The sequence below is a fragment of the Muntiacus reevesi genome, chromosome 14 (genome assembly GCF_963930625.1).
Source record: "Muntiacus reevesi chromosome 14, mMunRee1.1, whole genome shotgun sequence".
In the NCBI taxonomy this organism is placed as follows: Eukaryota; Metazoa; Chordata; class Mammalia; order Artiodactyla; family Cervidae; genus Muntiacus; species Muntiacus reevesi.
This window is the reverse complement of record NC_089262.1, coordinates 41,033,623-41,105,711: the sequence shown is the minus strand read 5'-3', so window position 1 is coordinate 41,105,711 and position 72,089 is coordinate 41,033,623. Positions and strand designations below refer to the sequence as shown.

Genomic DNA, 72,089 nt, shown 5'->3' with positions numbered 1-72,089 from the left:
TGCTCACTTTTCCCGCTTTCAGGGTACTTTGTATTCTTCAGTGGATACTACCACTTTTTGCAATAACCGATCACTGAGCCATGACATTTATTCATAGATGCAATCCTCAACATTAATAAGTTCACTTGAAAACTTCAGATAAAATTATCTAAATGTATTCTACCTAGGGTAGGGTTTCTCAGCTTCAGCATTATTGACTTTGGAGGCTTACTAATTCCTCTATTGTGAGGCGCTATCTTGCACACTGTAGGATATTTATCAGCTGAAAGCGACCCACTGGTAGTCAGTAGCACGTCCCTACTTCGAACGCTCAGTAATGCCTCTGGACATCGGGAAATGTGCTCTAGGGAGCAAAATCGTCCCCAGTTAAGAACCACTGATTTAGGGCTCTCCTTGCAGAACCATTGGAAACTCCAACTTGGCAATTTAAGACAGAAGCTTTGATCTAGCCTATTGGTTTCAGGAGGCATGGCATACCTATGGACATTAAAGCCTGATATTAAGTTTCTATTGTTTGATGGCTTGAGCAGTAAAAATTCATGAAGTTAGATGTAGTCAGTTTTGCATTTCCTTACTTTTGTACCATGCTTAGAATTAAGAAAATCCACAACAAGCAATCTAATCCTTCTAAGTGTGAACCTTGAATGACCGGAGAGGTAAGACATTTTTATCCAGAGACTGTTAAACCAAGTCTAACTAAAAGTTGGGTTTTCATATGTTTAGCATTTAGAAAATAAAACTGGGATAGACCTAGTACCACAAAAATAATTAAAGCTAAACTTACTGATGCCTCATAATTGTTCTAGATACTTTAGGGAAAGTTTAATTTCAGTGTTACAAAGCTTTAAATACTGCACAGAAATAGAACTATGGAGCTTTTTAATTTTGAGATTCAGATAATATATGGTACTTCATTTATATATCTTAAAAGCAGTTTATGGGCTAATATGCTCACTTCTGATTAGATATACTTCAGAATATGTTTAATTCAATTGCTTATATATCAGCGACATCTTTTTTCTCCTCTAAACGAATTTCTCTTTATTCCAGAATTCATTCACTACCACAAGGCAACCTACACACTGCTATTTCTTCATGCAATGGGAATATCTTTGGCTTGAAAAGTATTTTTATGTTCTGTTCGTTCCAGTAGAAATTTGTACATCTCTAAGCATACAGTTAAGAGGAAAAAGATATGCTTGCATAGTTTCCTTCCCATAATGGATATACAGTTTATTCTAATTCTGTTCTTCTTAATGTTTATGTGCAATTTCCTTCTAATGCAAGGAATTTCAGTATATCCAAATATTCAACACAATATGCACATCTATATTTATATGTCAAACGTAAACCAAGCTATCAAAAGATAATTAGGTGAGACATGCATGTTTTGTCATAATTAATATTCTGTCAATAGGCTAGATAAGAAAACTCCAAGGGTTAATGTTTTGCTGGGCTGCCAGATACTGTTGCCAGTGAATTTTTCTAGCTCACTCCATTAATCCAGTCAGCACAATGGATCAGGCTAGAGATGTGTCTCCATAAATCACTCTGAAGTGCTGGGGGTAGGAGTATCTAATTAATCAGCACTGTCATTATGTTTGACTTGTAACTGCCTTGCTGTGTTTGGGATGGAGATTCAGTGTGTTTAACCCACATGCTCTTAAACAGATCTCCAGTGGTGTGTAAATTTTAACCCATTTTCAGAAAAAGTCAAGCAGCATGATTCAACCATATTTTTTAACAGCAATATATCTTTTCAACATATGACCCCTCGTTGCATTCAGTTAATTTTTCATTTGCTACAGTAGATCTCCATTTGTAGCATTAAAAATAAGACCTATTCGAATATTATTTTGTATATTAATACTATGGTCAGGACAAAAATATATCTTAAAATATTCTCTTAACCAATAGGATAGCACACTTAAAATGAAAAAAATTTTGTATTTTAGTTTAATGTCATCATCAGTGAAAATGTATTCTGTATCTTTGATTTTTGCTCTTGAATTTCTGTATTCTTGGACCATATATTTTCATAGAGTATTTTTCCCATTTAAGTGATTTTTATTCACTCATGAAACGATTACTTTATCGTTTAAAAATTATTTAACTAGATATTAACCATTTTTCAAATGTGTAAACTACCTCAAAGACTTGCTCTTGGGTATATAGCTGATATAAGACTGACTCAGTCTAGATCATGTTTCATATCCCTTAGGTTACAAGAAAATAAATATGAGGGATAGATTGTAAAATAGATTTTTGGACATAGCCTGAGGAGTCCACCATTATTTTATAATAACACCCCTTATATTTTATGACAATTAATTACTAGGTAGGGCTACAAAATTACAACTTTTTCCCACAAAACCCAAAATATAGATAGCACTATTAATCCTATAAAGTGTAGATTAGTTTTGGATTTCTTCAGTGAATCTCTGTCTACACAAACACAGGCACACGCATGCGCACGTGCTCACATACACACATATGGCAGATGGTTTTCCAATAAATACATTCATCTTGACAAGAATGTGGGAGCATTGATCTTTGGAGAAGGAACACTTATTTCAATAATGATGCAATCAGTTGTCAAATATCTCTGGAAGTCATCTTTTGATCACTCTAAGTAATGGTGAAATTTGATTCTCCAAGAGTGAATTTTATTGTCAATAAGAGCCAAACGTCCTTCAGCAATAAATTCGGTGACTAAGAATATGAACTAATTAGATAATGTTAAGTAGAATAAAACTGACAAAAACTGCAGAACAATAAATCAATTTTTCTTGTAAAATTTTACTCACAAAGCAGTTTAGCACATATGCCAGAAAAGTAAGGTTTAGGTCTGTTAACAAAAGTGCATTAGTCTGACTAAATAAAAAAATAACTCAGATTATGTATATTATAGCATTGGAGGAGGAAATGGCAACCCACTCCAGTATTCCTGCCTGGAGAATCCCAGGGACCGGGGAGCCTGGTGGGCTGCCGTCTATGGGGTCGCACAGAGTCGGACACGACTAAAGTGACTTAGCAGCAGCAGCAGTTTGATACTGGAAAATTATTGTACAAATAGATAAGGAAATGGAGATATGTATATCACATGTGCATTGCATATATCTGTACAAAACATGCAGACATAGGTTATATGCTTTACATCACATTATAAATAGTACAAAAATATTTATGTATAGTATTGAACTTAATAGTAACTATTTTCATTTAACGCATATTTAACAAATTTCATAGTATAAATATGGGATTTCTTTATTACTACTTTTCATGTATTTTCCCCTCTGTTCCTTAAAGTTGGTGCTGCTACTCCTCATCATTAAATGATTAATTTACTTTTTCTTTTTCAGTGGTCAGAAAAGACCTACTAATAATCCTCCATCCTACTATGATTAGAAGTGCTGGTTTGCAAGTTAAATGGGATGCCAACTTTAGTTGTCATTTACTGACAGAGGAAGTCTAGCTGATGAATTGGGGGATCAAGCTTCTCATTTTTGTCCTATACTAACTGCTCTAAATCTCTGGTCTTGCAAAAAGACTTCAGAAACTAAGAAGTAACTAAAAAGACACTCACCGAATACTGTCACAGAGACCAGAATAACAAACTCCATAAAATACTTTGCTCAAATCATGGAAAGAAATCCTCTATCCCGAGATGTTCCTGTTTCTGCAAATGTAAATCTTTTAGGGACTTTCTACTAGATGATTTGTAATTCTCAGCCCAATTCTACACAATGAGAAAGTATACTTTGAGCTTTTAAGAATCATCACAAATTTCATGGAAAACAACCCCAAGTATATGCACTTTATTATGGCTACTAAGCTTTGGGTAAAAAGAACCTTTGGAGTTAAAAATTCTTGCAGAGCATCCACACAGAAACAAATGATATTTACATTTTAAAATGTAATACAATATTATGTTAGTGATGGCTTTTAGAATATTATTATGTGAGAGAAAGCTGAATAACTCAGTGTTGTGAACTTGGAGAGGGTTTTGATACAGTTGATCGGAACTTGGTCTTTTATATTTCACTTTGTTTGCAGATGTGTGTTATTTTGAACCTAAATATATTCAGGGTACTCTGCTAGTACCTGAGTAAATATGTAAATAAGACTCACCAGGGTTGCATTTAAAATATTTTTGATATATACATATGAAAATGTAATTTTTAAAATTTCTTTGTTTTCAAATAACATGATTATTTATGAGAGATATGTGGGTATTTATCGAAGAAAAAGAGAAAAATTGATTAAATATTGACTTCAATTTTTCTAATTTTCCTGAGATATCACATCCTCAGCATCAAAGGAAATGCATTTTATATAAAATGTGTGCTTGATATGGTCATTTTGATGTGCTATGACCTAATAGGCTGGAAAATATTTGGTTCTATCAGGTAAATTCTTTCTACAGTTAAAATAATTTAACCTTTTTATTATTTTTTATTTTATTTATTTTTTGATTGGTGGGAAATTGTTTTACAATTTTTTGTTGATTTCTGCCATACAGCGCAAATTAGTCATGATCATATACATATATATATATATACATATACATGTATATACACGTGTATATATGTACACATGTATGTATATGGCTTCCCTGGTGGTTCAGATGGTAAAGCATCTGCCTGCAATGTGGGAGACCCAGGTTCAATCCCTGGGTTGGAAAGATCCCCTGTAGAAGGAAATGGCAACCCACTCCAGTACTCTTGCCTGGAAAATTCCATGGACAGAGGAGCCTGGTAGGCTACAGTCCATGGGGTTGCAAAGAGTTGGACACGACTGAGAGACTTCACTTTTACTTTCACATATATATATATATCCCTTCGCTCCTAAGCTTCCCTCTCCTCCCCCGATCCCACCCCTCTGGTCATCACAGATGGCCAGACTGGGCTCCCTGTGTTATTTGGCAACTTCCCACTAACAGTCTATTTTACACCTAATAGTGTTTGCATGTCAATGCTACTTTCTCAGTTCTTCCCACCCTCACCTTCCCCTGATGTGTCCACAAGTCTGTTCTCTGCTAGGTTCATCAGTACCATTTTTCTAGATTCCGTAGATAATAGCTTAACGTTTGTGTGGGGTTTCTTATTTTATCTGTAAGTAGTTTGGAGATACTACCTGTGTGACGCACACTGTGGGGCAACAGGAAACAGAGATTGCTGTTCGAGCTATGAGATTGGCTGGTAGGTAAAACATATATAACCATGAACATAATAATATAATGTAGCAGAAGGGCTAAGTGATTATGAAAAAGCAGTACATCGGGGCTGAGGAAATTAGAAAGGCTGAGGCAGGTTCCTAGGTGGTTAGAAGTCAGAAGGTCATTTCAAGTATGGAAAATAATGATTGTGTTAGCAGAAATAATGAAGTAGGAATACTCAGAGCACTACAAGTAGAATGGTCCAGCTTGAATGATGAGTGGGGGATAATGATGGAAAGTGAGATTGAAGTGAAATTATCAAGAGCCCTGAATTCTACAAAGCAGTTCAGAATTACCTGATTAGCCATGAACAGCCATTGAATACATCTGATGAGATTAATAATAAAATGAATAATTTTTTTAAAAGAGTGATCTAGTGTTTGTGCATAAAGATATAAGTGTGGGAGGTGTGAACTCAAGGAGATCATTTTGGAGGCTGCTGACAGAGGAGTTTAGAGGGGAGGTGATAAGGACCTGGAATAGAGTAGTGACAGTTGGAACTGGCAAGCATGGAAGGCCTTGAGAGCCCTAAATGAAGGATATATATACAGTGCTCCTGCCCAAGGACTGTTACCAAGTCCTGTAGCAGATACAAAGGAGGGAAGGTCCAAAATTAACTATAAGCTGTTAGGTGGTTAAAAATCTGACAGTGACAATACTGAATAAACTATAGTCATAAGAAGAAATTTTTAAAAACACAGGTTTTATTTTAGGCATGGTTATTTAAAAGTGATATTGGGGAAAACAATTTTTCTTTACCATAGTCATATTGATACATACACACAATGAATGAAGTGAATTTGGGATAATTACTTCATTATTTTGACCAATCTGGAAATCTAATATGGATTTCATTTTTAAATAAATTTTCAGAATTAAGACTTAATTTGCTGCCAATAGCAGAAACCATATTTCTCAGTTATTTATCTACTAGGCTTTCCTGTACACAATGAGTCTGTGTGAATCTATAGGTTTTGCACTGAAAATAAAAGTTTGATAGTCATAAGCATATTTTTCATTTTTAACTATGTATTATGATTGAAAGTACATGCAGTATAATAGTAAATATCATAAAACACTACTTCTGATATATTACATTGTTTTTGACTTTACAGACCATTTATTGGCTCAAGGATTTAAAAATTATAGATATATGTTTATAAGAAAGGATTAGTATATAAGGTGTATTGTTAGAATATCAAATTTAGATTTATGACTCTAGAAAAATTTCTTTTTCCACGCAGAATAAGGCAAACCTGCATTAACCAGTTGTATTACTTTTTGTAGGAAGAGGGCTGTGGTGGACCTTGATTGCACAAGTAGGAGTATTCTAAAGACTTTTAAAAACACACACATACACACTCACACATGCACGCACACTGACACATATGTCTCATTAGGATCAAACATTGCTGATTTTCTCTCAGAAATATTATGCTGAACTGACTTGTTCAAAAAGCTTTTGAAATCATTTTCCAATGATTTATTTCATAGCTATATGAACTGTAGGACAGAGGTCCCCCCTATTTTCTAGGTACTATATGCTTTAGCAAACAATTCTCTGAAGTCACAGGCTGTTACCGTTTGTGGCAGGGAAAGCACTTGGGTGGTCCTCGGGGGAAACCTTAGGCAAACAGCATTCCTGTAATCGAATCTCTACAGCAAATCACCAAAGAGCCAGGAAAAGAGAGAGGTGGTGGAGGTCTCCACCTAAACCAAAATGTGGGAAAGAATTCAAGTGCGTTACTAGTAATATTCCGTTTAAAAATAGAGGAACTGCTGAATGACTGTTTCACTGCTTTCACTTGATTAAAAATGCCCTGTTTTCTTCCATAGTTTGAGAGGATAAATGTGCTGTGCTAGGCCTTGTCGCCCAGTTGGGTCCTACTCTTTGCGACCCCATGGACTGTGTAGCCCGCCAGGCTCCTCTGTCCATGGGGATTCTCCAGGCAAGAATGCTGGAGTGGGTAGCCTTTCCCTTCTCCAGGGGATCTTCCCAACCCAGGGATCAAACCCTGGTCTCCTGCACTGAAGACAGAGTCTTTACCAGCTGAGCTACCAGGGAAGCCCCTAAATGCATTTCATAAGCACAGTTCTTAAAACGATAGTCCAACTCAAGTGGCATTCCCTAGGGACAATGAAAGAGGGGGTTATCAGAATCCCTTCTGAAGAGTAACTTATCCTGGAATTTTCCCTTTTCGTTCTCCGATTTCAACAGCTCACCTAAAGTGAATTTCCTCTGGCTTGGATCTGCTTAACGGTTCAGAGGAGGCAATGTCTCTGCACTGTGAGCTCCCAAATAGCATTTAAAATTAACTGCATTCATGTTAGACCACCTTTTCAATGTTTATTTGAAGTGCTAAAAACATCCTAGTCATTCCAGTAATTTTATATATTCATTCATCCACTCATTTATTCATTCACTCATGGTCATTCAACCAATCTTCACAATCTTCTTACAATGACTCAGATTTTTTTTAATTAGGTGCTGTGGATAAAATAAGTATTCATAAAAAGGGGGACATGATCTCTTCTTTCATGGAGTTTACAATCATATAAAAGAAGACAGTAATTATTAAAATGATTTCAATAGGAATGCGCAATTGTTACCTGAAATTATGGAAATTCAGATATAGAAAATGTAGATACATCATGACCTGTTTCACAAACATAGTAGTCCTAATTGCTAATGTATTTTATATACACCCCATGAGAAGTGAGTGTTAATATATATTAATATACAGTATCTAATTTGTTTACTGAGACAGTTATATTGATAATTATATTGTTTTGTAATATGACAATTATAGAGACAGTATAATTTCCCTCAAGTTTTGTTTTTGGATATATGTTTATGGATGAACTTTAATACAAATTCGACCCTTAGGCAGAAATATTCAGCATGAATTTGTGGGAAAAGAAATAATTTTTTTCTCATAGAGAGGACATTACTATTGGTTAATATTATTATTTTAAAAAAAAACCCTTAAGAGTAGTTTCTTCCCAATGAAAACTTGTTAATTTGAATATTTTTTCCTTCATTTTTATAAATTGCAAGAACAGGGCAGAATATTTAAATATAAAGGAAATCAGCAAGATGAGAGGGGCAATTTCATCTGTTTTCTCAAGCATCATAATGATACAGGCATATAAATATGCTTAGTGAAATATCTGCCTTAGATTTAGTAAAGAATGTACAAAGCCATTAAGAATAAAAGAGATGCTATTTCTTTGACACATCAGGTTTTCTGATGTGCTGTTGAGTTCATTCCCACCAACCTGAAGATCTTTCATGAAAATGGCAGCAGAAGCAATCTCTATTCCCTGACATCTGGACACACACATTAGCGGCAGACGCACCAACCATAAGGGCATAAAACTAGGCTAGAGATCTGGATGCATCATCTGGTACCTGTTATAAGTCAACACAGATTCTGTGCTAAGTGGTTCCACAGCTTGCACCAAGCAAGGAGCAAGCCCCAGGAGAAAAAGCCAAAAGCAATAATGCTCTGAAGGGCCGCAGAATTGTGGCAGTGGTCTCAGTTAGTGACATTCATGATACTGATGACAATTAGGAGAGAGGGTTTAGAATGAGAATGGGGAGCAATTCAGCTGCTACAATATCCATCAGCAGACTGTTGCCTGAGGCAGAAGGACCCTGCTGTCCTTTATTTTTCTGTTGTTACTGAAGCATTGAGGAGAGGTGGGAGTGGGAAATGGGGATTTATAAAATTTTTAATAAAAATTTCACACAAAAATTATTGTTGAAGAATTTTAAATGAGCCCTTTTAAGAAAGAGTTGATTGCTGCTTCTACCTTTAAATAAATGTGAGCTATCCCACTCATACACAGGGATAGTTCTCAATTTAAAAAAATATTGAAAGAGAAAAAGTTTATATCTGCTCAGAGGATGTCATCAGATTAACACTATTAAATGTTCAACTATTTCCTCCTTGCCCTAACATGCCTTGGTAATAATTTCCAGCAATGTGATGGTACCTAGCCATTGTTTAGACCATTGTTACAATTTTAGCTGTCACTGGAACCACACTGAGCAAACTTTCATTTTAGGTTTGACAGACAGCTTGTTGTAGTTTAACATAAATTAATGAGCATTTCACAGGTCACTAATTTTTTTAAATTAAATGTTCATTTTGTATATGCTAAGGAAGCTGGTATCTTTTATTTTCATGGAGAATTATTTTTATATGTAAGGAATCTTATGATTAGATATGTCATATAAACAGAGATACATACTGAGATGTGTCAAAAAGCTGAAAAATTTTAAACTCTAGAATATATAAAATCCAGAAAGTATTGAAAGGCAAGATTTTACTCAAGTGTTATCTCTAAAATGGAAAACATAGAATACAGGTAGCAGGTTGCTTTTATATCCTAGAAAAAAGAAATATGTTTTATCTTTAGGTCCTAGAAAGAAAAAATACTATTCAAGTCTAGTAGTGATTTTTCATCATATGCCTCAAATTTCTTCTAATTGTGTTCTACAGAAGTGCTATAAGAAATATAATTTCTAATCTTCATTGAGTAATTCTGCTTTGGGACTCAGAACAAAAGCAAGAATTCTAAAATACATGGAATGTATTCCATAATGATCAGTTCTAAATGTTTAAAAGTTCAAGTTAAAATCGTTTTCCTCAGGTTTCAACAAACATATGATTTTTAAAAGCAAAGATTATTTGACAAATTCTCTTTAGTATATCACACAGATGTGTTTTATTAGACTAGTAAAATGAAGCTTAAGCAATTTAGTTTAAAATGTTATCCTAACTTTCATGCAGGATCTAAATTAGAGAATGACAGGCTTTTTGATTTGGCAGAGAATACATTTTATTTCACACTATTAACTTTATTTTGTTTTAGTTCTATATTCTCTGAACTGATAACCTCATATATAAAGAGTTTTAAATGCAATAGAAATAAGATAACCAGACCAGATTTAAAATTCAGTTGGATTTGTAATGATTTTTATTATCGTTACTCTGTACTTATAGCTAATTTGTTTACAAGGGAAATACCAAAAACAGCTTATCACTAAGAATTCTAAAAATCATACCAACTTGCACCTGAGAAGAATTTTCAGCAGGGAAACAAAATCAGGCCAACCTCAATCATGGCTTATTAAATTACAGCTGGTCCAAAACTGTTTGATATTCAAGCAGCTAATTAGCAATGGAGATGGCTAATTCAAGCTCTGGGCTTTGATCTCTGGGTTCACCCAATATTTATTAGTTTTATTTAAAAAAAGAATGGAGAGGGAAAGCATCCTGAAAGCTGGAGGAGACAGTCTGAACAGTAGTTTACTTATAATTTACAGACTTGTGGTACTTAATATATAATGCAATAATCTTCCCAGTGCCATTTGTCATTTGGACGCGGCCACAGATTATAGCTTAGGGCACTGCATCTGTGCACAGATCTGGCAGGAAATGGTCTAAAATCTTGAACAGCTGAGCATGATGTTTCGGTATAGTTGGAAAATTCAACCTCTGCTCCAGAGGTCACTGCATGCTTCTGTCCTGACAGCCCAAATTGTTAAGCATGTGACTAATATGCATACAGAACACAGGCTGCCTGTCGTCTGCTACAAGCTTGATGGCTGGTTAGCGGCTAGTCTTAATTTTATGTGACAATCCTATGTAGGAAGTGCTGTGTGGGTGACTAAATGGAGCATATTGATGTCCCACTGGGTGTAGCCCCTGTTGTTTTGACAAATTCTCCTTAGCATTTATCAATCAGGCCTTCAATGGGGAGTGTGCTGAATATCTAATTCAGACATGCTAGTCAGGGCTAATAGAGCAAGATAGCATGTTATTCAATTTGTACTTGTTAGTGATGTCCCACTGTCACTGGGCAATTTACCTTCACACTTCACAAATGAAAAGAGAAATTTGCTGGGCTTCAAACACTTACATGAGTTACAAGCAAAATTTTAATTAGCATGTCATTACAGCAATAATTTATTGCTTCTTTGTAGTTTTCCTCGCATACAGATTGTGCTTTTCCTATTTTCGAAGGGATGTCCTCAAGGCTTAGGAAACAGGTAATAATAAGGACAGCTAATAAGCTTTACTCAAAGATGCATATTGATGTTTTCTGTTTGTGACATTTTCTGTAACTGTTATACATGGAGGTTAAATGCATCTTTATGATTTATGTGTGTGGTTCAATGTTTTTTACCACTTCTGTTGTAATACTGTGTTTCTTTATGTGAATAGGTTCTACCATGCTTTGGTTCATTCCTAAATATTACACATGTGGGCAAACTAAAGAAGGCATACTTACTGTGATGAAAAGCACTTGATGTAAGTGAGGGGAACTTCTGGAGTTTTTCCAGTAGGAGCACTTGTGAATACACAAGGGTTTTTCTGGGTTGGAAACGAAGCAGCATCCATTGTTTTCTACCAGCTCTTTATGGAAAGTTGTCTAGACGCCCAATCTTTAATCAGCTGTCAGATAAAACATGTTTCAAAAGGAGGGCAAAGAGGAGGAGCTGCCACTGTTCTTCATGTGTGGCCTCAATCTGGTATCCTCAGAATACAGAAATGGAAGAGTGACCTAGATTATCCAAGGCAGACAGAAACAAAGGAGATAGTGTGAATATACAGAAATGGCATTTTTGAATGGATTAAAATAAAAGTGGAATCAAGACTTTGATCACAGCATTGGAATATTTTAAGGGGTTATCTTGGTCAAAACCTCCTTTCTTGAAAGGTCTAGTCAGATCACTCAGAAAGACAACTAATAGTTCCTCAGAGCAGGTAGGTAAGTCAAGGAAAAAAAACACAGCTGAGTGGGATTCTGCGTATATGATCTGACCTAAAAGAGCATGGTTTGAGGAGTAAATTTCCCCATCTCTTTCCAAATCTATAGAAATATGACTTTCTGACCATTAAATTCTATGTTACTAGTTTTACAGAATATGGCTGTAGGACCGTCTTCCACAAGAGCTTCCCTTGTGGTTCAGCTAGTAAAGAATCTGCCTGCAATGCAGGAGACCTGGGTTTGATCCCTGGGTTGGGAAGATCCCCTGGAGAAGGGAAAGGCTACTCACTCCAGTATTCTGGCCTGGAGAATTCCATGGACTGTATAGTCCATGAGGTCACAAAGAGTCAGACACAACTGAAAGACTTTGACTTTTCCACCGAAGCTTACTGTCAAAGGAATGGGATCTTGGGTTGCAATTCTACTTCAAATGGCAGGATTGTGTCTTACTCATTTCGGTAGCCCATTGACTAGCATGGGCAGAGCTTCCAGCAAGAGCTTAACATACAGCTATTGAAAGAATGAACAAAAGAGCGATCAGACAAATGAGCCACAGGAAAGAATGCAAGAATAAATTTGTACTCCAACTTTTTCCTTTATCCAGGGAACTAGTTAAAAGTATATTTGAAAAATACAGGGAATCAGAACACCTTATGAAATCTAATACTTTGGGAGGTTAAAAATGTATCTAGGACAAAGAAGTTTGCTAGCATTGTGAGCAGTGTCTGTTTATTCATCTTTTATTAATCCTTCCTAGTTGTATAAGTTTCAGACATAATCAACTTCTTTTAAAAAAGTCTTTTGGGGGGGGGCAAGTATGCACAGAATATGTATAAAAAGCTTTGTCATAATAATTAGACTAATCAATCACATGATCACTAATATTTTTAAAGTATGCATTGTGTATATGTATGTGTGGGGGTGGGGTGGTCCAAGAATACTGTTAGCATTGCCTTCTGATTTCAGGTTGTTGTATGAGTGTGTGTGTGTCTTCCATTGGAAAAATCTTGCCCTGATTAAAGAGGCTACTTTTGAATAATAAGAGCAACATAGTCTTTCTTAATACAATTCTTCACAGAGAGAATTTTGAAGGATTAGAATGAAATCATGACACCTAATGTGGATAATTAAATATCATTAGTTAAGCAGCTGTAGTATGTATTCCAGTTTTACTGAGTGAGACTAAATTGACAAATACTTTTTGTATACTAAGCAAATTTCATGCAAGGTGATATGCTAAGAAATACACAGTTTAAAACCAATTGATTATAGCACATTTCTATTATTTTTTAGATTAATAATTAAGTAGATTCATACATACATAAAACATTCAAAAGCATATGTGCTCATACTAGAGTGATATTAAGGACTATTTCATCTTCTCTTGATGTACTTTTCTACTCCAAATATCTTTGAAGGGACAAAATTAACATTTTTTAAAACTTTGTTTTGGAGTTATTTTTCACTTCATTTTCCCTACTCAGTCTTTTTTTTTTTTTTTTTTTTTTTTTTTTTTTAAATATTATTTTATTAGTTGGAGGCCAATCACTTTACAACATTTCAGTGGGTTTTGTCATACATTGACATGAATCAGCCATATAGTTACACGTATTCCCCATCCCGATCCCCCCTCCCACCTCCCTCCCCACCCGACTCCTCAGGGTCCTCCCAGTGCACCAGGCCCGAGCACCTGAAACATGCATCCCACCTGGGCTGGTGGTCCGTTTCACCATAGATAGTATACATGCTGTTCTTTCAAAACATCCCACCCTCACGTTCTCCCCCAGAGTTCAAAAGTCTGTTCTGTACTTCTGTGTCTCTTTTTCTGTTTTGCATATAGGGTTATCGCCACCATCTATCTAAATTCCGTATATATGTGTTAGTATACTGTAATGTTCTTTATCTTTCTGGCTTACTTCACTCTGTATAATGGGCTCCAGTTTCATCCATCTCATTAGAACTGATTCAAATGAATTCTTTTTAACGGCTGAGTAATATTCCATGGTGTATATGTACCACAGCTTCCTTATCCATTCATCTGTTGATGGGCATCTGGGTTGCTTCCATGTCCTGGCTATTATAAACAGTGCTGCGATGAACATTGGGGTGCACGTGTCTCTTTCAGATCTGGATTCCTCAGTGTGTATGCCCAGAAGTGGTATTGCTGGGTCATATGGCAGTTCTATTTCCAGTTTTTTAAGAAATCTCCACACTGTTTTCCATAGTGGCTGTACTAGTTTGCATTCCCACCAACAGTGTAAGAGGGTTCCCTTTTCTCCACACCCTCTCCAGCATTTATTGCTTGTAGACTTTTGGATAGCAGCCATCCTGACTGGCGTGTAATGGTACCTCATTGTGGTTTTGATTTGCATTTCTCTGATGATGAGTGATGTTGAGCATCTTTTCATGTGTTTGTTAGCCATCTGTATGTCTTCTTTGGAGAAATGTCTGTTTAGTTCTTTGGCCCATTTTTTGATTGGGTCGTTTATTTTTCTGGAATTGAGCTTCAGGAGTTGCTTGTATATTTTTGAGATTAATCCTTTGTCTGTTTCCTCATTTGTTATTATTTTCTCCCAATCTGAGGGCTGTCTTTTCACCTTACTTATAGTTTCCTTTGTTGTGCAAAAGCTTTTAATTTTCATTAGGTCCCATTTGTTTATTTTTGCTTTTATTTCCAATATTCTGGGAGGTGGGTCATAGAAGATCTTGCTGTGATTTATGTCGGAGAGTGTTTTGCCTATGTTCTCCTCTAGGAGTTTTATAGTTTCTGGTCTTACATTTAGATCTTTAATCCATTTTGAGTTTATTTTTGTGTATGGTGTTAGAAAGTGTTCTAGTTTCATTCTTTTACAAGTGGTTGACCAGTTTTCCCAGCACCACTTGTTAAAGAGATTGTCTTTTTTCCATTGTATATCCTTGCCTCCTTTGTCAAAGATGAGGTGTCCGTAGGTTCGTGGATTTATCTCTGGGCTTTCTATTCTGTTCCATTGATCTATATTTCTGTCTTTGTGCCAGTACCATACTGTCTTGATGACTGTGGCTTTGTAGTAGAGTCTGAAGTCAGGCAGGTTGATTCCTCCAGTTCCTTTCTTCTTTCTCAAGATTACTTTGGCTATTCGAGGTTTTTTGTATTTCCATACAAATTGTGAAATTATTTGTTCTAGTTCTGTGAAAAATACCGTTGGTAGCTTGATAGGGATTGCATTGAATCTATAGATTGCTTTGGGTAGAATAGCCATTTTGACAATATTGATTCTTCCAATCCATGAACACGGTATGTTTCTCCATCTGTTTGTGTCCTCTTTGATTTCTTTCATCAGTGTTTTATAGTTTTCTATGTATAGGTCTTTTGTTTCTTTAGGTAGATATACTCCTAAGTATTTTATTCTTTTTGTTGCAATGGTGAATGGTATTGTTTCCTTAATTTCTCTTTCTGTTTTTTCATTGTTAGTGTATAGGAATGCAAGGGATTTCTGTGTGTTAATTTTATATCCTGCAACTTTACTATATTCATTGACCCTACTCAGTCTTAAAGAAGACAAAAAAAAAATGTAGTAGTGTGTTTGTAGAATTTGGAATGAGCAGTAGAGACAGTGGTTCTAGGTTTTAATTGGAATTCAATATATATTTTTAGAATGTTACAATGATCATAATACTGTTGGGTGCTATGGTGATCAGAGACAAAAATGAACATAAGGTCAGACCTGTAAATATTTATCCTACAATGCCAAATAAAAGTGTCCTGATGGCTCAGCAGGTAAAGAATCTGCCTGCAAGGCCAGAGACACAGGAGGTGTGCGTTCCATCCCTGGATCAGCAAGATCCCGTGGAGGAGGAAACGGCAATGCATTCTCACCTGAAAAATCCCATGGACAGAGGAGCCCAGCAGGCTACAATCCACAGGATTGCAAAGAGTCAGACACGACTGAGCGACTAAACACACACGCACACACAATGAGAAAATAAGCATGCATTAAGAGTCAGAGGAGAGGAGTTCCACACTATTTGAGAATATCAGACACAAATTCATGGAGAGAATGGTTTTTGAAATGGGCCTTGACGAAAAGGTAGAATTTCAAGAGATAGTAATGTGGGTATCAGAGAATGCATCAAGCAAAAGGATCAACAATAAAAGCACACACTCAAAAAGCAACCAGGAAACACAAATACAGTGTTTTTGTATTTGTGTTTTTGTCTTTTGTATTGCACCAAAATAGAATATGGTACAAAGTTGCAGCATAGTAGTTTAACTGAGTGTAGAGTATATGAAGAGAGTAAGCACAATCTGTATAAGGCAGCAAAGATTCTGGGGCCAAATTATGAAGGACCTAGTTCCTGCTTCTCATGAATGCTCCTAATTTAATATGTAGCAGAGACACTTTAAAGAATTTTGAACAGAAGAGTGAAGTGACTGGTTGGAACCCAACAGCAAATTGTAGGATGGATTGAGAAAGAAATTGGTAGAGACCTCAGAGCAGTTGGGACTCTATTGAAATGAATCAGTTGAGAATTTTGTTAAGAAGCCAGTGTCAGGAAAGAGATAAGATAAAACTATATTTGCATAATGAATTCATGGATTTCAGCTACTTAATTGTACTTCAATTCAAATTCAACAATTGGTACAAATACAGAGTTGCATCAGAAATAAGCATGCAGCATATTTGAAAGAAATGATCAGTGTTTCTTGGTTGGCATTTCTTTTTGCATTCTATTTAAATAAACACGTAAGCAATTAAAAGTCTGGAAAGTACTCAATTAAAGCACATAATCAGATTTCTGAATATATATACTTAGAGATAAAGATAGAGGAGGAGGAGAGAGAGGCAGAGAGAGAGAAAACACTGTATTATTGGGATCAAATTTGATGAAAACATTGAAATCTTTTTTGCCAGAGCATATAATTCAATTCCCTTTCCGGGAAACTGACTTAAATCAGCATGTTCTCTTTGTTGTTATTGGCCAAAAATTCAGGAGTTAGATTCTTAAATTATACTTATTTTTTGTTTATTTGAATCTGCTGTAGTCCAGGGGAAATTTCTCTCAAATAGGAAGAAGTTATATGTGTCTCTAAAATTTGTATGAAAATTGAGACAACATCCTCCAAGTTCTTGGCTACTGATCCATCACCTTTAAGTTCTTTTGAATAATAACCAGATAGCATGTAAATACAAAGCAAAATTCTAGCCTTTTTTATTCTGCAGATATTAAAATGAAACTCCACTAGTCATTTTTGCAATTAAACAGTATTTTTATTTTCTACTCTTGAAATGCAAACTGACTCTCCAGTTTTCAGTGCTTCAGTATATTTTTGTCCACGCTAGCCTAGATTTAGTATATGTAAATACTCTTTTGTTTAAAAGACAGAACTAAGATCTGAATCAATCTCATGAAGAATTATTTTGTTTCTGTTTTAAATATTTAATATTTCATTCTTTTTTAAGGAACTAAATGTAAATATTGTAATTAGTGCATTCTAATGGAAATTCAAGCATACAACAATGGAATTGTTTTCTGAAAGTCTTAAAATATTAAAAACTGAAATGAGTCCAATCCTATACAAGCTCTTGCTTCAAACTAATTACGTTTTTAATTTGCCCTTTCAATTTATAGTAGACAGATCCTGCTTAACCCAAATTTCAATCAAACTGACAAGTCCTCCTTCCTCATAAATTGCTAGGTGGGAAGTTGCAGCCATGGCTCTAAACCTGCTATTGTTGTTTTTGTCATTGTGTTGTGCTCAGTTGCTATATTGTTTCCACCTGTTTGTGACCTTCCAGGCTCACATCTCAGGGACTGTACCGGCCAGGCTCCTCTATCCGTGGGATTCTCCAGGAAAGAATACTGAAGTTGAATGCACTCCAGTAATACACTCCAAGAATACATTTCCTTCTCCAGTGGAACTTTCTGACCCAGAGATCGAACCTACGTCTCCTGCATTGGCAGGTGGGTTCTTTATCACTGAGCCACCTGGGAAGCCCCTTGTTGATTTTAAAATGACCCATTTATTTTTGTGCATCAGTCAGATTGAGATCTTCTAAGGTGTTTGAAGCACCTTCTTTCACATACTTTAAAAATACCATTTCTCCTTTTCCTAATTAGTTAAGGATTTTTTACTCTCTCTTCACTTATAGAGAAACTGAAGAAGGTATTCACTAACATAAACATAATTTTAATAGGAAGATTAGCAAAAATAAATAAGAAGAATATGACAGTCCTATTTCCAGGCAAAATAAACATAACAATACCAAATTTATTTCATATGGAATCATTGCAATGTGGTAAATAATTTCTTTATGGTGAAATAAATGTTTATTTTATTTTTGAACATCTAGTTTGATCATGTTGCTGCATTAATATTCTTTACTCATATTTATATATACACAATACTTTGAACTTACATAATTTTCAATAAGAAGAAAATAGGTATGAAAAGTCATATGGTAAGGAAACTGAATGGAGATGTAGATCAATTACCTATATCTTCCTAACCTTCATATCTGATACATTGGGTCCTATGGATTTTAGCTTTTTTAAATATCTCTTGGTATGTCTAAATTGCTCTGTGGCCATCTCTACCACCCAAACCCAAGATGCTAAACTCCCGTGAGTTACCACAGAAGATATTCTTTCAAACTTCAAATCTGTTTTCTAACAATGTAGCCAGAGTAATCTTTACAAAGTGCATATCTGGTTATGTCACAGTTCAATTTAGAACTGTTTAATTTCCTATTGCTTTTAGGATACTGACATACTCCATAATATGTTCTGACCCATCCCTATCTCTGCCCTCTGGGCCCAATGGTTCTTTTTCAGTCTTTAGCATTCATTATGCTTACCCCAGGACCGTCACACATGAAATTTTTATTCATTTGGAATGCCTTTTCCTTTCCCATGGTTTTAACCAATTCTTACTTACTCTTCTACAATTCTTGTTTATTCTTCCTGAGCTCTCAGAATGGTCAAGTTCTTCTTTCAACATACTCAGAGCACCTCATGTGTAATTTGTTTCTCTTTTTTTTTTTCCATTTATTTTTATTAGTTGGAGGCTAATTACTTCACAACATTGCAGTGGGTTTTGTCTTACATTGACATGAATCAGCCATGGAGTTACATGTATTCCCCCTCCCAATCCCCTCTCCCACCTCCCTCTCCACCCGATCCCTCTTGGTCTTCCCAGTGCACCAGCCCTGAGCACTTGTCTCATGCATCCAACCTGGGCTGGTGATCTGTTTCACCCTAGATAATATACATGTTTCGATGCTGTTCTCTTGAAACATCCCACCCTCACCTTCTCCCACAGAGTTCAAAAGTCTGTTCTGTACATCTGTGACTCTTTTTCTGTTTTGCATATAATGTTATCGTTACCATCTTTCTAAATTCCATATATGTGTGTTAGTATACTGTATTGGTCTTTATCTTTCTGGCTTACTTCACTCTGTTTGATGGGCTCCAGTTTCATCCATCTCATTAGAACTGATTCAAATGAATTCTTTTTAATGGCTGAGTAATGCTCCATGGTGTATATGTACCACAGCTTCCTTATCCATTCGTCTGCTGATGGGCATCTAGGTTGCTTCCATGTCCTCGCTATTATAAACAGTGCTGCGATGAACATTGGGGTGCACATGTCTCTTTCAGATCTGGTTTCCTTGGTGTGCATGCCCAGAAGTGGAACTGATGGGTCATATGGCAGTTCTAATTCCAGTTTTTTAAGAGATCTCCACAGCGGCTGTACTAGTTTGCATTCCCACCAACAGTGTAAGAGGGTTCCCTTTTCTCCACACCCTCTCCAGCATTTATTGCTTGTAGACTTTTGGATAGCAGCCATCCTGACTGGCGTGTAATGGTACCTCGTTGTGGTTTTGATTTGCATTTCTCTGATGATGAGTGATGTTGAGCATCTTTTCATGTGTTTGTTAGCCATCTTTATGTCTTCTTTGGAGAAATGTCTGTTTAGTTCTTTGGCCCATTTTTTAATTGGGTCATTTATTTTTCTGGAATTGAGCTTCAGGAGTTGCTTGTATATTTTTGAGATTAATCCTTTGTCTGTTGCTTCGTTTGCTATTATTTTCTCCCATTTTGAGGGCTGTCTTTTCACCTTGCTTATAGTTTCCTTTGTTGTGCAAACGCTTTTAAGTTTCATTATGTCCCATTTGTTTATTTTTGCTTTTATTTCCACTATTCTGGGAGGCGGATCATAGAAGTTCCTGCTGTGATTTATGTCAGAGGGTGTTTTGCCTATGTTCTCCTCTAGGAGTTTTATAGTTTTATAGTTTCTGGTCTTACATTTAGATCTTTAATCCATGTTGAGTTTATTTTTGTGTATGGTGTTAGAAAGTGTTCTAGTTTCATTCTTTTACAAGTGCTTGGCCAATTTTCCCAGCACCACTTGTTAAAGAGGTTGTCTTTTTTCAATTGTATGTTCTTGCCTCCTTTCTTGAAGATAAGGTGTGTGGCACCCTAATTAGATGCCACAAAAAAAGAAAACTACAGGCCAATATTATTGATGAACATAGATGCAAAAATTCCTAACAAAATTCTAGCAAACAGAATCCAACAACATATTAAAGAGATCATACATCATGACCAAGTGGGCTTTATCCCAGGAAAGCAAGGATTCTTTAATATCTGCAAATCAATCAATGTATTACACCACATTAACAAATTGAAAGATAAAAACCATATGATTATCTCAATAGATGCAGGAAAAGCCTTTGACAAAATTCAACATCCTTTTATGATTAAAACTCTCCAGAAAGCAGGAATAGAAGGAACATACCTCAACATAATAAAAGCTATATATGACAAACCCACAGCAAGCATTACCTTCAAGGGTGAAAAATTAAAAAAAAAAAAAAAAAAAAGGTGAAAAATTGAAAGCATTTCCCCTGAAATCAGGAACAAGGCAAGGGTGCCCACTCTCACCACTACTATTCAACATAGCTTTGGAAGTTTTGGCCACAGCAATCAGAGCAGAAAAAGAAGTAAAAGGAATCCAGATAGGAAAAAAAGAAGTGAAACTCTCAGTGTTTGCAGATGACATGATCCTCTACATAGAAAACCCTAAAAGACTCTACCAGAAAATTAATAGAGCTAATCGACAAATATAGTAAAGTTGCAGGATATAAAATTAACACACAGAAATCCCTTGCATTCCTATACACTAACAATGAGAAAACAGAAAGAGAAATTAAGGAAACAATACCATTCACCATTGCAACATAAAGAATAAAATTTAGGAGTATATCTACCTAAAGAAACAGAAGACCTATACATAGAAAATTATAAAACACTGATGAAAAAAATCAAAGAGGACACAAACAGATGGAGAAATATACCATGTTCATGGATTGGAAAAATCAATATTGTCAAAATGGCTATACTGCCCAAAGCAATCTATAGATTCAATGCAATCCCTATCAAGCTACCAATGGTATTTTTCACAGAACTAGAACAAATAATTTCACAATTTGTATGGAAATGCAAAAAACCTCGAATAACCTCATGTGTAATTTGATGTTTACTTATGAGGTTATTTGATAAATTAGTCTCTGCTCTTTTTTGATCAAGTTGTAATTTCTAAAAGGACAGAATTCTTGTCTGTTTATTTTTTGAGTACCTGGTATATTGTAAGCAGTCAGTAAATATTTACTGAATAAATACATGAGAATAAACATGAATCTATCACCGGCCCATTTAAAGAACTAACTATAAAAAAAGTATGAAGTCCTTTAGACCTCTCCTCTCTGTGCGTCTCTGATCTTGGTCATTCCTACCCTCACGCTGTATACTCTATCCCCTAGGAGACATCTGCAGTTTCAAAGGGTCTGCCCTTCTCTACTTCTATGCTTTTGTACTTGCCGTTCATGTTTTCTTGAATATTTCCTTGTACTCAGGCTCCGCTTTTATTTTTAATTTAATCTCTGCAGAGATGATCCCTGCTCCCAGTGAGTGCATTTGGCCATATTATATCTCCCAGTCTGCCTCCATATAAGACCACATACACCACAGAATGTACCTGTCTGTCTAGAGTACAGTATGAGGGGTGAAAGGCAAGGACTTTTAAGCAGTTCATAGTCTCTATCAACTCCTCCTCCAAATCATGCTTAATAATTTAAATAAAAGCTAAATTCTAGTTATGACATAATTTCAAGACTGGTTCCCTAAAGCCTGATCTTTCTCAGACTTCCTCCCACAGGTACACCTTCACCAATGGGGAAATGAAGAGCAGGGAGAAGTAGGAGAAACAGTATATATACTGTCATTGCTGCTGCTCCTGCTAAGTCACTTCAGTCGTGTCCGACTCTGTGCGACCCCATAGACGTTAGCAGTATCTTAAAGTTGGATGTGACCATAATCATCAAAGTGGCTTTTATAGTTCTCCAAGATGTTTTATCACACAGATATAAACATGATTTACTTATGAAGTGTATCTAGGTCTGCAGCTGAGTATATACGATTGCCAACAAAGTATGAGCTATATATTACCTATATATATATATATATATATATATATATATAATTTTGAAAAAGAGGCATGTTTAAGTCAAGATGCAAGCATACTTATAAAAACAATGAAAATAAAAGCAAGATGATTTTTTAAAAATTTAGATGGCTCAAATGTGTATCCAATATTAAAATCTGTAGCTAGAAAAAAATGACTATTAGAAAACTATAGAAAAGAAAATGCTCTGGTTGTGGTTCTTATTTAACTACTAGGTTGTGTCAGATTCTTTTGTGACCCCATGGACTGCAGCATGCCAGGCTCCTCTGTCCTCCACTGTCTCCTGAGTTTGCTCAGATTCATGTCGTTTGAATCTGTGATGCTTTCTAACCATTTCTTCCTCTGCTGCCACCTTTTTTGCCTTCAGTCTTTCCCAGCATCAGGGTCTTTTCCAATAGGTCAGCTCTTCGCATCAGGTGGCCAAAGGATTGGAGTGTCAATTTCGCATCAATTCTTCCGATGAATATTCTCCTTCCATTGAATATTCAGTGTTGATTTCGTTTAGTATTGACTGGTTTGATCTCCTTGCAGAACAAGAGACTCAAGAGTATTCTCCAGCACCACAATTTGAGAGCATCAATTCTTCAGCGATCAGCCTTCTTTATAGTCCAACTCTCACATCCATACACGACTACTGGAAAAACTATCACTTTGACTATGTGGACCAAAGTGGTGTCTCTGCTTTTGAATATTCTGTCTCAGTTTCTCATAGCTTTTCTTCCAAGGAGCAAGCATCTTTTAATTTCATGGCTGTAGTTACCATCTGCAGTGATTTTAAAACCCAAGAAAATAAAATCTGTCACTGCTTCCACTCTTCCCCCTTCTATTTGCCACGAAATGATGAGATCAGATGCAATGAGCTTCATTTTTTAAATGTTGAGTTTCAAGCTAGCTTTTTCACTCACCTGTTTCACATATCAAGAAGCTCTTTAGTTCCTTTTCGATTTCTGCCATTAGTGTGGTATTATCTGCATAACTGAGGTTGTTGATATTTCTGTCCTGGCAATCTTGATTCCAGCTTGTGGTTTATCCAGTCCAGCATTTCACATAGTGTACTCTGCATAGAAGTTAAATAAGCAGGATGACAACATACAGCCTTGTCATACTCCTTTCCCAATTTGGAACCAGTTAGTTGTCCCATGTCCAGTTCTAACTGTTGCTTCTTGACCTGCATAAAGTTTTCTCAGGAGATAGGTAAGGTGGTCTGGTACTCCCATCGCTTTAAGAATTTTCCACAGTTGGTTGTGATACACACAGTCAAAGGCTTTAGCATAGTCAATCAAACAGAAGTCGATGTTTTTCTGGAACTACTTTGCTTTCTCCATGATTCAACTGATGTTGGCAGTTTGATCTCTGGCTCCTCTGCCTCTTCAAAACTGAGCTTTAACATCTGGAAATTCTTGGTTCACATATTGCTGAAGCCTAGCTTGAAGGATTTTGAGCATAGCCTTACTAGAACATGAAGTGAGTGCAATTGTATGTTAGTTTGAACATTCTTTGACATTGCCCTTCTTTGGGATTGGAATGAAAACTGACCTTTTCTGGTCCTGTGGCCGCTGCTGAGCTTTCTAAATTTGCTGACATATTGAGTGCAGCACTTTAACAGGATCATCTCTTAAGATTTTAAATAGCTCTGCTGAAATTCCCTCACCCCCACTAGCTTTGTTCATAGCAATGCTTCCTAAGGCCCATTTGACTTCACAATCCAGGATATTCAGCTTTAGTGAGTGACTACACCGTCTTGGTTACCTGGGTCATCAAGGACTTTTTAGTATAGTTCTTTTGTGTATTATGGCCACCTCTTCTTAATCTCTTCTGCTTCTATTAGATCCTTGCCATTTCTGTCTTTTATTGTGCCCATCCTGCATGAAATGTTCCCTTGATATCTCCAGTTTTCTTGAAGAGACCCCTAGTCTTCCCCATTCTATTACTTTCCTCTTTATTTTCACTGTTCATTTAAGAAGGCCTTCAATCTCACCTTGCTATTCTCTATAATTCTGTATTCGGCTGGGTATACCTTTCCCTTTCTTCCTTGCCTTTCATTTCTCGTCTTTCTACAGCTATCTGTAATCCCTCCTCAGACAACCACTTTGCCTTCTTGCATTTCTTTTTCTTGGGGATGGTTTTGGTCACTGCCTCCTGTATGTTACAAACCTCCATCCATCATTATTCAGACACTCTGTCTACCAGATCTAATCCCTTGAATCTACCCATTACCTCCACCTGTGTAATCATAAGGGATTTGATTTAAATCTTACCTGAATGGCCTTCAATTTAATCCTGAATTTTGCAATAAGGAGTTCATGATCTGAGCCACAGTCAGCTCTAGGTCTTGTTTTTGCAGATTGTATTGAGCTTCACCATCTTCAGCTGCAAAGAACAGGATCAATCTGATTCCAGTATGACCATCTGGTGATGTCCAGGTTTAAAGTTGTCTCTTGGGTTGTTGGAAAAGGGTGTTTGCTATGACCAGTGTATTCTCTTTACAAAGCTCTGTTGCCATTTGCCTTGGTCTATTTCACATTCCAAGGTCAAACTTGATTGTTATTACAGGTATCTCTTGACTTCCTACTTTTGCATTCTTATTCCCTATGATGAAAAGGATATCTTTTTTTAGCATTAGTTCTAGAATGTCTCATAGGTCTTCATAGAACCATTCAGTTTCAGCTTCTTTGGCATCAGTAGTTGGGGCATAGTCTTGGATTACTGTATTATTGAATGGTTTACCTTGGAAATGAATCGAGATCATTCTGTTGTTTTTGAGGTTGCACCCAAGTACTGCATTTTGGACTCTTTTGTTGATTACCAGGACTGCTCCACTTCTTCTAAGGGATTGTTGCCCACAGTAGTAGGTATAATGGTCATCTGAATTAAATTCCCCCATTCCTATCCATTTTAGTTCACTGATTCCTAAGATGTCAATATTTAATCTTGCCATCTCCTGCTTAACCTCCTCCAGTTTACCTTGTATCATGGACCTAACATTCCAGCTTCCCATGTAATCTTGTTCGTTACAGCTTCAGACTTCACTTTCACCACCAGACACATCCACACTGAGCATTGTTTCCACTTTGGCCCAGGTACTTCATTCTTTCTGGAGCTATTACTAATTGCCCTCTGCTCTTCCCCAGTAGCATATTGGATACCTTCCGAATTGGGGGCTCATCTTCCAGTGTCATATCTTTTTGCATGTTCATACTGTTCATGGGGTTCTTCAGGCAAGAAAACTTGTATGAGCAGCTGTTTACTCCTCCGTGGACCACATTTTGTCAGAACTCTTCACTATGAGCCATCTTGGGTGGCCCTACATGGCTTGGCTCATAACTTCACTGAATTATACAAGCCCCTTTGCTATGACAAGGTTGTGATCCATGAATGCTTATGGTATGTTAAATTTAAACAGGATAGAATATATTCAACTTTATAAAATGTGAAAAAAATTATATAAAATAAAAAGAATAGTGACATTATAAGTAATATTTTTTATTTTTAGTTTTCCAAATTGTTTTTCACATGATTATTGCTGGAAGAAATATCAATAACCTCAGATATGCAGATGACACCACCCTTATGGCAGAAACTGAAGAGGAGCTGAGGAGCCTCTTGATGAAAGTGAAAGAGTGAAAAAGTTGGCTTAAAGTTCAACATTCAGAAAACTAAGATCGTGGCATCTAGTCCCATCACTTCATGGCAAATAGGTAGGGAAGCAATGGAAACAGTGACAGACTTTATTTTTCTGGGCTCTAAAATCACTGCAGATGGTGACTGCAGCCATGAGATTAAAAGACACTTACTGCTTGGAAGAAAAGTTATGACCAACCTAGACAGCATATTTAAAAGCAGAGACATTAGTTTGCCAACAAACTTCTGTCTAGTCAAAGCTATGGTTTTTCCAGTAGTCATATATGGATGTGAGAGTCGGACTATAAAGAAAGCTGAGCGCAGAAGAATTGATACTTTTGAACTGTGGTGTTGGAGAAGACTCTTGAGAGTCCCTTGGACTGCAAGGAGATCAAATCTGTCCATCCTAAAGGAAATCAGTCCTGAATATTGAAGGACGGATGTGAAGCTGAAACTCCAATACTTTGGCCAGCTGATATGAAGAACTGACTCATTTGAAAGGACCCTGATGCTGGGAAAGATTGAAGGCGGGAGGAGAAGGGGCTGACAGAGGATGAGATGGTTGGATGCATCACTGACTCAATGGACATGAGTTTGGAAAAACTCCGGGAGTTGGTGATGGACAGGCCTGCCATGTGTCCATGGGGTCGCAAAGAGTCGGACGACAGAGCAACTGAATTGACTGACTGACTGATATTATTTATCATTTAAAATGAATATAAATGATTTTAAAGGATAAATAAGCAAACAAAATATAAATAGTTTAACACAAAATGTCCGCATTATTGAAATGTGTTCGTAATACTACACAGAAAGAGTGGGATTCTCAAAAAACAATGGTCATTCTATTGTAATTTTTAGACAAATTTCATATTAAATGAGTGTGATACAAAATATAGAATGGCATAAAAATAGAATCTGTCAGATCCTGAATCAGTAATAATAGTAAAAATGAATGTGCCTTTAACTTTGTATTCATGGTAAAATGGCATCATTTTAAAGCCCCAAATGACTGGTCTTACACTTTTCCTGTCCCCTTTATTGTTTTTTCTTTAATTGGCAGGAGTTGTTTACTTTTAGTTGTAGATCAAGTTACATACTCCTGTAAACAGCTTATTTTTATTAAAATAAAAATTTATTTTTCCTTCTCATAATGAACTAGCAATCACAAAGAGCACTTTCAGTATATAAGTAGCAGAATTGAATATCATCATGGGCCATATCATCCATTCTGTTGGTTTCTAAATCCCTGATAATAATACATTTTAATATCTCAGTTCCTCATATGAGGAAACTGAGCCTCATATGAGGCTCATATGAGGAAAGAGAGCCTTGGTTATTCACACAAGGTCACCCAGGTAAGAATCAATGAGATAGGAATTAGAACACAGCCCCCTGGAACTGACTCTAGCTTTCCTTTCCTTGCACCGGCTCTATCTCTGATAAGTTAAATATTTTGTGGTGATCACTTTTAGCATTCTGAAATCAATTATGATGCTCTTAGGTCTGATTTTTATTGCTAGGAAAAGCCATGATAAAGCTCTAAAGAAAGAGGCCTATAGTATTATTCATGTAGTTGGTCTCCCAGTTACCAAAATGTGTATTTTTACATATGGAGCACTACTCTTGGTGTTCTAGATGATGCAGTGATTAATAATATATGGTTATTGTCCTCTAGGGTCTAATAAACACTTTGGGAGAAAAGACCTACGGTATGTGAGAGAAGCAATCATTAAGGTTTTCTGGCAGCAAGCAACACAAACTGACTCAACACAACACTGCCAACTTAAGCTAAAAAATTCTCTTTGGAAGGTAATTGGAGAAACCTAAAAATCTGAAGGGAAAAAAATCCTGCAGCCAGGCCTCATAATGGACAGAAATAAAGCAACTTCAAAATTCTAACAACTATGCTATAATAAGTAACACTTATTTAGAACTTTTTCGTGTCTGGTCTGTTCTAAGTGTTCTACACATATTAACACCTTGAATCCACACTGCAGTGCAATAAGGTATTACTGTTGATATTTTAGTCGATGAAGCAATTGAGGCACAGAGAGGTTAAGCAACTTGCCCAGTCTCACCACTGTCTTCAGCGTGCCACCAAAATAATGACTGAGTTCTGAAATGTTTTCATTTTTGTGACACTTCCCTCAAGATTCAGGTACAGAGGACCTCATTGGGGTCATGTTCTGGACTGCAGGCGAGGGATGGACAATTCCTTAAGAAGGGGATGTTACTGGAAGAAATTAGGCAAATTTCACAGATGTCCACTGTATTGTAGAGATAATAAAACCATGCTATAGGGACGGAAGATATTTTTATGTACCTGTTGAGTTACAAGCTTTGAAGTTTAAAGATACCGCCTCCTTCTGCAGGGCACTCAGACCAGGGTGACCTGGAACCAGTTGTTTGCTCCCCTAGAAAAGTAGATACTTCCCCAACAATAGGAGAGGCTAGAACTGAAATCCTTGAGGATTTCAGTCTGGAAATGCTGATGGATACATAAAGATATCTGGGAAGCCACTTGTTTGTTAGGGTCCTGGCTGGTCTTCTTAAATGTCATGAAATTTAAGTGTGAAAACGGTTATAAATGGGACACATGAATCCACAGCTATCAGTGAGGTAGAATGCCTTAACCCAATAGTATCCTTGATCTGATCGCACCCCATCTCCACCCTGTCACCGTGGGTCTCCCACTCATGTCAGGAAGCATTTAACAAGAGGCTTCCTGTGTGCTGTTTTGGATCTGTCAGGAACCCTCTGGCCCTTATTGATTCCTGAATATTCAGGAATTAAGAGGAGAGGCACACCTTTCCCGGGGCTGAGGAATCCAGGCATTTCTCATTACAGTGATAAGTACCCTCTTCCTTTTTATGAGCCAAATGGTAAAAGGTGATTGTTTGCAACTCTCTCTCTCTTACATAGGGATCGTCTTATGTTTTGTAAGTCTGGAATTTTAAGCTTTGTCTTTGCTGAGCATAACCACATTGTAAGACAGTATATATGCCCATGCCATGTTGATTAAAACACCTTTGCTCCATCAGAGCTTTGGTCCCCGTGTCTTTCTTTCTTTCTCTCTCTCTCTCTCTATGTGTGTGTGTGTGTATATATATATATATATATATATATATATATATATATATATATTTCTGGCTAATTCCTTGGAGCGAGAGGCCCGCTGAGCTCACTTTCTTGCCCGGGCTTCTAAGACCCACTCAAGAGGGCGCCCGGTGCCTGCGTGCAGCAGCGCGAGCCCTAAGAACAGGATTCTATTGGCTTTCTGTGTAAACCAAGGGATATCAGCCTCTTTCTCTCTCTTACTCTGGAACCACCAGATTCCGGTCCATTAAAGGACCAACAAGCGCTATCAGCCTCTTTCTCTCTCTTACTTTCTTGTCGCCAAAGGGCCAACACACTCACACCCTTCAATCTGGGCCTCCCTCCTGGAATCAGAGAGCAGTCAACTTCAACAGCCATTTCTTCTCTTGTTCATGCAACAGGTAGTCATTAAACCCGCTTTACATGAACATGACCCACGGATTCTATCTCCACGGAGGGGACAGAGTGGTGGAGGGTATAGAATTGTAAAATGGCCATTATGAAAGAGTGTCACCTGCCTTTGTGGGGGACGTAGTGGGTGCACAGAAGAGGAGCATCTAACAGAACCCTGGGGAATTAGGGAACGCTCACTGAAGGGAGGGAGTTTTGGAAGGAGAGTGTGAAGAACAAAAAGGAGCTGGGGTGGAAGTGTACCAGGCAGAGGGAATATCTGGGGAGAAGATCTGGCAAAGGATTTGTGACCTGTAGTGAAAAGAAGGGAGATGAGAAGGATAGTATGTGTGACTTCAGTTGGCTTAGGACAGAAAATAAAACCCATCCAAAAATAATCAGAGTATCACCTGGATTAAGACAAAGGCCAGAGAGAATTCAAGGAGAGTGAGACTCATAGAAACTAACAACATTGTAAAGCAACTATAAGGTAAGGTAAGGTGAAGTCGCTCAGTCGTGTCTGACTCTTTGAGACCCATGGACTGTAGCCTACCAGGCTCTTCCGTCCATAGGATTTTCCAGACAAGAGTGCCAGAGTAAACATTAATTCAGAAAGCAAAGGTGAGACTCCATCTCGGCAGAGAGAATCTCAGACTTTGGAAGGGGGATGATTTTAGATGAGTCTTGGAGAATGAAGTTTGAATCAGCAAAAGTGGAGGAAAGGGCACATGTGCCAGAGAAATGCTGAAGTCAGGCCAGGGCAAATACTCTTTGCCCTTTTTGCTTCAAGTGATATTTTCCTGCCTAGACCGCGTCTCCCAGTCCCACATTCTTTTCACTTCCCTCTTATTCATTCTTCAGAATTCGTGTGGTTGCATTCTCCATGATGTCCAGGCCAACATGAAGTAGCTGTGCTGCTGCAGCTATTGTTCTATTCATTTTTGTACCCTCCAGGGCTTAGCATAGTTCCAAGAACCTTTCGTGGTTTTGATGAGTCAATTAGTTTTTTAATGAGCAAACCTATGGCAAGAGTCTGATACAGTGGTTAGCATATGGATGACAAAAATATGGGGAAATTATTCAAACACTGGAAACTGGATGAAAAAGCCTTCAAACAAAGGGCAGAATGTTTCTTGACTTAGTCAAAATGACAATGAAGGTAGAGTATTAGAGTCGTGCTTATATGGCAGCCTGCTCTATTTGATGAGAGCATGGTTAGACAAGTCTGTTCTTAGTACCAGAAGCTAATGTACATCCTGGATGCAGAACACCACAATTCATGAGAGAATGAGTCAACATCAAAGACAGTGTCTATATATAAAATATTTTGCAAATGTTCTCTAGCATTGACTGAGCCAGAGAACCTTTGCAAAAATAAAATATATACGTGTATAAAAAGTCATTGTCGGTCCTCCATGTTCTTCTAAGCTGAGGTCTTCAAAGCTTTCTGCCCTGCCCCCATTGTGTGTTCACATGTTCCTTCAGGTCATCCTGAATTCTTTACACTGGCATTCCACATGGACTACCTTTCCCCAGGTTTTTTATGTCTGCTCCCTGCCTTGCCTCCTTCTCCAAAAAATCTAATCAAAATTCCATTCCCATAGGTGGGCTCACTCATATCTAAGTAGTAAAGAACAAGATCAGTTCAGTTTAGTCATTCAGTCGTGTCTGACTCCTTGCCACCCCATGGACTGCAGCATGCCAGGCTTCCCTGTTCATTGCCAACACTCCAAGCTTGCTGAAACTCATGTCCATCGAGTCAGTGATGCCATCCAACCATCTCATCCTCTATCGTCCCCTTCTCCTCCTGCCTTCAGTCTTTCCCAGAATCAGGGTCTTTTCAAATGAATCAGTTCTTCTCATCAGGTGGCAGAAGTTTTGGATCTTCAACTTCAGCATCAAGTCTTTCCAATGAATATTCAGGACTGATTTTCTTTGAGATTGACAGGTTTAATCTCCTTGCAGTCCAAGAGAATCTCAGGAGTCCTCTCCAACACCACTGTTCAAAAGCATCAGTTTTTTGGTGCTCAGCTTTCTTTATAGTCCAACTCTCACATCCATACACAGCTATGGAAAAACCACAGTTTTGACTATATGGATCTTTGTTGGCAAAGTAATGTCTCTGCTTTTAAATATGCTGTCTAGGTTGGTCATGGCTTTTCTTCCAAGCAGCAAATGTCTTTTGATTTCATGGCTACAGTCACCATCTGTAGTGATTTTGGAGACCAAAAAAATAAAGTTTCTCACTGTTTTCATTGTTTCCCCAACTATTTGCCATGAAGTGATGGGACTAGATGCCATGATCTTAGTTTTCTGAGTGTTGAGTTTTAAGCCAACTTTTTCAGTCTCCTCTTTCACATTCATCAGGAGGCTTTTTAGTTCTTCTTCCCTTTCTGCCATAAGGGTGGTGTCATCTGCATGCCTGAGGTTATTGATATTTCTCCCAGCAGTCTTGATTCCAGCTTGTGAATCATCCAGCCAGGCATTTCACATGATGTACTCTGCATGAAAGTTAAAAAAGCAGGGTGACAATATAGAGCCTTGATGTACTCCTTTCCCAATTTGGAAGCAGTCTGTTGTTCCATGTCCAGTTCTAACTATTGCTTCCTGACCTACACACAGATTTCTCAGGAGGCACGTAAGGTGGTCTGGTATTCACATCTCTTTAAGAATTTTCCACACTGGTGGTAGCAAATACCCTCTTCCAACAACACAAGAGAAGACTCTACACATGGACATCATCAGATGGTCAATACAGAAATCAGATTGATTATATTCTTTGCAGCCAAAGATGGAGAAGCTCTATATACTCAGCAAAACAAGACCAGGAGCTGACTGTGGCTCAGATCATGAACTCCTTATTGCTAAATTCAGACTTAAATTGAAGAAAGTGGGAAAACCACTAGACCATCCAGGTATGACCTAAATCAAATCCCTTACAGTGGGATTATCCAGTGGAAGTGACAAATAGATTCAAGGGATTAGGTCTGATAGAGTGCCTGAAGAGCTACGGATGGAGGTTCATGACATCGTACAGGAGGCAGTGATCAAGACCATCCCCAAGAAAAAGAAAGGCAAAAAGGCAAAATGGTTGTTTGAGGAGTCCTTACAAATGGCTGAGAAAAGAGAAGCTAAAGGCAAAGGAGAAAAGGAAAGATATACCCATTTGAATGCAGAGTTCCAAAGAATAGCAAGGAGAGAAAAGAAAGCATTCCTCAGTGATCAATTCAAAGAAACATAGGGAAACAATAGAATGGAAAAGACTAGAGATCTCTTCAAGAAAATTAGAAATACCAGGGGAACATTTCATGCAAAGATGGGCACAATAAAGGACAGAAATGGTATGGACCTAACAGAAGCAGAAGATATTAAGAAGAGGTGGCAAGAATACGCAGAAGAACTGTACAAAAAAAGATCTTCATGACCCAGATAACCACAATGGTGTGATCATTCACCGAGAACCAGACATCCTGGAATGTGAAGTCAAGTAGGCCTTAGGAAGCATCACTACGAACAAAGCTAGTGGAGCTGATGGAATTCCAGTTGAGCTATTTCAAATCCTAAAAATTAAGGCTATAAAAGTACTGCACTTAATATGCCATCAAATTTGAAAAACTCAGCACTGGCCACAGGACTAGAAAAGCTCAGTTTTCATTCCAATCCGTAAGAAAGGCAATGCCAAAGAATGCTCAAACTACTGAACAATTGCACTCATCTCATACACCAACAAAGTAATGCTCAAAATTCTCCAAGCCAGGCTTCAGCAATACGTGAACCGTGAACTTCCAGATGTTCAAGCTGGACTTAGGAAAGGCAGAGGAACCAGAGAGCAAATTGCCAACATCCGTCGGATCATTGAAAAAGCAAGAGAGTTCCAGAAAAAACATATTCCTTTGCTTTATTGACTATGTCAAAGCCTTTGACTGTGTGGATCCCAACAAATTGTGGAGAATTCTTACAGAACAATATAATTAAATGAAATACCTCGTTAATTCATTCAAACATTTATGCAAATAATTAGGGGGACTCTATTTTTGTTCCAAGCATAGGAAAATTGAGAGCCTTACTCCAAGAAACATTTTTATTTCAAAAGAAGTAGCTGATTAATCAATTTATGTTAGGGAGCATTTCAGAGAGTATGGGAGAGATACTAGGAAGCCTCTGTAATATGGATGATCAACTACCCTAATGCAACCCCAGTAATAATTTCCAGGTTTTATGACTACTACTAATGATGATCAGAATAACAAGGGAAAGAGAACTTGCAAATATATTGTACTGTAGACATATCATATAGCTACTACCTATGTTTAATTCTTGACATACAGTGGTTAATAGCAAAGACTCACGACTCAGACATCTTTCTGGGTTCAAACCCCAGCTTTCATTTTTATTAGCAATGTGAACTTAGCAAATTACGCTGTTTTCTAGGTTCTGTTCCCTTATTTGTACAGTGAAGGTGTGGGATTGTTAAAGATTTAATGATTGTGTTTCAATAGTTCTTAATATGAGGTGTTTGTGTAAAATAAGTAAAAAATATGTCATTGAAATCTGTAATTACCCATTTGATGCTAATTTCTCCTGTATCTTGTGGATGCATATGTGTTTCTGACATTCAGGCATACACTCAACATCCATAAAGACTCTTCTTAGTACCAAAACCAATAAATACATCATCTCACAAAACCTTATTCTCCACTCTCACAGTCATCTGTATTTTAGCATCTCACTCAGATAATGCATCTACATTTTATTCTTCCCCCCCTTTCTTAATGCAAAAAAAATTTTTTAAAAGCAACAGCCCATTCAGTACTGACTGCCTTCTGGTATAATCTCAGAATCAAATGTTACTTGAGAAATTGTTGCAGAGCTGAAAGTTGAAGTAACAGATATCTATAATCCATTTTAGGAATGAATAGAGGATACCCAGGAGATTTTTGTCCCTGAACATGAAAATTTGTCATTGACCTAGCATATTTCTCTTTCAGATAGCTAGGGTCATCTGGGTGTCAGAATGGTAGAAAAATAAGAATAAAAGGTATTATGAGATTATTTCATCAGTCTTCTAGCTTTTATTCTAGTATTTTCATCTCCCTTTGGATTAGTGAGAATTTGCTTGTCTTCATTCTTCAGTTTAGCCTGAAGCCATATATTATCTCCTGTTTCTAGCTACCATACCAAACTAAGAAGTATTGGCTGTAGCAACAAAAATGTTCATATAACTTTGAGAAACAATGTTTAAATGGTAAGTTCAAGGAGAAAGTCATACCACCAATTGATTTGGCATTCTGTACACAGGGGAAAAAAAAGAAAACCGTTGACTTGATTTTTCACTTTTCCTCTAGAAATATGAAGTCCTTTGAGCATTCCTTGATATTAGAATTTATGATGACAAAATGACACACACAAGTCTGCTCATGAATTTTTTAGACAAATTTTAGACAAGATAGGAAAATAGTTTCAGGCATGTTTATGAAGCAGAAAATCTGGTAAAGGGTGTGTTTATTAAACTTAAACTGTGTGATTGACTTAGAGACATTCACATATTCTCCATTCTGTGTTCATTAAATGTGTTTGAAAATCCCATTGAAAGGGAAAGGAGGTCCAGAGGAGCAGGTCCTGGATGTGACAAGTAATAATTTTTTTCCAAAGCACATTTGACTCTCAGGAGGCAGCACTGTTGGACAGAATTTGTGTGGAAAGCTAAAACTGTATTCCACTACTGTGAAGGTCATCAGTTTCCTTTTATCTGAGTTTTTTTTCCCTTACAACTATTCTTATATAGGAATTCCCCAGTGGCTCAGACAGTAAAGAGGAGAATTGGGTTTGATTCCTGGGAGACAGTTTGTAAACAATGAATAACATTCCTACAGTATTCTAAATTGGATATTATAATCTGTTTTCAAATTTCAGCTTTGAACTTTTTTGAGACTATTAGCTGCTGAATAACAAGGTTATTCTTTAGTCTTTCCATTGATTTAGTGAGCTGTACTGTTTGAATTCTCAAATACTATAAGTATTTAATATGTATATAAATTACATAAACCATATATTTTTATACATGTATATATTATATATAGATACACACACCACATACACATATATATAGGATTGTAATCATGGCTACTAGTAATTGTTTTGGCTTTTCTACCTGGTTTTATTTTTCTTCAACATTTCCTTAAACAAGGTAATTTTTGAAAGAGTTATATGTATGATTTTTATTGGAAACCAAGAATACAAAATGAATTTTATAAAATTGCATGCTTTTGTGTAAAGTGAGCTAGTAACAAAAGTATAATGGACAGTTAAATTTTAATAGCTATTCCTTTGGTATATATAATGATTTTATTAATGGGGTTATTAGAGATTCCATTACTTCAAAGGCAATATGATATTTTGAAATTTGGAAAAATAATGTAGACAGTAAAATGCTGATAAAAAGATAAGTTCCTACAATGAAACTAACATTCTATATTTCTTTTCTTCTAAAATGTTCTTAAAACATACATGGATGGGATCTAACATTCTATACCAAGGATGCCTTTAGATATTCTAGAATTTTATGATGCCAGTGTCCTTAAAAAATAGAGTTTTAAATATTTTTAGTATTAAAATATAGAGGTACAAAATGAAAGCAGTTTAAGTGATTCACACAGGAAATTGTGAAACTGTACACATTTCATTGCCAACTGTTTTTTTCAAAATCCTATGAAAGAATTTAAAAGTGGCTAAAGATATATTCTTATACCTTTGTTGTTGTTGTTATTTAGTCGCTAAGTCATGTCCAACTCTTGCAACCCTATAGCCCATCTGTCTCCTCTCTCCATGGAATTATCCAGGCAAGAACTGGAGTGCGTTGCCGTTTCCTTCTTCAGGGGATTTTCCCAACCCAGGGATCAAACTCACCACGTCGCTTGCCTTGGCAGGAGGATTCTTTACAACTGAGGCCACCTGGAAAGCCCCATCCTTATACCTTAGTAGGGCTTTTTAAAAAAAAGGTAACAAAGCTGGGCCATTTTTTCATTGTTTGGATGTAATTCTAGACGTTTGCAGTTGTTCTTGTAGTTGGTTGACAATATTTTGTTGGTTTCAGGGGTACAGCAAAGTGATTCAGTAATATATAGATTCTTTTACATTCTAGGGTATTATAAGATATTGAATATAGTTCCCTGTGCTATATGGTAGGTCCTTGTTGTTTATTTTATATAACAGTGTGTATCTGTTCATCCCAAGTGCCTAATGTATCCCCCAACCTCCCCTTTCTCCTTGGTAACCATAAGTTTGTTTCATATATCTTCTATGAATCTGTTTCTGTTTTGTAATTAAGTTTATTTGTATCACTTTTTTAGATTCCACATATGAGTAATCTCATGATATTTTTCTTTCTCTATCTGACTTACTTCATTCAGTATGACAGTCTCTAAGTCCATCCATGTTGTTGCAAACAGCAATATTTCATTATTCTTCATGACTATGTAATACTCCGTTATATATCTCTATCTATATATACCACATCTTCTTTATCCATGTACCTGCCAATGAACACTTAGTTTTCATGTCTTGGCTATTGCAGATAGTGCTGCCATGAATATTGGTGTGTATAAATCTTTTAAAGTTAGAGTTTTCATATTTTCTGGATATAGGACCAGAAGTGGGATTGCTGGGTCATATAGTAAATTTTTAAGAAAACTCCATATTCTTCTCCACAGTGGCTGCATGAATTTACATTCCTACCAACAGTGTAGGTGGAGTTCTTTTTCTTCACATCTTCTCCAGCATTTATTATTTGTAGATGTTTTGATGCTGGCCATTCTGACTGGTGACACCTCACTGATTTGTATTGTATTTGTTTTTCTTTGATTTGTATTTCTCTAATTATCATCAACATTGAGCACCTTTTCATATGCCTCTTGGCCATCTGTATGTCTTCTTTGAAGAAATGTCTGTTTAGGTCTTCTGTCCACTTTTTGATTGGACAGTTTTTTTGATATTGAGCTATCTGAGCTATTTGTATATTTTGGAGATTAATCCCTTGCTGGTTGCGTCATTTGCAAATGTTTTCTCCCATTCCATAGATTGTCTTTTTGTTTTGTTTATGATTTCCTTTACTGTGAAAAAAGCTTATAAGTTTAATTAGGTCTCATTTTTTTTCTGCTTTTGTCTAGATTTTTGCAATTTCAGTTGTTATTCCTACTTCACAGAATATTAATAAGCTACTCTAATACATATACATACAGGGAGTTGTGCATGGGTCCAAATCATTATGAAATAATTACATGAAGATTTTATGATGTAATAGAAGAAGACTTTGATAAGAAATCAGAAGAATTTTGACCCCTAGGTGAGCCATTTAGTTTCTCTGTTAACCCTTAGTTTTCTTGTTTATAAAATGGGAACCTGTAGGAAAACACAAAGTAAATGAGCAAAGAATTGTTGGGAGAAACACACAGGTTAAATATACAGAAATCAGTTTTTGAAATCTTATTTATTTTGAAGATTATGTGCAAATATCTTTATTCTTTTTTTTTGCCAACTAGAATATTTTAGTCCATCTTGTGTGTTTCATATTTGTGGTTATGATTCAGTAATTTAAGTTAAAGATAGGACTTCCATACAAAAGACATACAGAGGTTGCTACAGTGAGAAGAGGGGCTTTCCAAGTGGCTCAGTCACAAAGAATTCACTTGTCAGTGCAGGAGTCACAGGAGACACAGGTTTGATCCTTGCGTTGGGAAGATCCCCTAGAGGAGGAAATGACAACCCACTCCTGTATTCTTGCCTGGAGAATTCCATGGACAGAAGAGTCTGGTGGGCTACAGTCCATGGGGTTGCAAAGAGTTGGACACGACTGAGTCACAGTGAGAACTTATGCACACAATTCAGTGTACATGTGAGTAACACTGGTTAGTAACTTAGTACTATTATTCTTTCCTTGACTTGGGTGAGAAATAGACATGAATTAGCAAAGAAGATTCTCTCCTTCCTTTGAAGTCCCTTCAATCTCCCATGACAAGTCCCTTACTGATTTGGGGGAATATTGATTAGAAATGAGCTATACTCTCATATGGACACTGAAACGAGGAAGTAGGATTTAGATGGTTATAAGAATGTTAGGTAGAGCATGCTTTAAAAAGACAAATTTTCCATTTAAGAAAAATTTGATATGAAAATAAACCCAAATCTCTAACTTGAGAAATCTTTTTTTATGCTTTCATTGCCAATAAATTATTATGAAAATGCCAAGCGTTTAAAAATGATATGCACTGCTTTATTGCTATAAGGAAATCTGGAAGCCAAGAATACAAACAAAATAAGCAGTTTTCAATAACAGAGCTTCACTGAGCCTCATTCATATAAACTGGTATACTGGGTGTCAGAAACCTAAAGGGAAACCAAAAATTCTAAATTTGATATTTTTTCATTGTACAAAAAGTTTTTCTTGAAAACAAATGGTAGAACAAGGCTAGTTATCATTTTCATCTATCTTTTATGTTTTTCTGATTGAATTTTCAATCCTCAAGTTCAGAGATGGCCAATCTGGTGGAGAGTTTGAAAAAGCACCTAATTAAAAAAAAATAAAACTCGGCAACACCAGAAAAGCATTGTCACCAAACAATAAGCAACGCTTCCATCTACAGTATCACTTAAAGATGAATCCATTTTGGGAACTGAAAGGTGGCCGCGCACCTGCGGCACAAACCTTAAATGAGAAATAAAGACAAGCGGATAGTAGGGTGCCTTCCCCTCTTTAAAGTAAAATTCTTTACAACGTGCAAGACAAATGGCACAAAAGTGAAAGGGCAGTGATGCAGATTGGATAGGCTTACAGCATAATTGAATTAAGGCTTGTACGCCACATATGACCACAAAGCAGGCCTATGGCTCGGGCCAGCTGAATGGAGGTGGCTGGCCTGACAATAAAGACCCTTTAAACTGGTTAAATGCCTCATAAGCGTGTGTGCAGAGAGCTTTCTAGCTAACAGGTGGCTGAGTAAACCTCAGCTGGTGCTACACAGGGCTGTCGCATTGACCTTCTTTAGGATAATTTCAGCCCTCTTTTAAAAAAAAATTGTTACTGTACTTGCTGTGGTGGAAACAATTTAGGGATGAATAATTTCTTTCGGTCCCTAGAGGCTCTCTCTCTCCCTCTCTCTCTCTCTCCCTCTCCCCCTCTCTCTTTTTTTCTTGAACTCTCTCCTCCTCTTTTTCTCGGTCTTGAAACTGAATTAACATAAAGGAACAGTGACAACAGCAAGCTGAAAAGCATAGCTGGTGGGAGGATTAAGTATATCATTGAAAGGAATTATGTTGTAAATGGCTGGGAGGGGTCGGGGCTTCTGTTCCCTGGTCCCATCTGGTCCTTAAAGAATACCTTGTTGTAATTACCCCCAGATGGTTTGTGCTCACTGGGGTCTGGACAGCCAGGTGCCACTGTGCCCTGCTGGGTGTGATATTCATTGCTACATGCAGTGACAAAAATGGACTTTATTGAAACCTAATTTCTTCCAGGGTATTACACAAATATGAAATGAACCTAGCTCATCGAGAGAAAGCCTTGTTTATTTCCAAGCTGAAGCAGGCTCACCTAAGATAAGGCTGCCTGGTTATTTTACTTGTAACAATTCTAAAAAGAAGCAAAAACAATTCACAATGTGTGTTGGATTTAATTCAGCTTTTTAAAATAATGAATGTAGTCCACATCAATGGCAGGTTTTTATTTCTTGCTGCTAGGTAGTTTTAAAAGTGATAGCTAGGATTTTTAAGACCATGTTGTGATCATTTTACTTTGAAATTAATAGGAAATAAAGTGAATCATAGTATATCCATGTGTAAACACATTTTGATATTAGTGAGCAAATATTTGTATAACTCAAAACTTAATCATATATTATTCACCATAAAGTATCACACCACTTAAAAACAAGTTTAAACATTCTTGTGTTGTACTGTAACACTTAAAGAAAAACAAGAAAACTAAATATTAAAAAAGCTTAGCTGTCTTGGTATACAAAAAGACAGAATGTTTAAAAATTATACTTACTTTAACTTTCTATCAGGAAATTTCACTTTTAAGTTTTAAATATATTTTTAAAGCAGAATAACTTGAAAATGAAAGTTAAAGTCATAATTGTAAAATTCAGTTATGTTTATTTTATTCTAATTATGTTTGCAGTAAGTCTAATAATCTTATATAATAAGTTATATGAGAATATCTTGTAGAGCTGACTAATTTTAAAAGCAAAATATTTATCCATCCCATTTCTTATTATAATTTCGCGTGTATAAACATTGTAGCAAAGTAGCTCAAATTCATTGCTTTAAATCATGAATTTTTTAATGTAGAACTTGGAAATTTTTAACTTGAAAGTCAAATGGGAATTAGAGCAAAGTGTAGAAAATGAATACACATGATATTCCTATTTTCTTTATAACTATAAATTTTACACAGTATTAAGAAAGACTAAGGAGTTAATATAATCATAATGAAAGTATTTACCTTTAATATATAGGAGTTACGTATGTTTACTATGAAAGTGTTAACAAAAGGAAAACAAAATACAATGTTTCTTGCTGCGTATTTAAGAGAGAGTTAAATATGCAGACTATCAAATAGAGGGAAACAATTTTTTAAATTGGCAACTTACAAAAAAACTGGCAACTTACATGTTAGGAGCAATTGCTCTGCCAAACTGAAGTTTGTCAAATGATAAGAACATGCTTTATGTACTTTGTAAATAAGATTTTAAGGGAAAAGTCTTAAAGGTAAAAATAGAATACCAGTATTCTGTTCAAACTTTACTGTATTGGGGGCAGCATAATTTTGTTAGTGTCTCTGATATGCTTGCAGTAGGGAGGACGTCTGTGACATGTGGTGAAAAGTCTCTGGAGGAGAATCCGAGAGACCTGAACTCTAGTCAGCCTGGCCCTCGGAGCTCTGGGATCCTGAGCATTTATTTAAGCTCCATAAACTGTACCTTCCTTCCCAGCAAAATGATTGTAAAAGAGCTTGATTAAAAGATCAGATTTGTGTTTTTAAAAATATGTGTGTTTGATGATATGATTTCAGAGATACAAGGAAGATTGTGGAGACCACTGCGGTCCAAGCATTCGTGATGAGGGCTTGAATAATGACAGGTTAGATGAGATGAAGAAGAGAGGACAGAAAGACATTTAAGACTAGGGAGGAAAAGAAGTGTGAATTGGGAGTTTTAACTATGAATTAAGTGGAATCCTCATTTTTTTTTTTCACTTTTGATATATTTTTATTTTACTTTATTAGTTTTTTTTTCTTTTCTTTTCTTTTTTTTTTTTTTATTTTTCAGTGGGCTTTGTCATACATTGATATGAATCAGCCATAGAGTTACACGTATTCCCCATCCCGATCCCCCCTCCCACCTCCCTCTCCACCGGATTCCTCTGGGTCTTCCCAGCCCACCAGGCTTTTTATTGGAGTTTAGTTGTTATAATGTTGTGTTAGTTTCTGCTGCATAGCAGAGTGAATCAGCTATACATGCATCCACTCTTTTTTGGACTTCCTTTCCACTTGCTTCACCACAGAGCACTGACTAGTGTTCCCCTGTGCTCGTAGGCTCTCCTTGGTGGTGTTACATTGCTGTCATGTCCATCTCTTTGCAACCTCATGAGCTACAGTATCAGGGTCTTTTCTCATTCCCTCTCTCTTCCTTTCTTCTCTTTCTGAGACTTCAATTATACATCAGTTCACTTCAGTCGCTCAGTCGTGTCCGACTTTTTGCTACCCCACGGACTGCAGGGACTGCAGTACGCCAGGCTTCCCTGTCCATCACCAACCCCCGGAGCTTGCTCAAACTCCTGTCCATCCAGTCGAAGATGCCACCCAACCATCTCGTTCTCTGTTGTCCTCTTCTCCTCCTGCCTTCAATCTTTCCCAGCATCGGGGTCTTTTCCAATGAGTCAGATCTTCGCATCAGGTGGCCTAAGTATTGGAGCTTCAGCTTCAACATGAGTCCTTCTAGTGAATGAATATTCAGGATTGATTTCCTTTAGGATTGACTGGTTTGATCTTACAGTCTAAGGGACTCTCAAGAGTCTTCTCCAGCACCACTTAATTGAAATCATCCATTCTTTGGTGCTTAACCTTCTTTATGGTCCAACTCTCACATCCATACATTACTACTAGAAAAGCCATAACTCTGACGTTATGGAACTTTGTTGGCAAAGTGATATCTGTGTTTTTTAATATGCTAAGTTTGTGATAGCTTTCCTTCCAAGGAGCAAGTGTCTTTTAATCTCATGGCTGCAGTCAGTATCTGCAATGATTTTGGAGCCCAAGAAAATGAAATCTGTCATGTTTTCCACTTTTTCTCCTCCTGTTTGCCATGATATGATGGAACTGGGTGCCATGATGTTAGTTTGTTTTTTTTTATGTTGAGTTTTAAGCCAGCTTTCTCACTCTCCTCTTTCAACCTCATCAGGAGACTTTTTACTTACTCTTCACTTTCTTCCATTAGAGTGTATAATCGGCATATGTGAAGCTGATATTTCTCCTGGCAGTCTTGATTTCAGCTTGTGATTCATCCAGCCAAGCATTTTGCATGATGTACTCTGCATAGAAGTTAGATAAACAGGGTGAGAATATACAGCCTTGATGTACTCCTTTCCCGATTTGGAACCAGTCAGTTTTTCCATGTACAGTTCTAACTGTTGCTTCTTGACATGCATACAGGTTTCTCAGGAGACAGATAAGGTGGTCTGGTACTCCCATCTCTTTAAAAGAGTTTTAGTTTTCCACACTTTGCTGTGATCCACACAATCCAAGACTTTAGCACAGTCAATGAGGCAGAAGCGGATAGTTTTCTGGAACTCCCTTGCTTTCTCCATGATCCATCAAATTTTGACAGTTTGATCTCTGGTTCCTCTGCCTCTTTGAAACTCAACTTGTACATCTGGAAGTTCTTGGTTACTGTACTGTCAATCCTTTCTAGAAGGATTTAGAGCATAACCTTGCTAGCATGTGAATTGAGTGCAATTGTACAGTATTTTGAACATTCTTTGGCATTGCCCTTCTTTGGGATTGGAATGAAAACTGACTTTTTCCAGTCCTGTGACCACAGCTGAGTTTTCCAAATTTGCTGGCATATTGAGTGCAGCACTTTAACAGTATCATCATTTAGAATTAGAAATACCTCAACTGGAATTCCATCTCTGCTAGCTTTGTTCATAGTAATGCTTCACTTCCTAAGGCCCACTGAACTTCACACTCCAGGATATCCAGCTCTAGGTGACTGACCAAACCATCGTGGTTATCTGGGTCATTAAGATCTTTTTTGTATAGTTCTTTTCTGTGTTCTTACCACCTCTTCTTGATCATTTTTGCTTCTGTAAGGTCTTACTGTGTCTGTCCTTTATCGTGCCCATCCTTGCATGAAGTGTCCCTTGATATCGCCAGTTTTCTTGAGGAGACCTCCAGTCTTTCCCATTCTGTTATTTTCCTCTACTTCTTTGCATTGTTCATTTAAGAAGGCCTTCTTGTCTCTCCTTGCCATTCTCTGGAACTCTGCATTCAGTTGGGTTTATCTTTCCCTCTCCCTTGCCTTTCACTTCCCTTCTTCCTTCAGCTCCTCAGGAAGGAGGAGTAAAACCTCCTCAGGCAATCACTTTATCTTCTTGCATTCTTTTTCTTGGGGATGATTTTGGTCACTGCCTCCTGTTCAGTGTTAAAACCCTCCATCCATAGCTCTTTAGGTCCTCTGTCTACCAGATCTAATCCCTTGAATCTATTTGTTACCTCCACTGTATAATCATAAGGAGTTTGATTTAGGTCATACTTGAATGGTCTAGTGGTTTCCCTACTTTCTTAAAATAAAGTCTGAATTTTGCCATAAGGAGTTCATAATTTGAGCCACAGTCAACTCCCAGTCTTGTTTTTGCTGACTGCATAAAACTTCTCTATCTTTGACTGCAAAGAACATATTCAATCTGACTTTGATATTGACCATCTGGTGACGTCCATGTATAGACCTGCCTCTTGGGTTGTTGGAAAGGACGTTTGCTATGACCGATGTGTTCTCTTGACAAAGCTCTGTTAAGCTTTTCCCTATTATTAACTTGCCTGTTACTCTGGGTTTCTCTTAACTTCCTACTTTTGCTTTTCAAGCCCCTATGATGAAACACATCTTTTTTTGGTGTTAATTCTAGAAGATGTTGTAGGTCTTCATAGGAAGAGTCAATTTTTTTGCATCAGTGATTGTGGCATAGACTTGGATTACTGTAATGTTGAATGGTTTGCCTTGGAAAGGAACTGAGATTATTGTGTTGTTTTTAGATAATCATGGTTCCTTTCTTTATGTTTACAAAACAACAAATTTCTATGTAGATAAGCTCTAATAAATTATCCTTGTTTTGAGTTGAGTTATGCCTTCTTATAGTTCAGTTTCTTGGTACCTTAAGAACAATTCTGCATTACAATAGGAAGAAACACCCCTGCTAATCAAGCCAAAATTATACATCTAGAATGCAACTTTTTATTCCAAACCTTTCCAGTTATCATAACACTTCTGTCTGCCAGTCTCAATACATCTTCTACTAATATTTCCTCTGAATGTACTCTTCTTCCTCTAAAACATCTGAAGAGGAAAAGGAGAGAGAGATCAGTGAGGAGAAAGGTGCTTCATGGATTAAAATGTGAATTTAGACTTTGAGTTGTCTGGATTCTTTGCAAAAGTAGAAAAAATTCTAAAATGTGAAGAGTTTTATTCTAAGCTGGGACAGGAAGATTGTGTGGACACTAGATCCAGAGTACAGATATCTATTTCCTCATGATCTACAATTCTGAATACGCTCTGTAAGTCTCCAAAAATCTGCAAAAAGTAATAAAAAGGAAACTCTTACCTACATAGTTGTCACTACCTTCTTACTAGTCTATGTCAAATTTTTTCTTCTTGAAGGCCTCCTTTTTTTTCTAGAATTAATTTTTTTTAATATGAATTTTATTTCTATATTCCCACCTCATTATATGTAAGTCCAAACTCTTGTGAAAGCGTTAGTTGCTCAGCCATGTCTGACTCTTTGTGTCTCCATGGACTGTAGCCTGTCAGACTTCTCTGTCCATGGAATTCTCTAGGCAAGAATACTGGAGTGGGTTACCATGCTCTCCTCCAGGGGATCTTCCCAACCCAGGAGTCTAACCCAGTTCTCCTGCATTGCAGGCAGACTCTTTTATCATCTGAGCCACCAAGGAAGCTATCAAAAGGGGCTTGTAAAGATCAAGCTCTTAAAAGGGGCTTAGAATGCCCTTTGGCTTCTTATTCCTTCCTATCTCTTTAGCCTCATTTTTTTCTGCCTCCCTCCTTACCTCAGTCTTCAACAACACATAAAACAATTTTAGGTACTCTGCCTTCATATATGAGCTGTTACCCCCATGTTAAGTCTGATGAATTCCTTTTCTCCCTTCAAACACCAGCTACAGTGCTCACTTCAGCAGCACAAAGAGTAATATTAGAACCACACAGAGGAGATGAGCAAGGCCCCCAGACAAAGATGGCATGCAAATCTGTGAAGAATTCTGTGTTTTCATACTGTATAATTCCACTCATAGGAGGTACATGGAGTAGTCAAAATCATGAAGATAGAGAGTAGAAAAGTGGTTAGGTTGGAGGAGGAGAGGGTATTTACTGTTTAGGAGGTGGAATATCAGTTTTGCAAAATGAAACATTCTGTGGAGGGATGATGGTGATGGAAGCACCACAATGTGAATATACCTACTGCCACTAAACTGTACACCTAAAATTAGTTAAGGAGGTAAATTTCATCTTATGTGCATTTTGCCAAAATTTAAAAAAAAAATAACTGAAATTCCAGTCTCCTTTTCTCTGTACCCTTTCCATTCCCAGGGGGAGTTATGCATTTCCATTATTTAATCAGTAGATTAAAATAGCAGCACATAAGTGAATGTCAAGAAGGCTAATCTTGAACTCACTGCAGTTTAATGTTCAAATACATGGTTGGACAATATAAATTTCTGAAAGATTGCCTGAGTGAAATACAACCCATGTGTTTCTATAGATCCAAAACAATTCATCCTGGGAATGAGTCACACAAGCGGATCTTCATACATCTGGGCCATATGGTTTATTCTCTTGTAAAACTGCTTTTATTAAATGTAATTTGCCATTATGTCATCATTGACCCATGCTTAAAACCACTGTAAGAAAGTCAACCATGAAATAGATTTAGAATTCAGGTGTGTTAATAGTAGTGTACTGTTTATTGTTGTTTCAGTATCTATGAGGAAAAACACTTTAGTTGTGGCACCAAGAGTAGCTTTGTTTTAATTTTTTTGGAGGTAATATGAATAATGTTATTAATTTTCTCATTTTTCTCTCCTCTTCAGAAAGCATAAAAACAAACTTGTGGCTTGTTCTAGAGTTTTCTAGGTCTTAGCTATACTATTCTGTATAGCCATTTGCTGTTGACTTCAGATTATCCATTAAAACTTTTTTTCCCCTCCAAATCCACTTCATTAGTTGTGTTGCCTTTTATTTCATCTTGTTTCAGACAACTTTATATCCATTTTTAAATAAATGAGGGATAAATGAACTAGTAAAATTAACTAATAAATTCACCTTCCCTCTAAGTTCCTACTAAATATTGCATATATTTCTATTATTGTTTTTATCACTGTTTATTTGTATTTCATGTCTGCTATTCACAGTGAACAATATACTCGTTTAATGTGTGATCTGTATCTTACTATAGTATTATTTATCTCAGCAAAATTAGAATGCCTATGGAATAATATGCCTGTAAGTAAGTCTATTAGATTAAATTCATGTCTAAAAAGAAATGAAAAAGATAGTAATTCCTGAAATCAGAATGTAATTTATTCATCTTTTTAACATAAATGCCAATTTTTTGCTAATTGGTAAAAGCTGAAGACTCAGATAATCTGCTGAAAGAATTCCCAGTCTTAAACAAATTCTCTTTTATTCTATTTCTTGTGACTATTAGCATTCATCCAAGTATTCAACTCAATTCTTGCTCTTTGTTATGTATATGTATGCATGGTATCGCAGACTACAGTTATAGTAAGATGTATGGTTTTTCCAGTAGTCATGTATGGATGTGAGACTTGGACCATAAAGAAGGCTGAGTGCCGAAAAGTTAATGCTATTGAGCTGTGGTGCTAGAGAACACTGTTGAGAGTGCCTTGGACTGCAAAGAGATCAAACCAGATTTCCTAAAGGAAATCAACCCTGAATATTCATTGGAAGGACTGATGCTAAAGCTGAAACTCCAATACTTTGGCCACCTAATGAGAAGAGCCAACTCACTGGAAAAGACCCTGATGCTGGGAAAGATTGAAGGCAGGAGAAGGACAGAAGATGAGATGGTTTTAATGGCATCTCCGACTCAATGGACATGAGTTTGAGCAAGCTCCAGGAAATGGCGAAGGACAAGGAAGGCTGGTATGCTGCAGTCCACGGGGTCGCAAAGAGTTGGACACAACTGCATGGCAGAACAACAACAACAGGAGCATAGTTGGGTAAACATATCTTTGTCTCGCTCAATAAGTAGATAGATTGTTGTTTAGCCACTAAGTTGTGTCTATTTTATGATCCCATGGACTGTAGCCTGCCAGGCTCCTCTGTCCTTGGGATTTCCCAGGTAAGAATACTGGAGTGGGTTGCCATTTCCTTCTCCAGGGGATCTTCCAGACCCCGGGATCAAACTCACCCCTCCTGTCTTGACAGGCGGATTCTTTACCACTGAACCACCTGGGAAGCCCCTACTCCACAGCTTGCCTCTGTTCAGTTGTATCCCTATTGATGGCTTTATCTAGAAAACACCAGCCCACTTTCCCTAAACACCATATTCAACTCGCCGTTGGACAGGGAGCATGATTTCCCCAGCTGAACTTGTTGCAGTCCACCCTTGGTTACTCCTCCTCTAAAAGCCCTGCTCTTCATGATTGAAATCTCCAGCTTCCTGTCCCCCAAGCCTGACCCTTGGAAGTGACGAGTATCTCATCCTCCTCTTTTACTAAGTTTTCCCCCACAACTAGCCTATTGCCAACTCCTTCTCATCTCACCTTCTAAATACTTCTGAAATCCTCTCTTCAAAGTCATTCTACCAACCTCATATCCTGCAGAATTTTAGATGAGAATCAGGATTATTTCAGTTATCTCCTAAAATTCATCCTTTTTATTTTGACTGCTGTTATTTGAAAGGCAAATATTACCGTGTATCCTATCTGCTTAAAACTCTTTCTTGGCTGTCTACCGTTCATGAATTCATGGTTTCCTCTTTAGCATGGCAGGTGAAGTTTGTGTCTCAGCAGTAAACTTGTAGCTACGTGTTAGCCACTTGGATTTCTCTGCACACAGTACAGTGGTTCAAGTCTTCAAGAGTTTGCTAGCACCAGTCTGTTTTCCTGAGGGATTCTTTCTTCTCTTCTTCACCCTTCCAGGTAATAGAGTTTAGGTTTTAAGATCAAACAAATGCAGGTTTAGATTTCAACTCCACTACTGACGTTCCTGGAATTTAAATGACAGAACAAGTCAAAACACTTCTGATGATTCTTTGCATAAGAATCATTACCAAACCAACCAATCTGTTTAATTAATTTTTTTTTTTTTTTGCTTTACCAGAAATTTTAAACTCCTTGTGGACTTCCATTCTGGCTCAGCTGGTAAAGAATCCGCCTGCAATGTGGGAGACCTAGGTTTGATCCCTGGGTTGGGAAGATCCCCTGGAGAACGGAAAGGCTACTCACTCCAGTATTCTGACCTGGAGAATTTCATGGACTGTACAGTCCATGGGGTCACAAAGAGTCGAACATGACTGAGCTACTTTAATTTTCACTTAAACCCCACTAAGTACCTGCTTATGGCTTTGAACCGTCCTTAACTAATCTATAGACAGTAACAGGTTTATATTCTGAATGAATTGAAGGACTTGCTTAGTCTGTTAACATCAGTTATTCCAAAAGATTCCACATAAATTGTAAAGAGTTAGTTTTTTTTCTTTCATATTTTTAATAAATGTGATGATAATAATTAAACATTCTATCTTAGGTATTAAGCAGGCTTTTCTTAGGTAAGAAGTGAATTTATTTAGAGAGAAACACACTCTACAGACAGAGCGTGGCCATCTCAGAAGGCGAGAGCAGCACCAGAGTATGCAGTTGTCAGTTTTTGTAAGCAAATATTTTTATCCTGTGTCACACAAGTTAGTGTTGGCTCCATGTGTGTGAGTGTGTATGTATTTACTTCAGTCAAATGGCAGATTTCCAAATTTATATCTTGCTTGTAAATGTTTTCATTAGGGAATAGAAAAAATAGTTTTATTCTTATTGGCAGGTGTAGTCCACATATGTGTTTATTCTAGAATTTGCAAACTGTGATCCAATCATTTCAATCTGAAAATTGCAACCATATGTTTTGAAGGAATTCTGGCACTAGATGGATCACTTCTAGTAAAATTTAGTAGGTAGAAAAATGGCATAGATATCACTATGGCAGTAAAGGAATTGTGAGCAGAGAAATGCTGCACAGATAAGGAGGACCAGAGGCAGCAATACAGCGCAGCCCAAGTGATGCTCATTACCCTCCTGTTGCAAGAGCCCAGACTCTGAGAATTCTCTTGGTCCATTTCAGTTGGAAAACTTGCACTTCATGAAGAATAACAGTTCTCTTGAAATCTCCTCTAGAAACTCTAAGCTCTTCTCAGAACCAAGAAGGCAAACCCAGAAAGAATCTTCATGGGTCAAAAGCAACCTTGAATGACACAAAGGTCATAGTCGACTGAAGTTTGGTGTTAACTCAAAGGGTTTGAACTGCATGAATTTACTTACATGCTAATGCTTTTTTCACTAAACACCTGCTGCGGTACTATACAATCTGCAGTAGGTTGGTTGAATCCAGGGATGTGGAACCACACTTAAGCAGGGTCAACTGTAAAACTGTACTCAGATTTCTGACTGTGCAGAGGGTGGGCAATCCTAACCCTCAGTGGTCAACTGTATAGCAAAAGTTTCTACAAAAAGCAAAAATACTTTCTGTCACTTTTGACCGTATATTGCTAGTGATTTTTACTTACTTATTTTTACTTATTTATTTTTAAATGTTTATTTATTTAGAAGGATAGAGTTTATTTGTTGCTTGTCATTGAAGTATAACTGACTTACTGGGGCTAAGTCACTCCAGTCATGTCTGACTCATTGCAACCCTTTGGACTGTAGCCAGGCTCCTCTGTCCATGGGATTCTCCAGGCAAGATTACTGGAGTGGATTGACATTTCCTTCTCCAGGGGATCTTACTGACCCAGGGATCAAACCCGTGTCTACTATGTCTCCTTCATTGCAGGTGGATTCTTTACCGCTGAGCCACCAGGGAAGCCCATAGCTGACTTACAACCCTATGTTCATTTCAGATGCACAGCAAAGTGATTCAGTATTTGTATACCTTACAAAATAATCACCACAATAAGTTTAGTTCCCATCTGTCACTATATAAAGTTATTATATTATTGACTATATTTCCCGCACTGTATGCTACATTTCCATGACTCCTTTATCTGTAACTGGAAGGTTGTATCTCGTAATCTCCCTCACCTCTTTCTGTCATCCTGCTATTTACCTCCCCTCTATCACTGTGAGTCTGTTTCTGTTTTGTTTTGTTTTTCTTTTTTTGTTTTTTACATTCCACATGTAAGTGAAATTATACAGCATTTGTCTTTTTCTGTCTGACGTATTTCGCTTAGCAAAATACCATCTAAGTCCATCCACGCTGTCATAAATGCAAGATTTCATTCTTTTCTGTGGCTGAGTGATATTTCATTGTATGTGTATACCACATTTTCTTTATATATTCATCTATCAGTGAACACTTAAGTTGCTTCCATATTTTGGTTGTTGTAAATAGTACTCTAATGAACGTAGGGCCTTATATATCTTTCCAATGATTGTTTTCATTTTTTTCAGGTATATATCCAGGAGTGGAATAGCTGGATCATATAGTAGTTCTATTTTGAATTTTTTGAGAATCTCAATACTGTTTTCCATAGTGACTGCACCAATTAACATTCTCACCAACAGCGCAGCAGGGTGTTCTTTTTTCCATATCCTCGCTTCACTTCTTACTTGTCTTTTTGATAACAGACATTCTGACACGTGTGAGGTGATATCTCATTGTGGGTTTGATTTGCATTTCCCTGGTGATTACTGATGTTGAGGCTAGTGATTTTTAAAGGAACTTTCTAACAACTTAGAGATGTATTCAGAAAAAAAAAAATATGCATGCCATTTTACACTTTGAAAAGGAACATGCTGTATTTAGTCCTGTATATTATATCTAAAGTTGGGACAACTACTTTTACTTGGAAACAGTTTTTTTTCAGGTTCACATAAACATTTTGCATAGATATAAAATGGTAACTGGGAAGTCCCTGGCAGTCCAGTGGCTAAGACTCCACACTTCCACTGCAGGGGCACACGTTCTATTCCCAGTCAGGAAGAAATTAAGATCCTTCATGCTGCAAGGTCAAAAATAGGTAAATAAATAAATGCTGTCTTCTAAGCCACAAAACCAAGTTTACTTTGACTTCAAGTTACAAAGATTTAGAAGTACTCAGTAATTTTTGCTTTGGGGAAAGAAAGAATAGTAATAGCAAGTGGAGTATTTTGGGAAGTAGAAAAATCAAAACATGAAATATAAATTGCTTGAGTGACCTTCTCTCACACTTTAGCTTCCACGTTCTTTTGGTTTCTTTTTGTATATATACAACCATACTTTCTATTCAAGAGACTTGGAAATAATCAGAAGATCATCTATTCTTGAATTCAGGTGACATAATCCCCCACCCCAATGTACACACAAATGTCATTTCTCTTCTGTGGTGAATGATTTTTCTACAAGCATCCTTAGGTATAAATTGTATACCTAAGGTATACAGAAGCACTAGAAATACTGTACCAGAAGCACTAGAAATGAAAACTTGACAGCCAAAGACAGTCTTCCAAAATCCTTTGATTTGGTCATGAAGAGAGACAAGAAAGCCTTCAATTCAATGTTCTATGATCAATGACATTTGACAGCTATGTAGACCCAGAGCACAAAATCTAAGAAAAAGGAGGAAAGAGTAAATGAGGAGAGAGAAAGAGGAGGGTGGGAAGAAGAAGAGGAGGCTGAGGAAGGAGAGGGAGAAATAGTATAAAAGAAGGGAGGAGGAGAGAGCAAAGAGATGGGGCTAAAGAAAGAACTGTAGTGATCTAGGGATACCTCCAAAAAGAAAATATTTCTTCTGTAGTCAGCCTTTCGGGATTTCATACATTTGTTTTGTTTTGCTTTGCTGACCTCCCCTGGCCATGTGAAAATACACTTTCGAATTCCACCCTCTCTGGCCTCATTTCCCCAGAACTACCACTACTTTAGCCACCTGATAGGAAGTGCTGACTCATAGGAAGGACACTGATGCTGGTAAAGATTGACGGCAGGAGGAGAAGGGGACAACAGTGGATGAGATGGTTTTCTTCAGGCCAGAATACTGGAGTGGTAGCTGTTCCCATCTCCAGGGGATCTTCCCAACCCAGGGATTGAACCCAGGTCTCCCACTTTGCAGGAGGATTCTTTACCAGTTGAGTCACCAGGAAAGCCTTTAGATGGTATAACCGACTCAATAGTCATGAATTGAGATAGTGAAGGATAGCAGAGCCCGGCATGCTGCAGTCCCTGAGGTCGCAAAGAGTTGGACACGACTTAGCAACTGAACAATGACAACTGCCTCTGTGTCCTCAAGGGTTTCCTCCAGGAAAACACTCAGAGCCTGACTCTTAGAGTCAGATGTTAACATGTTAGCACAGCTGGAACCTGCCACTGCAATTTGACTTTCCCTGAAGGGGGCAGGTAAATTACCATTTTGATTCTTAGTGCTTTGCAGTTATCTTCTTAGGATTCTAATGGCTCTGGTAGTCCTTTGACCCCAGATTATTGTAATTTAGTATTAGATTTGCAGTTAGGTTTTTCTTTCTAAACATTAAAAAGTAGGAAAATGCAAAATTTTGATGTAAAAGCACTGTCATTCAATATTGTAAATGTTAATTTTTGTCATTTTAAACGCAGATTATAGAGATAGGTACATACACATGGATACCTGCACATGGACACTTATATACATTGAATGGTCTATATTTTATATAAAACAATATAGCATAAATAAAGTTTCCCCTTTGCTGCTTTCCTTAAATCCATTACCCACTTTTCTCTCCCCAAACCAGTGCCAAGGTATTTTTTAGATTTCTTGAGTCAATCTACGTTCTAATGTTTTTATCTATGTTCTAGTGAAAGTGAAAGTTGCTCAGTTGTGTCCCACTCTTTGCAACCCCATGACTATACAGTCCATGGAATTCTCTAGGCCAGAATACTGGGGTGGGTAGCTGTTCCCTTCTCCAGGGGATCTTCCCAACCCAGGGGTTGAACCCAGGTCTCCTGTATTGCAGGCAGATTCTTTACCAGCTGAGCTACTTGGGAAGCCCAAGAATACTGGAATGGGTAGCCTACCCCTTCTCCAGCATCTATGTTCTAATCTATGTTCTAATTAGAACCCATGTTTTTTTACCTGTGTATATCTCCACCAACAATATACTGTTTTCTGTGTTTTAAACGTTTTTTCCATTAGAGTCTTTGTATAATTCAGCAAATTACCTGGCAGTATATATTTTTGTAACTCCTCTGATAGACTGAGTCACCACTGCTGGTCATGATACAAATATATCACAAGTTATTTACCCACTTTATTACTGACACTCATTTATGTTGCCATTGTTTCTCTGTTATAACAGTGCTGCAAAGAATGTTCTGGTACACAAGCTATAGGATGTGTACATACTCAGCTTCAATAAAGAGTGTCAAGATATTTTCTAAAGTAATTGTACCAATGTATATCCTGTAGGCAGAATATGCCTGTTTCCATAGTACCGTACCCTTATCAGTGCTTGACTTTGTCAGGCTTCACTTTTCTTTTTGCCAGTATGATGGCTATAGAATGATCTTATAGGGATTCCCTGGTGGCTCAGATGGTAAAGAGTCTGCCTGCAATGCAGGAGACCTGGGTTTGATCCTTGGGTTGGAAAGATCCCCTGGAAAAGGACATGATAACCCACTCCAGTATTCTTGCCTAGAAAATCCCACAGATGGAGAATGGTGGGCTACAGTCCATAGGGTTGGAAAGAGTTGGAAACGACTGAGCGACTTCACTTTCACTTTCTTTTCAGAATGATTTTGCAGTATAGTTTTATTTTTTTAATTGTTATCGAAATACAATTGATTTTCAATATTGTGGTAATTTATTCTGTATAGCAAAATAACTCAAGTGAACATATATATTATTTTTCAGTTTGGTTTCAATTTATAGTTCTCTGATTGTCATCAGTTAAATCCTGTGTCTTTCATTTCTCTGTTGCTCATTCACATTTTTCTCTCTTAAATCAGAGGGTACTGTTCTTGACCCTTGCTCATTTCTCTGTTGGGCTGCTTTCTTTCTTTCTTCCTCTCTCCCCATCATCCCTCCTGTCTTCCTTTCTCTTTCTCCTTTACTTCCTTTCCTCCTTCCATCCCTTCCTCCCACATCCTCCTCTTTCTTTCTTTTTAATAGTCAGAGATTTTTGTAATAGCCTTTATAAAGTCTTCTCTCAGTATGTGACTTGTTTTAAATTTTGTCTATAGTTTCATTTGTCTCAGTTCAAATTGTAATATAAGCAAATATAATAACCTACTTACTTAGAAGTCAGACCCCTTGTGTAATTCTTAAGACATTCTTTCTTATCCCAAGTTTCAAACCACGTTCTTCTAAATGTTTATCAGTTTTTTAGTTACTTTTCGACATTTTGAAATTTAGTCCATCTGCAATTTATTTTATTTTACAATTTTATATAAGGATCACATTTACTTCTTCCCATGTAGAAAGTCAGTTGTTCCAGCATTATTTATTTAGTCCATCTTTCCCCCTATTTCTATGGTATATAAATTCTTATATATGTTAGAGTCTATTCAACTCTTTATTGTTTATATAGATCTTATCTATCCCAGCATCAAGCTCACATGGTTTTAATTAAGTATTTATTCATAAGAAGCCTTACTATCTATATGACAGATCATTGTCTTTATTCTTACTTTTTTATACTTGTCTTGGTTATCTTGGCTGTTTATCCTTTAAAATGAATTTTAGAATCTGTTTGTTCAATTTCAGTAAAAACCACATTGAAGTCTTGATTAAAACTGTACTGAACATTTGTAAAAATGTTGGGAATTTCTTCATCTATGAAAATGGTTTGTCTCCATTTATTCAGATGTATTTTATTTCCTTCAATAACATTTTGCCGTTTTTTAACACAAGTTTTAGGCCTCTTTTGTTGTTTTTATTCCAAGGGAGTGTACAGTTTTTATTGCTATTCTCAATAGGAAGTAATTTTTTATTGCATTTTTCTATTGGTTATTGATGTTATATAAGAATATAGCATTTCTTATATAATATAAGAATATTTGGGGTTCTGTTACCTGTGGTGACCTTGTCTTATTAGCTTATATACTATTTTAGGTGTTCTATGATAGAAAATTCAGTGACAGCAAGTAATAATAGCATTGTTTCTTCCTTTTCAAATTTTACATATGCTATTTATTTATTTTCTCTTCATCTTAAAAGTTGTCATTTTGTAGCCATTCTCTTTTTTTTCCTGATTTTAATGGAAGTGTTTCCAATATTTTGTCAAAACTTGGAAGTCAGGTGAAGTTTTTTTGTTAAATACAGTTTACCTAGTTAAAGATTTTTTTGTTAAATACAGTTTACCTAGTTAGAGTTTACCTAGTGACCTATTAGTAACTTCTGTTACTAATTCGATAATAGTTTAGTAATATTTTACAAAATCAATCGTTTCATTAATTGCTTTGTGTCTATCAGGAAGGTTGTATGATTTTTCTCCAATTTCTTCTTATGAAAACTTTCAAAAATATAGAAAATGAAAGAACCTGTAGCATATGATACAGAGTGTTTCGCTTTACTAGGTTGGAGCAACTCTCCTCAAATTGGCAATACTCATAGATCAAGTCTTCACCTACAAACCAGGGACAATTCCCCTGCTACTCAGGAGACGGATATTAACTCCTCAGTGTGAGTGAATACTGAGTAAAACAGTAGTGACTTTCTAGTTTTTCTTATAAAATGGATCTTACTGGGATTTTGAGAGGACTATATAATACACATAAAGTTGGTACCAAGCCCTTAGGATGAAGTAAAAGTTCAACCAGTGGCAGCCATTTTTACTATTAATGTCTTAATGTCCTTCAGGAGCTGTTGTCCCATCTTTAAGGTTACCTCCCATTAGCTGCTGGTTTAGTCACTAACTGGTGTCCAGCTCTTTTGTGACCCCATGGATGGTCGCCCACCAGCCTCCTCTGTCCTTGAAATTTCCCAGGCAAGAAAACTGGAGTGAATTGTCATTTCCTTCTCCAGGGGACCTTCCCAACCCAGGGGCTGAACCCTCATCTCCTGCTTGGCAGGTGGATTCTTTACTGAGTCACCTGGGAAGCCGACTGGTTTGGAAAGCGAGAGAAACTTAAACTTTAAAATGTACAAAGCAAGATTTTTGACTCACAAGCAAGACAATTATAAGAAGCAATTGGGCTTCCTAGGTGGCACAGTGGTAAAGAATCTGCCTGCCAATGCAGAAAACACAAGAGAGGCAGATACAATCCCTGAGTGGGGAAGATCCCCTGGAAAAAGAAATGGTAATCAACTTAAGTTTTCATGTCCGGAAGATTCTACAGACAGAGGAGGCTGGCAGGCTACAGTTCATGGGGTCACAAAGAGTTGGACACGACTGAACCCACATGCGTGTGCGCGGACACACACACACATACACACACACACACAATCAAGTACAGTTCAACTAGAAATGTTTCCCGATGATAAAAGACAAACATTATTAGCAACTCTTTATACCCCATCAGGCAGATGGAATGTTTAATATAAATGAATTTTCCATATGTCAAATCCTACTGCTTAAATAACCATTTTGATGGACATATTGCTAAAATAAATTGCAGTTTCCCTCCTTCCAAACCTGAACCCCTGTCTCCTGCATCTCCTGCATTGCAGACAGACTCTTTATCACTTGAACCATCAGGAAAGCCCCTCCTTCCCAACCAATATACACCGTATCTAAATCCCTTTATATGAATGATACCAGATTGTTAGTAATTTGGTTAACCATTATCCTAGATTTGTAGATTTGTCCATAGGACTATATAGGGTTTAGGGCCTATTTCCATTCACAAGATGATTTTTTTTTTTATGACAATCTGTTAAAACTGTATTGAGAGGTGGGGTGAGAAAAGAAATGAAATGAAGTGAATTTTTCTCATGCATTGGAAGAATGTCTGGTAGAGATGAATAGAATCACATTGCTTTAATCTGACAAGAGCTCCATCTTGAAAACTGAACAACTCCCAGACTTATCCAGTTTTTCTTTCTTCTGGGAACAATAACTAGGTCTCATTCACAGGGATTCAGTATCAATAGTTGCATATGTAACAAGTAACCTAGGTGACTGATGTCAATGGTGTGTAACTCTAGGCAGCACTCTCCAGGCTTTCTGGGAGAGTCACTGAAATGACCCAAAGCTGGTGTCCTCTGTAGCGCCCCATCTTGGGAGCGAGCGCCTTGTGTGTATGAAGCATGATGGAGACAAGAGAGAAAGTCAATCATTGTGGAAAGGGCAGTAGGCAGGGAATCCTGTTCCAATCCTGGCTCAGCTAGTTACTGATTGGATGACCCTGGGCCCATTATTTCACAGATAGGACTTAGGATCTTCATCTGTAAAATGAAGAAATTAAAGAAACTGCTAGAGAGTTCTTAAAACCCTTTTCATTAAAATCTTGTGAGATTTTTTTCTAAACAGGTTACCAATGAATTGAGCCTCACTCATCCTGTAACCAGTAGTATTAAGTAGTAATATGATCAAATTGCATTCTTTATTCTTCACACAGTATCCTGAGGGTTTTTATAACATAGAAGTCAGATCTTATTTCTGATTAACCCTGCAATGACTAACAATCAGTCTAAACTCCAGTCTAAACTCCTTGCAGACATGGTCTGCAGGTCACCTGCCTAAGTCCCAGATCACCTTGTTGCTCTCTCCTTGGCCTTCACTTACTATCCTGACTTTCCATCTACAACTGACCTTCTTTTCATGTTTGACTTTTCCACTTTAAAGACAGTGGACTTTGCTGAATTCAGAATGCCCTACTCTCAGACTTCCCCATGGCTCTGCTTCATGCCAGTCAGGTTTCATCTCAAATGTCATGTTGTCAGGGAGGGCCTTCCTGACCCAGCTGGCTATAGTAATGCTACCTGCCCTCCAGCACGCTACTGCATTTGCTGGCATTGCTTGCCTTAGGGCACTCATCACGCTGTGACACTGCAGTTTCTTATTTACTTCTGTCTCATCAGACTCCCTTGTTCAGAAGCAAACTCCATGACACATCACTTTGCTGAACACCTGAAACCCACACGGCATTGTGAATCAACTGTACTCCAACATAAAATCAAAAAGTTAAAAAATGAAAAGAACAAGTGAGTTCCATGAGAGCAGGAACTTTGTCCACTTGCCATGAAAAACAAGCTGAGTGAAGGTAAACAAGAAGTCACCAAAACACTTAGTATTATGTTTGAAGTGGGATGCTTTCCAGGCCTCCCTTATGTCAAATCTTTAAAAATAAATTGCTGCTTGATTTCTCAAACTTATTTTGAGCAAAAACAATAACAATGATTTTGAGGATATGAAATCTGTCTGCCAAGTATTTGTGTGCTTAAACTTGATCAATGATCAATAAATTCTGAGATGATATAGCAGCTAATTGCCCGTAACTGGAAGCACTAGCATCTATTCCATCAAATGTCTTTAAATAATCAACATTGCTTTGTGGTACATTTTAATGTAAGTATTTCTTTTTCTGAGACGAAATGCAGGTCTTAAAAATAATATCAATTGTACTCATTTTAATCTAAATTTCCTCAAGTCTAAAGGAAAATTATCCTTCCAGTGATGAAGTTTGGGTACCAAGTGTGATGCTGGCTCCCATACCTGGACCTTTGCAACCTCCTACTTGAGGTGTGTTTCTCCTTCATCCTCACATTCTTCCCTGCCACTGATTTCTTTGCTGTCACTTAACTTGAAAAACTTTCACTTGACTCTGCTGCCCCCTCTAGATATCACATATTTCTTTCTTTTCTTTCTTTGTCAAAGTGCTCTGAAGAGTGGTCCACTTTGATGGCCTATAGTTACTTTGTTAGTCCTCAAACGTGGCATCCGGTCCCATCACTTCGTGGCACATAGATGGGGAAACAATAGAAACAGTGACAGACTTTATTTTGGGGGGCTCCAAAATCACTGCAGATGGTGACTGCAGCCAGGAAATTAAAAGATGTTTGTTCCTTGGAGGTAAAGCTATGCCAAACCTAGACAGCATATTAAAAAGCAGAGACATTTCTTTACCAACAAAATTCCGTCTAGTCAAAGCTATGGTTTTTCCAGTAGTCATGTATGGATGTGTCAATTGAACCATAAAGAAAGTTGAGAACCAAAGAATTGATGCTTTTTAACTGTGGTGTTCGAGAAGACTCTTGAGAGTCCCTTGGACTGCAAGGAGATACAATTTTAAAAGAAATCAGTCCTGAATATTCTTTGGAAAGACTGATGCTGAAGCTGAAGCTCCAATACTGTGGCCACCTGATGAGAAGAACTGACTCATTTGAAAAGACCCTGATGCTGGGAAAGATTGAAGGCAGAAGGAGAAGGGGATGAAATGGTTGGGTGGCATCACTGACTGGACAGACATGAGTTTGAGCAAGCTCCGAGAGTTGGTGATGGACAGGGAAGCCTGGCGTGCTGCAGTTCATGAGGTCACAGAGGAGGACACCACTGAGTGACTGAACTGAACTGACAACCTGGCTTTGGCCTCCGTCCCCCTATGGAACCACACTCTAGAAGGACTGCAGTGACTGACCCTCTTCTGCTACACTCATTATTTTTTCTCAATCCTGATTCTCCCCAAAACTTTGTAGCATTCAATATTATCAAACTATAAAACCATATGTTATAAAGTTGTCATTTCTTATAATTCTCACAATAAACTTTTACAGTTTGTGTTATTAACCACATTTACTCACTTCTGTAGCCCACCAGGCTCTGTCCATGGGATTCTCCAGGCAAGAATACTAGAGTAGGTTGCCATGCCCCTCATCCCAGGGACCTTCTTGACCTGGGGATTTTCAATTTACAGGCAGATTCTTTATCACCAGTGCCACCTGGAAAGTAAATACTGGATTATTTTTATGCAGCTGAGATGGAGAAACACTTGATTAGAAAGAGTTCTGTGCTCTATGGAGACTAGTGTGGAGATTTCTTTAAAAACTGGGAATAGAATTGCCATATGACCCAGCAATTCCACTGCTGGGCGTACACATTGAAGAAACCAGAATTGAAACAGGCACATGTATCCCAATGTTCACGCAACACTGTTTACAATAGCTAGGACACGGAAGAAACCTTGATGTCCATCGGCAGATGAATGGATCAGGAAGTTATGGTACATATACACTATGGAATATTACTCAGCTATAAAAAGGAATTCATTTGAGTCAGTTCTAATGAGGTGGATGAAACTGGTAAAGTCATAAAGAGTAATACCAATACTGTATATTAACATATATATATGGAATTTAAAGACAGTAACAACAATCTTATATGCAAGGTAGCAAAAGAGACACAGATGTAAATACAGACTTTTGGACTCTGTGGGAGAAGGCAAGGGTGAGATGATTTGAAAGGTTAGCATTGAAACTTGTATATTACCATATGTAAAATAGATGACCAGTGCAAGTTTGATTCATTAAGCAGGGCACTCAAAGCTGGTGCTCTTGGACAACCCAGAGGGATAGGGTGAGGAGGGTAGGGGGTTCAGGATGGGGGGCCACATGTGCACCTGTGGCCGATTCATGTCAATGTATGTCAAAAACACCACAATATTGTAAAGTAATTATCCTAAAATTAAAATAAATTAATTAAAACAAAAAAAGGAAGTGTTGTGTGCTAAAACTAACTCATAATCTCAAGAGAGTCAAAGATTAATTTAACTTAACTCAGTATTCACTGACATCACATAAACAGTTTAAAACTAGTTGTGCTGTGACTATTTACCACATGGAAACTGACCTACAAATAAAGGCTTTTATTCTTTCTCCAGAAGTGATTGTAAGACATTTACTTGCACAGCACTGATGGGAAAAGGAGGAAAGACTAATGCAGAGAAGCCAGTTAGATCTGACTTTAGTCAGACTAAAGATAAAGAGACTTGGGAAATATTTAGGTTACAGAAACACAATATGATGATTGAAAGGATATTGGATTAAGGGAATGAAAGAAGTTAAAACTACTCTCAAACTTTTGGCTCGGATAACCCAATGCACAGTGTTATTATTACTATAACAGCAAACACATGAAAAAAGAAGGTCATTTAGCTGGAATTAGAGGAACTAGGAAGAGAAGTTTTAATATATTGAGTCTGAGGTGCCTGTGGAATATCTATTTAGAAATCTCCACTAACTACTTAGATATACTCCTAATAGGAGAAAGAGATCGGGGCTGGAGGTAATGACCTGAGTCTCATCTTCTTACGAATTATGTTGGAAGTGAATGCAGTTGAAAAGATCACCTAGGCAGAGTACACAGTGTAAGAGAAGGAGGTACCGCAGAAAGCCCCAGAGAAACACTTTATTGTTGTTCGGTGGCCAAGTTATGTCCGACCCTTCATGACCCCATGGACTGCAGCACACCAGGCTTCCCTACCCTTCACTATCTCCAGGAGTTTCCTCAAACTCATGTCCATTGGGTCGATGATGCCATCCAACCATCTCATCTTCTGTCACGCCCTTCTCTTGCCCTCAGTCTTTCCCAGCATCAGGATCTTTTCCAGTGAGTTGACTCTTCACATCAGGTGGCCAAAGTTTTGGAGCTTCACCTTCAGCATCAGTCCTTTCAATGAATATTCAGGGTTGATTTCCTTTAGGATTGACTGGTTTGATCTCCTTGCAGCCCAAGAGACTCTCAAGAATCTTCTCCACCAGCACAATTCAAAAGCATGAATTCTTTGGCATTCAGCCTTCTTTATGGTCCAACTCTCACATCCATACACGACTACTAGAAAAACCATAGCTTTGATTATACAGGCCTTTGTGGGCAAAGTGATGTCTCTGATTTGGTTAAGGGCCAATCATAGGAAGAGGAGGCAACAGAGATGATTAATAGAGGTGGTTAGAAAGAGAGGAAGCAAGGCAGAATTGAGCAGTGTCATGGAAACCAGGGAAACAGCAACCCAAGAGGGAGGTGGGAGCTCTCAGTGCTCCTGAGATGCAAAGAGAAAGACTGGAAGCCAGATTACAGCAGGTTGGGAGTTGAAGGAATGATCAATTCTTTCAAGTCTAACTATAAAGAATTTTAAGAGTTTTCATTGTTCTTTTTGTTACCGTTTTTAAAGTTGGAGAGATAAGCATTTTTAGAACTGATAGCATTGTGTCTGTCATTGGAGAAAACAATTGGAGGAAGGAGGATGAGAGGAGAGAAGTGAGGATGCTAAATAGAAAGGAAGTGGTAGAATTCAGAGCTGAAAAAGGGCTAATTTTAGGCTAGACAATGGATTTCTTTTCTAGACTAACTTGAAATAAGAAGGAAAGGAGCCAGTACAGCTGCTGAAAAATTGTGGATGCTTTGGGAAAACAAGTTGAAGAAATCTGACTGCTTCCATTAGCTTTGTGAAACAGAAAGCAAGCAAATTGTGTGAGAAGGTTCTGAGAGGCTGTAGGTCAGGAATGTCAAGACATTTAAGAATTTCTATATAGTTGCTGAGGGTAACAGGAGAGAGAAATACTGCCAGGCATTCGAGAAGACCCAGAACAGGTGGGGGATGGTGTGTTTACATGGTTTGTAACGTGTCCGCTTGTGTGATAATCTGTAGCAATCAAGGATCATGTTTAAATAGGCTACTTACTGTTGTTATCTTAAGCATAGTTTTAGACTACACAATTTCTGATTCAGTTCAGTTCAGTCGCTCAGTCAAGTCTGACTGTTTGCAACCCCAGCACAAGGTCCCAAAGCACGCCTGGCTTTGTGTGGACTGCAGCATGCCAGGCTCCCCTGTCCTTCACCAACCCCCAGAGCTTGCTCAAACTCATGTCCATCAAGTCGGTGATGCTATCCAACCATCTCATCCTCTGTCATCCCCTTCTCCTTCTGCCTTCAATCTTTCCTAGCATCAGGGTCTTTTCCAATGAGTCAGTTCTTCACATCAAGTGGCCAAAGTATTGGAGTTTCAGCTTCAACATCAATCCTTCCAAAGAATATTCAGGACTGATTTCCTTTAGGATTGACTGGTTGGATCTCCTTGCAGTCCAGGGGACTCTCAAGAGTCTTCTCCAACACCATAGTTCAAAAGCATCAATTCTTCGGCCCTCAGCTGTCTTTATAGTCCAACTCTCACATCCATACATAACTACTGGAGAAACCATAGCTTTGACTAGATGGACCTTGGCAAAGTAATGTCTCTGCTTTTTAATATGCTGTCTAGGTTGGTCATAGCTTTTCTCCCAAGGTGCAAGCGTGTTTTAATTTAATGGCTGCAGTCACCTTCTGCAGTGATTTTGGAGACCAAGAAAGTAAAGTTTCTCACAGTTTCCACTGTTTCTCCATCTATTTCCCATGAAGTGATGGGACCAGCTGCCATGATCTAAGTTTTCTGAATGTTGAGTTTTAAGCCAACTTTTTCACTCTCTTCTTTCACGTTCATCAAGAGGCTCTTTAGTTCTTTGCTTTCTGCCATAAGCCATAAGGATGGTGTCATCTGTGTATCTGAGGTTATTGATATTTCTCCCAGAAATCTTGATTCCAGCTTGTGAATCATCCAGCCAGGCATTTTGCGTGCTGTACTCTACATATAAGTTAAATAAGCAGGGTGACGATGTACAGCCTTGATGTACTTACTTCCCAACTTGCAACCAGTCTTTTGTTCCACATCTGGTTATTACTATTGCTTCTTGACCTGCATACAGATTTCTCAGGAGGCAGGTAAGGTGGTCTGGAATTCCCATCTCTTTAAGAATTTTCCACAGTTTATTGTGACCCACATAGTCAAAGGCTTTGGCATAGTCAGTAAAGCAGAAGTAGATGTTTTCTGGAACTCTCTTGCTTTCTCAATGATCCAACAGATGTTCGCAATCTGATCTCTGGCTCCTCTGCCTTTTCTAAATCCAGCTTGAACATCTGGAAGTTCATGGTTCATGTACTGTTGAAGCCTGGCTTGGAGAATTTTGAGTATTACTTTGCTAGCATGTGAGATGAGTGTAATTGTGCGGTAGTTTGAACATTCTTTGGCATTGCCTGTCTTTGTGATTGGAATGAAAAATAACCTTTTCCAGTTCTGTTACCACTGCTGAGTTTTCCAAATTTGGTGGAATATTGAGTACAGCACTTTCACAGCATCATCTTTTAGGATTTGAAATAGCTCAACTGGAATTCCATCACCTCCACTAGCTTTGTTCATATTGATGTTTCCTAAGGCCCACTTGACTTTGCATTCCAGGATGTCTGGCTCTATGTGGGTGATCACACCATCGTGGTAATCTGGGTCATGAAGATCTTTTTTGTATTTATCATTATAGTGATACAATCTTTAAAAATTCACTTTTGTTGGAATCTTAGCTTTTCCCCAGGTTGGTACTATTTTAAATAACAAAGTTATGAATAACCTTATTAATAACTTATCAAAAAATTTAAGTGTTTTTTTAGGTTTGACAAAAGAATATGAACTCTTAATAGATATTAATATCTGTTTTAAGAATATAATCCCCAGTGATTATGTCTAATAAATATTTCTCTGCCCTTTTACCAACATTAGAAAATCTCCTCTAATAAACAACAGGGGACTTCCCTGGTGGGTCACTGGTTAACAATTCCCGTGCAAATGCAGAGGACAGGGATTTGAACCCTACTCTGGGAAGAGCCCAAGTGCTTCAGAGGAACTAAGCCCCAGTGCCACAACTACTGAGCCCACGCACCTATGAAGCCACTGGAGTGATGAGCCCACAGATCTCAACAAAGAATAGCACCTGCTCTCCACAACTAGAGAAAACCCGTGCACAGCGAAAAAGACCCAGGACAGTCAAAAATAAAATAAGTAAAAATGAAGTGAAAAAAAATAACCGAATATGTCAGTATAGTATATAATTATTTTTTCTTGGATTACCATTGTGGTTGAATAGTTCCACTATATTTGCTGCACTACTGGAATAAATCTTGCTGAAATATTTTTCTTCCTTAGCTAGAACATGAACTAAGCTCCTTTTCTTCTTTTCCTAGCAAATTCCTTCAAGATCGTTTTAGAGGAAATTTAAATATGCCCATAAATGTAGGCATTACTTAAACTTCCATACTTACCTTATAGACTTATCTCTATTTTTCATCTTAGGAAATTATCAAGACTTAGTGCTTCAATGCTTACCTTCATAGTTGCTGTCTCATAGCTCTGTATAATTAGCCTCACTTCTTATCTAAATTTTAACTTTACATTCTGATTCAGGGTGCCAGGCCCTCAGGGGTTCCCTTGGTGGCTCAGCTGGTAAAGAACCTGCCAGCCAATGTAGGAAATGCAAGAGACACAGGTTCTATCCCACGGTCAGGGAGATACCCTGAATAAAGAAATGGCAAACCACTCCAGTATTCGTGCCTGGAAAACTCCATAGACAGAGAATCCGGTGGGCTATACAGTTGGACACGAATGAGCATGCATGCAAACTCACTCGTTTGCAACGCCACATCCTCAGCTTGAATACATTTTGGTGAGAGACGAAAACCATGTTAAAGGAGCTTCAGACTCATCCTTGGAAACAGGTAAGACTAAAAGTAGCACAAGACTTAAGTAAGAAAAGGGAACATGAGGTGGTATAATGAGGGGTTGGGAAGTATGAAGGCACCATGGAGGGACTGTCAGAAGCAAGACAACACCAAAAATGGGAGAAAAAGTTGAAATAGGTGTTAATTTAATAGTTCATGGAAATAAATATCCCTTGGAGGATGACCTGGCAACCCACTCCACTATTTTTGCCTGGAGAATCCCATGGACAGAGGAGCCTAGTGGGCTATGGTCCATAGGGTCACAAAGAGTTGGACATGACTGAAGTGACTTAGCAAGCACACATGGGAATAAATGTATTAACTAACAGCCTAAAATTCTATGATCTAAACTTGTCTAATTTTTAAAATATTGTGACATTTATTTTTCATCTTTTAATACCTATCCATTTCTTCTGTTACTGAAACATCTTAGAGATTATACACTGAGCCTCTAATATCACATTTTCAGTTTACTATGTCACTCTAGATATGAGGCATTAAGTTTTCTTTTCAGAAAGAAATTAAGGGGGATGCTTGCAGTATGGGCTTCCCTGGTGGCTCAGATGGTAAAGAATCCACCCATAATGTAGGAGACTTGGGTTTGATCCCTAAGTCAGGAAGATCCCCTGGAGAAGGGAATGGCCATCACCTCCAGTATACTTGCCTGGAGAATCCCATAGACAGAGGAGACTGGTGGGCTACCGCCCATGGGGTTTCAAAGAGTTGGACATGACTGAGTGACTATCACATATATTGCAGGGTATCTGAGAATTAATTATAATTTTTAAATAATAAGTTTAATATAATAGACTTACTACCTCATTACCCAGCTTTGACCTTACTCCATTTATTCCAAAATAGCTATTCTATATTCACATCAACTCATCCTGGACAGAATTGGCTGTTGCACCCTACCTACTTTGTGACTTGAATAAATGTTCAATACATTTGAGGACATCAATAAACAATGTCTATAAAATATAATAAAATAAATTACTTTGTAATCTGTGGAATTATTTTGTGCCATGAAGAAAAAAATGCAGGCAAGGTAATGCTTCCAAGGGAGAGGAATCCAGAAATGCGAGTGTTGGAGAACACAAACAGTGCTTGTGAAAAATGATCTCAGATCTTAGATTGAGTCATTTAAACAGCAAAATTACCATAAAAAAAGGACAACAGACCACTGAGGCTTTGTAAAAATTGACATTGAGATGACACAACTTTCTTAGCCCTAATTCCAAATTCACAAGCATGGCTGGAAACTATGAGGTGGATTGTGGTGTACCCTCCCATGCAAGGAGGGGTGCTCATTTTCTGCAGATAACTTTGGCCCCACTGGTAAATTAATAGGTTGGCACTGTGGTTTAGTAGGTTAAGCTTCTATTATATTGGATAATACATCTTCATATATATTGTTGGTAAGAACTGGAGTTTAAAAAAAAAGAAGCAAAATCCAATCTTCTTTCCCTCTAACAGACTTATTTTCTGGACATTATTCTGGATAAAAAAACTTTTGATTATATAATTTACCCTAAGTTTATGGATTTGGTGCTTTAATATATCAATCAACATGCAATATAAAGCATTAGCCATAAAGCATTCTATTAAAAATATTCTTACTTTAGAACAGCTAAAAATTATTGCTTTAAAATTACTGCTGCAAAAGAGTAATATCCACATTTATGGAAACTATTCCTTGAATAAATAATGTTGTGCTTTGTAATTTAAGACATAATCCCAAACATAAAAAATAAAAACTTTCACTAATATTGCACAGTATTTTAAAATACTATGCAATCTATAATGTGTAGGTCATAAGAGTGAAAAAGATTAATTTTTAATCTGGGAAAAGAGAATACTGAATTTGTTACTGAACATAAAAGTGATGTATCTTTCCTTGCTAAATATAGTTACAATGTTTTCTTGTATTCCTAGTCTCCTTTGTGTAGTAGAATCCATTTTTAAGGAGGTCAGAAAAAGATAAATAATATTTTCTAAAATTATTATATACTTAATGTGTCTTTTTCAATTTTAGTTATCTTTTAATATAAAGATATTTTATGGAAAAATGACTTTGAAAAAAAGATTCTAAATAAATAGGGATACTTCTGCCCTTTTATGAATGTGACTAAACAAACACCAAAGAAATGATGACAGATACATTACTCATGTCTTTTCCTTAGACATAGATTGTAGAAAATCTGTTTTGGACCTCAGCTATCAAATAAGTGACTGAATTGTCAATTAAATATATTTGTAGTTGATACTAAAGTTTAAATGAATGTTTTTTCCAAGTGGAATTTAGCTAATTTGTTGTATCAAATTCGTCTCCAATTTTTTTACCTCCTGTTTTATTTTAACCTCCACCCTACCCAAAATTGGTGGAAAGTTTTTTCAAATATAAATCTTTTGTTTATCAGAGCACCAAATCATATTTTTATACTTTTATTAATAAGTAGGATATTGTAGGTCATGACTCACCTCCAACTTCTTACCAGTGTGATTGCATCATTGTCATTGTTGGGCACTGGGTATTGCAGTCAGCCACAGTTATCCTAATATCCAGCCCTTTTTCTCAAATGTAAGAGACAAGGGGGTCTTGCCCTGTGATCTTGCCTGGTGTCACTCTTAGGAACTGTGCCAGAAATATCTGCTCTGTTTCTAGAAATTTGAATTTCAAAATTCTTAATTTTTATTTGGGTTCTTTAATCCTAAAGCTAAGAGTATTTTTGTAAGAAGCCTCAAAAGTTGTGGTTTTCTTCATTTCCCAATTGTCATTGCCTGTAGCATTTTCAAGAAATATTGCTACAGCCTTGTACATGCATGCATACTAAGTGACCTCAGTCCATGTTTGACTTTGTGACTCCATGGGCCATAACCCACCGGGCTCCTCTATCCATGGGATTCTCCAGGAAAAAATACTGGAGTGGGTTGCCATGGCCTCTTCCAGGGAATTTTCCTGACCAGGGGATGAAAACTGCATCTCCTACATCTCTTGCACTGCAGGCAGATTCTTTACCGGTGAGCCACTGGGGAAACCCCAGTCTTCCTTGGAGGAGAAATACGGCCTGAGGATGAATCATAGAGAGTCATAAGCATGAAGATACATTTAAATTCAGGAAAATGGGTAAAATCTCCAAGAAAAACATGTAGGAAAAAAAAGCACTCAAAAAAAATAAAAAATAATAATTAAAAAAACACTCAATAATGAGCAGTAAGGAATTCAAGCATTTTGAAGCAAAAAAGGAAAAGAAGAAGAGAAACAGAGAAAAAAGGGAGTAGGCCCTGAGTTGAGGAAAACCAGGAAAGCATTGCTGGGAAAGTTCAAAGAGGGCAATATTTCAAGAAGGAGGGAGTTTGTTGACTCTGGTGAAGATTGCTGAAAGTCTAAAAAATATAAATCAGAAAGTGGTCTATTACAATAGGTCACTCAATGTCATTGTGATCTTGATAAAGGCAGTTTCACTGGAATTATTGGGTAAAAAATCACTCTGTAGTGGGAGGTGAAGATATGTAAACATCTGTTGTATACAGCTTTTATAAAAGCTTAGCTTTGAAGGGGTCCAGAGAAATGGAATGATAGGTGAGGGAAAAGGATGTATTTTTATTTATGATGGAAGATTCTAGACTATGTTTATATGCTGATGGGAATGATCTAGTAGAAAGGATGAGAAAACTAAAGAAGCTAGAGTCATGAATACTGTGAGAAGAGGGACTGAGGTTCAGAGGAAGAGTTTGCATTTGATGCTGGGGGGACAGGAAGCAATCTCCTTCAACTGAAATAAGAGGGAAACAAAAGAAGGTAGATTTCAGCATAGCTGGGATTTTAGAGATGGTGGGGAAAACATGAAGCATTTCCTATCAAATGCCTTCTGTTTCCTCAATAAAATATGAAATGAATTCATCAGGTTATAATGAGTAGAATAGGGGTGAGGAATGTTTGAAAAGAGGAGAGAATGTATAGTCTTTTTATGGTGGAGGAGAAGTATGCCTTCTGTAGAAACATGATAAGATGACTGGATGTTATTGCATGTCACTTTGATCTTTGAGTTTTAAAATGAAACCAGCCAGATTTAACAGGGTGATTTCTTCTAGCAATGTATCAGTTCAGTTCAGTCACTCAGCCATGTCTGACTCTGTGACCCCATGGACTGCAGCATGCCAGGCCTCCCTGTCCATCGCTAACTTCTGGAGCTTGTCCACCGAGTCGGTGATGCCATCCAACCATCTCATCCTCTGTCATCTCTTTCTCCTCCTGACTTAAGTCTTTCCCAGCATCAGGGTCTTTTCCAATGAGTCAGTTCTTTGTATCAAGTGGCCAAAGTATTGGAATTTCAGCTTCAGCGTCAGTCCTTCCAATGAATATTCAGGACTGATTTCCTTTAGGACTGACTGGTTTGATCTCCTTGCAATGTATAGCTGCTCCCGTGAAGACATAGAGAAGGTTGATGGTTAGTATTTTTCAAAATTGAGGCTTCGCAAGACAAGAACAATCAAGGGAGAGAAATCAAGGAAGTAGAGGGTATTTTCAAGGTTATGTTAGAATGATAAGTCTTAGATTTTAGGCTAAACAGGGGTGAATATGGAATGGGGAAAAGCAGAGACTAGTGAGAAAGCATTGGGAGGATCATGAGGTAAAGGGACAGTTATGGTGAGAGTGCTTGAGCAAATGGGCTAGAAATTGAATTTTTGAAACACATATTTTGGAAGTTAAGTATCTATTTATGGCAAAGTGCAAGATACAAATGTGGGGGACTACTTAGGCGGAATGAAGCAAAAGGTAGAGAAGATGAGGCTGAGGACCTGGACCTCTAAACTGTTGATGTATTCATCTCTGTGGATTTTCAAGTCACCAACAACAATAGCAGACTTTTGGAAATAGTATTAAACAGTGAGTGTATTAGTTGCTCAGTCGTGTCTGACTCTTTGCAACCCATGGACCATAGCCTGCCAGGTTCCTGTGTCTGCAGAGTTCTCCAGGCAAGAATATGGGACTAGGTTGCCATTCCCTTCCCCAGTTCGACAGTGAAGTGAAAGATAAAATATGTAATGGATAATTAAGTGTGCTCAAGATTATAGTAGGGAAGAAGGGGGTATAGACATAGGGTAGTTGTCGCAAGATCTCAAGCAGAAATAGTAATGGTAGTAATGGTCTGGAAGTCACTAGAAGAACAAAGAGACCATCAACTCCAATTTTTTTGTCCTTGACCTACATATGAAATAAGAGCAAAAACCATCCTGCCTTAAGAGAACAGCAGGGAAAGACAAGCCTCCTCATACAGCCAAATTTCAGTGAAGGTAGAAATGTTTTCCAACATTCAGATTATTTGTTCTTCCTAAAAATGAGAAAGAAAAAAGCTCATAATGTAATTGTAATAGAAGTCTTTAAAGTGTGTTTGAATGTGCTTTTATATGTTTTAAAATATGTGTTCAAAGCCTGCACTTATTATGATGAAATGGAGGCTGATTGAGTTAAGGAAGATTGGTGTATTAGTCATCTG

The 72,089-nt window shown here is 37.4% G+C and overlaps 1 non-coding gene across 1 annotated transcript; it reads left to right on the top strand.

Annotated features, from left to right (window-relative positions):
• Positions 1-46,061: 46,061 nt before the first annotated feature.
• On the top strand, positions 46,062-46,168 carry LOC136146780 (U6 spliceosomal RNA). The gene has a single exon (XR_010659066.1). It is a non-coding gene; the product is annotated as a U6 spliceosomal RNA (small nuclear RNA).
• Positions 46,169-72,089: the final 25,921 nt, after the last annotated feature.